The 72,089-nt window shown below is 42.8% G+C and overlaps 2 protein-coding genes and 1 long non-coding RNA gene across 3 annotated transcripts; 2 read left to right on the top strand and 1 right to left on the bottom strand.

Moving 5' to 3' along the window:
* Window positions 1-17,023: 17,023 nt before the first annotated feature.
* LOC145401073 (bifunctional FAD diphosphatase/FAD synthase-like) lies at window positions 17,024-38,914 on the bottom strand. Its single transcript, XM_080273445.1, has 13 exons — window positions 38,801-38,914; window positions 36,406-36,649; window positions 34,573-34,667; window positions 33,969-34,092; window positions 32,557-32,669; window positions 31,619-31,762; window positions 28,647-28,792; window positions 28,030-28,118; window positions 27,057-27,195; window positions 25,631-25,804; window positions 24,708-24,829; window positions 23,135-23,276; window positions 17,024-17,321 (listed from the first exon to the last, which is right to left on the bottom strand). Exons 1-13 carry the CDS (start codon window positions 38,912-38,914, stop codon window positions 17,174-17,176), a joined length of 1,794 nt encoding a protein of 597 aa, XP_080129571.1. The 3' UTR covers window positions 17,024-17,173.
* Window positions 38,915-39,672: 758 nt separating this feature from the next.
* On the top strand, window positions 39,673-44,075 carry LOC145400937 (uncharacterized). Its single transcript, XR_013897531.1, has 3 exons — window positions 39,673-39,818; window positions 43,181-43,310; window positions 43,967-44,075. It is a non-coding gene; the product is annotated as an uncharacterized LOC145400937 (long non-coding RNA).
* A 7-nt stretch (window positions 44,076-44,082) lies between these two features.
* On the top strand, window positions 44,083-45,834 carry LOC145400936 (uncharacterized). Its single transcript, XM_080273302.1, has one exon. It carries the CDS (start codon window positions 44,240-44,242, stop codon window positions 45,566-45,568), a length of 1,329 nt encoding a protein of 442 aa, XP_080129428.1. The 5' UTR covers window positions 44,083-44,239; the 3' UTR covers window positions 45,569-45,834.
* The last annotated feature ends 26,255 nt before the right edge of the window (window positions 45,835-72,089 follow it).

The following is a 72,089-nucleotide window of genomic DNA, read 5'->3' on the forward strand; positions in this document are numbered from 1 at the left end:
GGTTACAGATATACAAAGTTACGTTAATACAACACGGGATATTCACACACACTATAAATACTCTTTACAATGGGTTAAGGGTCCATAAGTGAATGAGACTAACTTTCATTAAAGTCCAAAAGGTCTTAGTGTACTGGTGCAATCGAGATGTCTGGGCTTGATGAGCCAGGGGAGGATTACTACTATAAAAGAACAAGGGGAGCAGATCACTATAATTTACTGTCTGGGCTCGGCGCGGCAACTCTCGCCCGGGCGTGCACTGGTAAGGGGGGACTCCTCTAGTCTGGGCTGGGGAATAACACTAGTTTCACGGGCCCAGAACTTATAATCTTTATCAAGGGAAAGTAATCACGGACACTTATAGGTGGAATCCCTCTTGTTCACTTTGTCACTGTATCACTATCTCTGTCTCACTGCAGGAGGGGAAGGTCACTAATCTTGCCCGATTTTCTGAGACGATATCACTCTGTCACTATAAGGGGACCTCCGGGGGCTCTACCCGTGGCGGGAATCACCGTACCCGCTGGGGGGAGACTCGACCCGGGTCCGATCCACTGAGGCGTTGCAGGGAGACCCTCTTGCCTGGGGTCTCAACCTGGTGTAGGCCCTCACTCTGGTCACGGTGCAGGGAGACCCTCTTACCTGGGGTCTCGACCTGTTGTAGGCCCTCACTCTGGTCATGGTGCAGGGAGGCCTGTCTATGTTGGCCCTAGGGACTGGGGCCAAACAGGTGAAGCAGTCTTGTCTGGCGTCGGAGGGTGTGCGGCAGGGGAAGGTCAGCGCTGGTAGGCTGCTGGGCTTGCCTGAGGGTCCGAGGGCTGTGGAGGTCTGTCAGGGGACACGCCGTCAGGTGTGGGCTGCGGCCTCGTCTCCTGCTGGTACCTGGGGAAGACAAGTATTTCCCGGGTGTGGGAGGTAGGTCCCGACTGGGACCGGGCCTCCACTCGGGTGACACTTTCGGGGCAACTCTCCCGGGTGGTGTCCAGCTACTCCTGCAGGAGTTGGCTGACTTTAGAGGACACACGGAGGCCGTGATCTCTCTTTTACTCAGGGAGGGTAGCACAGAGGTGACTCTCTCTCTTGTCTTCAATACAGCCGTTGCACCAGGTCGATCGGTCCTGGGACCCACTTGTGGCTTTATACAAGGGGCTCTTACCCTTGGGGTGGCTAGGGGTGTTGGCCCCGTATAGTCCACTATTGGGCCTCCTGCCCTGTTTGTGATAGAAGGTGCTTCTCCCTCGTTAAAGGACCTCCTGTCCTGGTCGTGGCAGAGGGTATTTCTCGCTCGGCTCACGGTGGCAGAGGGTACTAGCCCCTCGTGGCTCACCAGGGTAGCGGCAGAGGATGGTACTTCCTCGTGGCTCGCGGTGGCAGCAGGTGTAAACACCTCGTAGCTCACCTAGGGACCTCCTCTAGTCCTGCCCTGTTGGGGTGAAGCTGTGGTCGTCACCACAAAACTACTATAGTAGCCGCAGCGAGAAATGAACGCTGTGGTGGGGCAGCCGGTCATCCGGGGATTCCCCCACCGTAGCCATATCCACTTGTCACCGACCATAGAGGTAGGATGTCACCGACCATCGGCCACCGCTGCAGCCCCGCTCCATGATCCTTACCCTGTGTCTCTGGCTTTCTCTTTCTCTCTCGGTTTCTATATAAACTGCTGTATTTCCGAAACTAATTATGAAATTATTATGACTTTTGTTCCACACCACCACTGAGGTAAAAATCAAGGAGAGTTTTCTGCATAAAGGTTTCCCCCCCCTTGTCTGAGGGCAGGTCAGTTCTGGCGAGTGTATAATTATAGGTCAGGCGGAGGTATCGGCAAGGCCGCACTCCCCCGCTCATATGCCACATTTAGGAGGGGGGGGAAACCTTTATACAGAAAACTCTCCTTGATTTTTACCTCAAAGGTGGTGTGGAACAAAAGTCATAATAATTTCATAATTAGTTTCGGAAATACAGCAGTTTATATAGAAACCGAGAGAGAAAGAGAAAGCCAGAGACACAGGGTAAGGATCATGGAGCGGGGCTGCAGCGGTGGCCGATGGTCGGTGACATGTAGATATGGCTAAAGTGGGGGAATCCCAGGTCATCCCGGCTGCCCCACCACAGCGTTCATTTCTCGCTGCGGCTACTATAGGGACTGATGTTATATCAGTCCCACCCCACTGCTGTCGATGGTCAACCCGCCGTGTAAGTTGTTGCGGATCTAGGCTCACCTGGTGTTGGGGCAGTTGCGGGAAGAAGGGGCACAGGTCAGTGGTGGTTGGATGACCCTCTTGTCCCGGGTCATTAACCTGACCGTTATCTCCTCCTCAGGTGGTGGGGTGGTGGTGGCCTGGTGGTGGTGTGGGGGGTGGCGGGGCGGAAGGTCCGGTCGTGGGCATTTTACCACCGTCGCTCGTGAAAAAGTCACGACCCCGTGACTGCAGGTGGTAGGTGATGGTGGTGGATGTCCTGTTGACTGGGGTGAGGTGCTGCAGGAGGTTGATCCAGTGGTTGGTCATTGTGGTCAGTTCGTGGGCTGGGTTGACGAGAAGTCGGATGGAGGATGGGCGGTTTGTGCGGCGTAGGCAGCGAAGAAGCTGGGGCGTCTGTCGGATTCTGATGGGCGGCTGGCCGTAAGGTAGCCACTGGACGTGGGTGATTTTCATGCTGGTGGTTGGTGCTTGGTGAGGCGGCTGTAGCTGGATGCTGGCTAGGGTTGGCGGGTCGGTGCTTTTATGGGGGATGGGTCTGTGGGTAGGGGATTTGACTTTGGGGAATTGGGACTGGGGGTTTTTCCATCGTGTTTGGTGAAGAGGGAGAGTGATGGGGGAGGTGTTTGGGGTAGGGGGTTTTTGTGGTTGTGTGTAGTGGGCTGGTTGGTTACTGTGGGGTGGTGTAGGTGTATATCTGGGTGGTGGGCGTGAAAGGCGGCCTGATCTAGTAGTGGTGGTGGTGAGTATGGGTGTGGGTGGTGAGGGTGGTTGAGCACGTGGTGGTGGTGAGGGTGTGCGGGTGTTGGGGGGTGAGGTGGGTGGTGAGGGTGGTTGAGCACGTGGTGGTGGTGAGGGTGTGCGGGTGTTGGGGGGTGAGGTGGGTGGTGAGGGTGGTTGAGCACGTGGTGGTGGTGAGGGTGTGCGGGTGTTGGGGGGTGAGGTGGGTGGCAAGGTGGTGTGGCGGGTATAGTGAGCATGGTCGCTGGGTAGGGCGGGCGTGTTTGCTTGGGTGGTTCTGGGCGTGGTGCGGGCGCAGGTGGGCAAAGGTGGAGGAGTGTGGTTTGAGGAGGTAGTGGTTTGGGGTGGTGGAGAGGCAGGGGATGGAGGGGGTGTGGTGTGGGGAGTGGTGTGGGAATGGGTGGTGGAGTGTGGTGTGGGCGTTGTTGAGTATGTGGTGGTGCCGGGTGGGGGTGGTGGTGTGGGCGGCGGTTGAGGTGAGTCAGGATCCGGGGTGGTGGGGGGTGGTGTGGTTGTAGGTGAGGTGCTGGGTGGGGGTGGTGGTGAGGGCAGTGGTTGAGGTGAGTCAAGATCCAGGGTGGTGGGGGGTGGTGTGGTTGTAGGTGAAGTGCTGGGTGGGGGTGAGAAATAGTAGGCGTATGAGCGTGGAGGGTAATTCCCGGAAACGTCGTCGTGGCCAGGTGGCCGGGCAGAGGTGCTGGGCGCGCTGGTGCGGGGGTGGTCATTGTTGGGTGGGTGAAAAGGTCGCACGTGGCGGTTGCGATACGTGCGTTGCTGGCCGTGTTGATTGATGATGACTTGATACGGGTTGGGGACTTGGGTTATGGTGAAGGGTCCGATGAATCGTGGTGCAATTTTATTTGAAGGGTCTGATGAATCGTGGTGCAATTTTATTTGGGGTAGGGAGTTGGGCGACGACAACGGATTGGCCGGTTTTGTAGGGGTTGGTGTGGTTGGTATCGGGTGTAAGGTCTTGTTGTGCTTGTAGGTGGTGGAGGCGGCGTTTGAGATAGTGGAGAGAGTCGGTGGGGGAGGGTGGGGAGGGTGGCAGAGCGGGAGGAGGAGCGGGGTTTCCCCGAATACTCGCTCGTGTGGTGTTATGCCGTCTTCTCGCGGGCATGTGTTTAGGCCCCATTGAACTATTTTGACGTGAGCAGGCCAGTCTTCATTTCCTGTTTGTGTAATGCGAGTGCGGACTTGATTGAGGAGGAAGCGATGGCTTCTTTCACAGTGCCTTGTGGCCAGTAGGGGGATGAGTGGGAGATGTGGAATCCAAATATTTTAGCTAATTCCTGCCAAACTTTTCTGGTGAATTCTGGTGCATTGTCGGAGTGTAATGCCTGGGGAATGCCAAAGTATGGAAATACGTGGCGAGTCAGAGCATCAGCGACAGACACTGCACTGTGATCTTTAGCAGGACAAGCTATGATGAATTTAGAATAGACGTCAACGAAGGTGATTATATATTTATATCCTGCTTTGGGGGTGAGTGGTCCGACGACGTCAAGGGATAGCAGTTGCCAGGGTTTTGTTGCCGTTAGTTTTCCGGATGGGCCTGGTGTGCGGGTGATATCTTTTCCTAACGCACAGGCTCGGCAGGATTGTACGATGTTTTTGGCGATGGTGGTGGGGTTCGGTGTCCAGTATATGTCGTTGAACACTTGGGTGAGTTTCTTGGTGCCCAAGTGGATACCGTTGTCAGCATGGAGGTGGAGCATGGTGTCATGGGCGGTTGTGGGGCGCAGGACTATGTGGCCGTTAGGGTCAAACAAGTGTTCGCCGTGCAGGTGGAGCTTGCTGAAAATATTCGGCGGAATCCAGGTAGGGCGTTGGTTGTCTTGCCACATCTTGATGAGGTCGGGTTCTGGCGAGGTGGCATTGATGGGTAGTCTTGATAGGGCGTCGGCGTTCGTGTGGAGCTTGCCTGGACGATACGATATTTCAAAATCGTATTCTTCTAAGGTTTCGCGCCATCTAGTGAGCTGGGCGTTCGTGGTGTTGGATTGGCGCAACCACTGTAGGGATTGGTGATCCATGATTATGATCACATGGGTGCCTGATATGTATGAGCGAAAGTACTCAAGTGACCATATTATCCCTAGGCATTCATGTTTGGTGGCCGCGTAATTCTTTTCCGCCGAGTTCAGGGTGCGGCTGGCACAGGCGATGATGTGTTCGTAGCCGTCCTGTACTTGTGCAAAGACTGCCCCTGTTGCGTGGAGTGAGACGTCTGTGTACAGGCGGAATGGTAGGTTGTAGTCCGGAAAGGCGACGACTGGGGCGGAGGTGAGTTTGGCTTTGAGGGTGGTGAATGCGGTGTGCCAGGGTTCAGTCCAGGCGAAGGGTTCTCCTTTTTTCGTAAGATCGTGCAAGGGTTTTGCGATGTTCGCGAAACCTTTCATGAAGCGCCGATAATAGGAGGTTAGTCCTAGGAAGGCCCTGGTTTCATGCACATCGCGGGGTGGTGGAATGTCGGCGATTGCACGTAGCTTGTCGGGGTCGGGGGAGATGCCCTCTGCGTTGATCAGGTGTCCAAGGAAGGAGACTGATCTTTCAGCTAGCACACATTTGGTTGGTTTTAACTTCAATCCGGCCTGTCGTATGCGCTGGAATACCTGTTTGAGGCGGTGGAGGTGGTCGGCCCAGGTATGGCTGAAAACAATTACATCATCCAGGTAGGCTAAGCAGGTTTCCCAGGTGAGTCCGCTCAGCACAGATTCCATCAGGCGGGAGAATGTAGCAGGGGCGTTGCAGAGTCCGAAGGGAAGGACGTTGAATTCGTAGTGCTTCCCATTTGATGTTGAGAAGGCGGTTTTTTGTTTGTCGTCAGGGTGAACTGGAACCTGCCAATAGCCTGATTGCAGGTCTAAGGTAGAGAACCAGGTAGATCCATGTAGGGAATCTAGGGAGTCGTCGATCCTGGGTAGTGGCGTAGCGTCTTTGATGGTAACGTCATTTACTTTGCGGTAATCGAAGCAAAACCGCATGGTTCCGTCCTTTTTTCGCACGAGTACTACAGGTGATGACCATGGGCTGGTGGAGTTTGATATGACACCGGCATCCAGGATTTCCTGAACCTGCCGGTCTTCTTCTGCCCGTTGTTTAGGATTTTTTCTGCGAGATGGTTGGCGAATGGGAGGTCCTGTAGTGTGAATTTCGTGGCTTAGATAGGTGGTATGGCCAAGATCGGTCGGGCCGACGGAGAATAAGTCCTGGAAGTCCAGGAGTAGTTGGTGGAGGCTGTTTGACTGGGCAGGGGAGAGATGTGGTGGTATGTTGGGGAGGGTGGGGTGATTGGGTGGTGGTGTTGAGCATGGTTCTGCCTCTTCTGTGTCACCAATGATGAGACCTCGAGGCAGGGTTAAAGGTGTTGTGGCGAAATTGGCAATACGGATTTGATGGGCTTGGGGGGGGAGGAAAGTGGGGGAGACTAAACAGGATGACAGGGGTCCGGTGGGGATGGACAGTGAAAAGAGGACTGATGTCCCTGAGGGTCTGTTGAGTGTAACCCATGCTTCGTGGTGAGGTGGAATGGTAATGGTGGAAGCAATAGTGGCAGGGAATGAGGGAGTCTGGGGTAGCAAAGGTGGAGTGGGGGATGGGGTTGGTGGGGGATGAAGCGAGGCATTTAGCGAGGTCAGGGTGGGGTTACATGTACAGGTGGGTTGGGGAGGGTGAGTGTTGTAGGGTGGTGTGTGTGTGTGGGCGGTGTGGGGGTGATGGTGTTGTTTTTTCTTCTTTTCTTGTCGGTGGATGCTTGGTTAGGGTGGGCTGGACCAAAGTGGAGGCGACGTTGATAGCAATCAATGGTCGCGTGGAGTTTCTGAAGCAGGTCCAGGCCAAGATATCCATCATATTGGCTACATGAGGAGTCAAAAATGATGAATGGGTGGTCGGTGGAGACTCGTTGGTGGGTGGTAGTTTGTAAGGCCCTGGTTTCCCCACGGATGGGTAAGGGGCCATCCCCTGCGTCTACGAGGTTGGCTGAAGTGGGGAGGAGTGGGCTGAATGCTGAGATGTGGCGGGAGTAAAAATGGGAGTAGAGGCAAGACCTGGCTGCTCCCGTATCCACCAGTAATCTTACCTTGACCCCGTTCAGCCATATCTTGTTGTAGACTGGGGGCCTGTAGCTATGTGAGGTGGCCCCCGCCACCGTGGGTAGGTGCGGGGGCGGGCCTAAAAAATCCATCTGCTGAGGATGGGGGTAGCCGTCGTGCTCGTCGTCGTCCGGTCCTTGGTAGAGCAGTGGTGGTACGTCGTCCTCCTGGGCGTCGTCGTCAAGGGAGGAAACTTTCCTATGGCCTTGTTGGGGATTCTTGCGCCGATTCGCCTTGAGTTGCTCCCTTATGTCATGAAGGGGGCAGGTGCGGCTGCAAGCCGTGAACTCCCATGGGTTTATACTAATTAAGTTACCTTGTTCCCTGGGGTTATGGCGCTTCCTTTGCGGGTAAGCCCTGGGTACTGTGGGAGGCGGGTCTGCAGGCGATTGGTTAGGCGGCGGCTTGGGTTTTGGTGGGGGGTTGTGGTTTGTGGGGAACTTTGTCACTGTGTGAAGCGGTTGTGGTGTGGGACGGGCGGCGAGGAGACGTTTGACGAGCTGCAGGTCTTGATCCATATTTCCTGATGGATCATAAATGGAGAAGTGTTCCCTGACTATGCTCGGGAGGATCCTCAGCAGGGCGTTGAAGGTATGGATATCCCGAGTAGTTATTTCTGCTTCGGGATAAGCGGCGGTGACGAGGCGCCGAGCCTGGATGAAAGTGTCATTCAGGTTACCGTCATAGGTGAGGGCGTCGAGTTGTGAGAGTGCGACAACTCTGCCCATGCAAGGCATAAAAGCCTGTTTCACTGTCTGAGTGAACTAGTCCCATGACAGTTCTGGGACTATTTTGGGTGCGACATTTGTGATAATTTTCCCCAGATTCGGTAGTGTGACTACAATTTTCTCCTTATCTGAGTCAAACCCTATGTCTAAGAGGGGTTTGATCATGTCCAAATAAACATCCATGTCACATTGGTCCGGGTTGAATTTTGGTTATTGAATGTGCGGTTTAGCTGCCATTGTGCAAGTTTCCTTTTACGTCCCTCCGTGCTTTTACTCGGATCCAGAACCATCGCTTGCCACCAGTGTTATGCTGAGTGTTTTTAGGCCGACTCCTCGTACTAAAAACACTAGCTACTGAGCGGGGTCCTCTTTCCGGACCGGAAGTAAAGCACTAACAAAGGAACAGGACATAAAAACTAGGCAGTCCACCTTTAACACATCTATTACGTTAATTCTAACACCGTGACAATATTACATAGAATGATATTCTGGACAGAGGTTACAGATATACAAAGTTACGTTAATACAACACGGGATATTCACACACACTATAAATACTCTTTACAATGGGTTAAGGGTCCATAAGTGAATGAGACTAACTTTCATTAAAGTCCAAAAGGTCTTAGTGTACTGGTGCAATCGAGATGTCTGGGCTTGATGAGCCAGGGGAGGATTACTACTATAAAAGAACAAGGGGAGCAGATCACTATAATTTACTGTCTGGGCTCGGCGCGGCAACTCTCGCCCGGGCGTGCACTGGTAAGGGGGGACTCCTCTAGTCTGGGCTGGGGAATAACACTAGTTTCACGGGCCCAGAACTTATAATCTTTATCAAGGGAAAGTAATCACGGACACTTATAGGTGGAATCCCTCTTGTTCACCTTGTCACTGTATCACTATCTCTGTCTCACTGCAGGAGGGGAAGGTCACTAATCTTGCCCGATTTTCTGGGGCGATATCACTCTGTCACTATAAGGGGACCTCCGGGGGCTCTACCCGTGGCGGGAATCACCGTACCCACTGGGGGGAGACTCGACTCGGGTCCGATCCACTGAGGCGTTGCAGGGAGACCCTCTTGCCTGGGGTCTCGACCTGGTGTAGGCCCTCACTCTGGTCACGGTGCAGGGAGACCCTCTTGCCTGGGGTCTCGACCTGTTGTAGGCCCTCACTCTGGTCATGGTGCAGGGAGGCCTGTCTATGTTGGCCCTAGGGACTGGGGCCAAACAGGTGAAGCAGTCGTGTCTGGCGTCGGAGGGTGTGCGGCAGGGGTAGGTCAGCGCTGGTAGGCTGCTGGGCTCGCCTGGGGGTCCGAGGGCTGTGGAGGTCTGTCAGGGGACACGCCGTCAGGTGTGGGCTGCGGCCTCGTCTCCTGCTGGTACCTGGGGAAGACAAGAATTTCCCGGGTGTGGGAGGTAGGTCCCGACTGGGACCGGGCCTCCGCTCGGGTGACACTTTCGGGGCAACTCTCCCGGGTGGTGTCCAGCTACTCCTGCAGGAGTTGGCTGACTTTAGAGGACACACGGAGGCCGTGATCTCTCTTTTACTCAGGGAGGGTAGCACAGAGGAGACTCTCTCTCTTGTCTTCAATACAGCCGTGGCACCGGTCGATCAGTCCTGGGACCCACTTGTGGCTTTATACAAGGGGCTCTTACCCTTGGGGTGGCTAGGGGTGTTGGCCCCGTATAGTCCACTATTGGGCCTCCTGCCCTGTTTGTGATAGAGGGTGCTTCTCCCTCGTTAAAGGACCTCCTGTCCTGGTCGTGGCAGAGGGTATTTCTCCCTCGTGGCTCACGGTGGCAGAGGGTACTAGCCCCTCGTGGCTCACCAGGGTAGCGGCAGAGGATGGTACTTCCTCGTGGCTCGCGGTGGCAGCAGGTGTAAACACCTCGTAGCTCACCTAGGGACCTCCTGCCCTGTTGGGGTGAAGCTGTGGTCGTCACCACAAAACTACTAGGGACTGATGTTATATCAATCCCACCCCTGTGACCCCACTGCTGTCGATGGTCAACCCGCCGTGTAAGTTGTTGCGGATCTAGGCTCACCTGGTGTTGGGGCAGTTGCGGGAAGAAGGGGCACAGGTCAGTGGTGGTTGGATGACCCTCTTGTCCCGGGTCATCAACCTGACCGTTATCTCCTCCTCGGGTGGTGGGGTGGTGGTGGCCCGGTGGTGGTGTGGGGGGTGGCGGGGCGGATGGTCCGGTCGCGGGCATTTTGATAGGTAGTGTGATGATTAAGGATGGAAGTTTAGAGGGTGAAGTGCTTGAAAGAATACAAGGAAGAAAGGTTGCTGGCTTCATGAAAGCAGCGATAAGAAACAGGGAAGTGAGCATGGAAGCGAAAAAGCTACTACACGACAGTATTGTTATACCAACTCAAACGTATGGAAACGAAGCTTGGACGTTGTTGGAGGGACAGAAGTCAAGAGTGAGAGCTGTGGAAATGAGTTATTTGAGAGGTGCGTGTGGAGTCACATGGAGACAGGCTGACAAATGAGGAAGTGAAGGAGCGGTGTGGTGTGGATGTGGATGTGATAGGAAGCATTAGGAGAAACACATTAAGATGATTTGGCCATGTGGAGAGGATGGAGAGTGAGAGACTGATGAGGAGAGTTTATGTGAGTGAGGTGGAAGGAGGGAGAGGCCGAGGATGAGGTGGAGGGAGGGAGTGGAGAGGTATATGAGAGAGGGAGGTGTGAGCTGGGAGCAGGGCAGTGAAATGGCGGGGGACAGAGCGACATGGAGGCGATTTGTTCGTGGCCACCCCTTACGGGATTAAGTTTTCTGGCGGTAGATAGATAGACAGATTATTATTATTATTATTATTATTATTATTATTATTACGTGTCAAGTGGGGTTGGTGGAGGATTAGTGCCCCTCCCTGTAAAACAATTAACTCTAAGCCCTTGGCCACCCCGTTTGGGATACATGGCGTCTGGCAATGAATGAATGAATGAATTATTATTGATGATGATGATGATGATGATGATGATGATGATGATTATCATTATTATATTTATTATTATTATTATTATTATTATTATTATCTAGTTAACATGAGTGGTTTCATCACTGGGCAAAGTAAATAGGTAAGTACCGATAGGTGTGTTGGTGGGTTTATGGATGATCAAGTAGGATACAGGCAGGCAGGGAGTAATATAGGTAGGTAGGTAGGTGTAGGTACTTACCATAGGTAGGTGGGTAATTGGGTAGGTAGACAACCAGGTATGTATGGAGGAAGATGTGTAGGTAGGTGGGTAGGTAGGTTGGTGGTTATGTGAGTGACCAAGTAGGCAGACAGACGGTTATGCAGATAGGTAAGTAGGTAGGCAGGCAGATAAGTAAGTAGACATAATTACACCGTTGCTATTCCCACTTCCACCAATAATGCATCACCTATCTTCACAGGCTTGCCCACTTCTCTCTGCCCCGTCACCCTTTAACTCTGTACACCACAAGGGTTTGGCAGTAGCAAACACTAAACTTAAAAACATATCATCGTAATTAAACAAGGTAGTGGAGACTGTTTCATATCCCAATAGGAAGTTCTTGACACTGCAGCTGGTGATTGGAAACCTGGTGGTCTAGTGGGTTAGGGCACTCAAGCTGGATGGGATCTATAAGGGCTTCCATCTGAGAAGATTGCAGTTTATTGCCCACATAATGCCATTAAGGGGTAAGTGTGCTGATCACCCTTACCTAAAGTGTCAGAAAGGAGCAGCTAAGCCTCAGTCCCCTACACTCCTTATGAGGAAAAAAAGAATTGGATGATAGACATAGATAGATTGATAGATGATACAAAGGCCAGTTTCAAGTCCCTTCTCCATGAAAGACTACCCAAAGCTGCACAGAATTATTCACAAACAGTAAAAGTGATGTAAGTATAAGTAGCACGTCATAGTGACAGGCCACCAAATGACATAAAACAGGGAATCTTAAATCTGTGCATGGCAACTCCATTTTTTACTTCATTCTTGCTATTCTCCAGAAAATTTCATCCAGGTTGTGGGATGCCTCTTGTGGTAACAGGCTAATAAAAGATATATGCAGGGCAGTCTGTAAATAGCACTTCACTAGGCACTCACCTGTGTGTTTTGTGCAGTGGAGATGGCTTAGTCTGGTGGTGTGGATGTGTGTGTGTGTGTGGTAATGGGACTAGGAAATGAATGAATGATACAAGGAGACACTGATAATGCTGACTAAACATACAAAAATTTGTCTAGCAAAGCTGAAGAGGGGTGTTATATATGGGCAACCCTGCATAACCCCTTCAGTGCTAAAAATCTCCATTAAGCTGATTAAAACTATCATTACTGTAAGAATAAAGTATGAGGAATATCATGCTGGGAGCCAATAAAAATGTCTTGTACTATATGAAACTTGAAAATCTTTATTATATGACATTAAAATTCATGTATTGTAAATTTATTCCAATAACTGATTTTTTATACGAGATTATATCATAACCAAATATTTTAATGCTATGCTACCCAAAAAAAAAAAAAAAAAAAAAAAAAAACTACAGCATACTATTTTATAATTACAGAGACTATAATCTCAGTACCACAAAAGTTTCTACCAATTAAAATAAACCCTTCAGCACCCTACAATACCTTTTATAGGGCTACAGTAATCCTGCCACCTTCAAACAATTTTATTCAACTTTAGCATCACCTCTCACTGTGGACAATGTTTCCAACCCATTCACTATGAGGTCTCACTCACAATAAAATCACCTTGCATATAAAGAAAAAAAAAAGAATAAACAATGATCATACTGAAAGAATGTATAACGGCAACACCCATTACAGTTAACCTCTTCAACCTGTTTTTTTTTGCTATATGTTATTCTTGCTATATCTTGATTTTATTCAGCATAGGCCACACATATCAAACTGGAGGGCTTAGATACAGCTTCATTAATCTTCACTCCCAGGTGTCTCTCCCAAAGTAAATAAAATCATCTGATGGTAACAAGCATAAGCTAATGAAAGATGTCCACACACTGAATGGGTTAATCTCTTGAATCTGGGTGATGTTCTTTAGAGTTTCCTCTTGCTGCTTCCAAAGAATTTTATTTAACTTAGGAAAGGCATCTAGTACTGAAGGCATTTATTAGGGCTACATCTAACCTCTCCAGTTCAGAGAGTCAATTCCAGGTTGTATACAATCATCAGGAGATGGCAATAATATAATGAAAAAGACATCCCCAGGCTAACAGGGTTAAAATTATTATCCACCCAAAATGCTAACCAAATCCCTAAAAAAAAAAAAACTATGACAACAGCAAACAACATATCTTTGTGCCCAAGAAAGTCTGATGTCCAACCCACTGTACAAAAATAGCTCTAAGACTGTGTGTTAATAAATATTTACAGGTTAACCCCTTGACTCCAGTGATGCATTCTTCATTTTATTCAAGAGCTACCAGAAGATTTTGAATAGCTTAAGGAGGACCTCTTGCTATGAAGGTGTTAATGAAAGCTGGATCTAACCCCTCCAGTTTGAAGAGATTCCCCTGTGCTTAACAAAATCATCTAGAAGTAGCAAAAAACAAAACAAAAACAAAAAAAAGTCACTGTATTCAAAGGGTCATTGGAATATACAGATGAGGTAGTTGCCAGTGTTCGTGGCATTTGAAGCTGTTGGTAAATATGAAGTTTATGGTATGGGAGGGTAGAAGTACACTAGGGTATGACCTCTTGAAAATCATGCATAATACCATACTTTTATCATGCATAATACCATATTTTTATCACTAAGAGAGTAAGGGCATAGAAGCCCCCAGTTTCTGACCATCTGTTATCAGTACTCAGTGAAGTCTGTCTATATGCTGAATGGCAGAGCTCATTTAGTAGCTAGGCAGACAATGAATGATGATGACTTTTTGCAATAAAAAAGCAAGGCAGAGAAGACAACAATACTTTTTACCTCAGTATGGTTATCATAAAACTGTCATAAATGAATGCTTTCTTACATCTTTGCAATATCTTTTCTATGAACATGGTCAGGAAAATGAAAATTGTCAGCAATATACAGTAAAGCTATGTTATTTGGTGTTTCTTAAATTTTGATACTGTCCATAAGCAATTATCAGATTAAGATTACAAAGTGCAATATCTAGCATTACTGTACTTCAACTTAAGAGCTACCCATGTTAAAAAAAGAAGCAGATCTGGCCTATCTGGCTCTCAAGTAACTAAGGAAAAAAAGTGATTGCTTCCAGCACCTCACATTAACCCCTTGATTACAGGGATTTTAAGGGTGCAGGCATGTATGGTACAGTATACTTCAGTTACCATATGATTTCAGGAGTACAAGGACTACACCTGTAACCACTTGGAGAACAAGCAATAGTGCACTACTGTACTACTTCACCAGTAATTCAGGGATTCATCTACGGATAAATTTAGATTATTGTTGTTTAAATTGATAAGCTTGTTCTGTATACTGCAGAGTTGTTGTATTGTTGAATACAGTATGTGCTATAATCTGTGCTATGCATACCTATAATATATACTCACACATTACTGTCTTTAGAAAATACCAGCACTACCATATTTCATTTCAACTCCAGCTTCTTTGGTGGTCAGAATTTGTTGTACACTCTGACATAGGCTGTTACTGCATGTTAATTGGTTTTCACTGCTGATAGACCACTGGAATATTTGAGAAGAAAAAAAAAAAAAAAAAAATCCCATGGATACCAGATAACACAGCTTTTACTGCACATGCAGCATGTAAAACCGTAATTACTCTACTGCAGATTACAAGTATTTAGATGGACTTGTATTATAATAATAATTTAAAATGTTTGAGAGATCTACAGGCCATAAAACTTGTTTTGATATGTGCCCTAACTATCTGTTATCTTATGTGGGTTGCGAGATGAATATCATCATATTATTTCTACTCCATATCATTGCTGGTGTTGTTGACAAGACTCTGAATTCATGTGTTCACCAACCTGACAGCCCTCACAATCCTCCATCACAGCTTCCACAACTTACCTCTGAGAGTATTCATAACTATGAGTTTCTTAAATACCCAGTGCACTGAGGTTTTAACATTATAAACCACAAGCCACAACAACAACAACAACCCTGATTTTGTTATGAATGAGTTACAGCAAACTGTAAAACTGGACTACAGATAGATCCTATTTTTACAGTACAAGTTCATGGAATGTGATCAGTACATGAAATATAAACTGATTACATGTTTTTCATTCTAAAATGCTTAGGAATCACTCAGGAATATAATGAATGATTCTTTCCACATCAGAATACTGAATATTTTGACTGTTAATGTAATGGCAGCCTATATGGATCACAGATCTTTCATAATTCCTTGTGACTAGCTATAGTACTGTGTCTAGCATTCCTTCAGTATTAAGCTCTGTTTATAACAAGTTTAAATATCATGGTTAACAGACTTAGATAAATTCTATTAACATTGTGAGGATTCATTTGAATTTTTCAGGGGGGAAGGAGGATACTGAAGTGTATACTGTACTTTCCTTTTTACATATATGCTTTTAAAGGCATTAACTCTGCCCCAATCCATTCATTAAAAATGGAATTTTAGTGAAAGTATTAAGTTAGATAATAATAAATTACTACAACCACTAAACAAAATTATCACTCTGAATATATAACTGGTGAAGTGCAAATTTACAGATATTATGTACAGTAAATCTGTATTGTATGTTCACTTTGTTTCTGAGAGTAATGGTGCCAAAAACAAAATGCACATCATCACCAATCTTAATTTTCTACTGCCAGAGGTTCAGTACGTCACTTACATTATGCAGAGTCAGATGATGCCAATTTAGATCATATAAAAAATTAACATGTTCTACATAGATGCATGAATAAGTCAAAGGAAAACTGTGAGAGATAACAAAAGTGAAGAAAATATAAATTACACATTATCATCACCATCATTATCATTATCATTCTAACCAAGTTTCCATGTTTACATACACTACACATGATTATAATCACCCTATCCAATGTTTAAATACTGTATTCAAATAATACACATCATCAGCATCATTATCATGATCCTGTGTGTGTGTGTGTGTGTGTGTGTGTGTGTGTGTGTGTGTGTGTGTGTGCATACGTGCGTGCGTACGTCTGTGCATGTGTACTTAGGCCAAGAAGGCAAACGAATATGGTGATGTTTAGGCTTATGTAATAAAGCAAAGCGTGGAAGCTGATGAGGCTAAGAACTGACAAGGGACAGAGTAGACTGAATGAAGTACAGTATGTACAAAACAGCACATAACATAACAAGGGTTTGGCACCCCTTTTAAAGGTTTTGTAACTGACAGAATGACTATCCGGCTGGTGTTGCAGCACACAAAAATGTACAGATATAGGTAGGTCTACGATGTAGTGCCAGGGTTCCAAGGACTTCAATGTGTGAATAACTGATTGGCCCATTTCTCTGAGCATGCTGTTGAAAGGTCTTCAACTTCTGTACACCCTCTTCTTGTTTCTGAATTGTATCTCATCCCACCATTAGGTGGGAAAAGTGGTTAGGATGATGACGATGGACTATGTACTTAAAATTCTTTCAACAATTCAGTACAATACTGATATTCAAATATACCAGGTACAGTACTTATTTATTCATCATGAAGCACAACAAGAAAAGCCAGCAGTTCAAGGGCACACAAGAATTTTGCCTAAATAAAACCAATGTGCTTCATGGCAAGGTTACAATACTGCTTCAGCACTCACAAAGCCAAAAACAATAAAACTAAATGTATACATAAATAAGCAAAGATTGTTGCTGCACTTCTTTATACACATTTATTTAATGATAAAATCTACCCAACTTACATTAATTAAAATATTTCTAACCATACTGAATAACCCAACAATAAAAATTTTAATACAATAATTATGACTCTTTTCTCATCACATAAATATACAATTTATTACGCTGCCATATAATCTTTAACAGAAACACAAATTTCCTAAACAAACCAAGACTGAATTTAAATCTTAAAAAAAAAAAAAGAAAATCAAAGTCTCATACTCTTTCATACCCCAATCAATATTTTCCCTTACTGTCGTTTGCTATAGCTCACTATTCAAGACATATCAGTTTTAGGCCAAGCTGAAGTGAAAAAAAGCATGGGTGTTCTTGGGTGGGACCAAATGTAACAGACAGATATGTATTTTATACAAACAAATAAGATGAAGCCAAACAGGCAATAAATATAGATAAAAAGTACGTAAATGGATTTTAATTACTTTAATAGTCAAACAGACTGCACAATACCCAAGGAGGCATTTGTAAAAGTGTAAAATCAGACAACCAACTCGTGCACAGCATACAATATTAATTCTTTCGGTCTCCACTCAGTGCTTGCGATGTTAGTGTTCATCTTCCACGTCCCGTTAATGCTTGCTTGTTATTCTCCCACGCCGCTCCATCTCAGGTTGCTTGAGTTGGTGTGCAGGGAGGTAGGTCACCTGTCCTAGCCGGTCCTTGGTCTCTAGCAGTGGGTTTGGTAGTGTGTTGTCCTGGCTACCAATGGAAGTATATCTGCAGGAGAGTGATATTGGAATGTAAACAGAATTTTCTCATTATTACAGCTGCAACAAAGAGACAGAGAAGTGTAAACAGAACTTTTTCATTATACAGCTGCAGGAAAGAAACAGGGAAGTGTAAACAGAACTTCCTCATTATACAGCTGTAGGAAAGAGATAGGGAAGTATAAGCAGAACGCTCTTATTATACAACTGCAGGAAAGAGACGGAAAAGTGTAAACAGAACTTTCTCATTATATGCAGCTTTAATTTATATTTCTTATTGCTATCTTGCAAGTGTACAGTATGTGAAGAGCATCTATAAAGAAAAATAAGTAGACTGAGATGGTCTACACATGCCTCAATGATGGATCAGAAAAAGTTGTGTGAGGAGGTGCAGAAGTACTGAGGTACCAAGCCATCAATGGAGAAGCTGACCAAAGAAAATGTGGGGTGAGGAGGTGAGTGTTGACTTTAGGTCTAGAGGTGTTACAAGGGAGTTGACACAAAACAGAGTAAGGTAGAGGAGTGCTATCAGATGAACCTGTCTGGCCCATGGTACATAGAAAACGTAAAACTGAAAATAATGAATACGATGATGATTGCTATTCAGTCCCATATTATGTACTGAATTAACAATGGAGGTACACCTGCAGTGGAAATGTGGAATTGTCAGCTGATGGTGTCTATTTTTATTTTTGATTACATCTTGTTAACTCCAGATTATTATGTTCAACTCCAGAAAAACTTCCCACACTGAAGGCACTGGCCAATATTCATCTGTAAAAGTAAAGGCAACTAGAAAGAGAAACGTCACTCAGTAAAGGCACTAATCACCAAATTGAGCTATTGGTATCACATCCAACATCCAACACATCATTCCAAGGCAATCATGAAACTCGTAATCAAATCTGACCTTTTACTGGCACAAGTCATCTCACTCAGCTTTTACAGGTGCTTAAATGTGACTTTTTGCTTTTTTTTTTTTTTTCCCCCCACTATAACGTAATAACTGGCATGACATACGAACAAAACTGATCCCTTCAGTTCAAGTACAGCATTTTTGTTATATTCTTGCAATCACCAGACAGTTACAGTGATCCCTTGGAAATCATGCATAATTGGAACCATGCCTAGTGCCTGATAATGAAATTGCACGATAACAAAAGCACAGAACTCATTGGATTTATCCTAACTGGTACCAGACACCTCACTTGTAAGTCTAAGTTTTCTCTTTTACAACAAATTAGACCCACTAAATAAACACACACAGTACTGTTACGGAAAGTATCAGAAACACACACATAGACATGGTTAGGTCAATAGAAAATTATAAAAAGGGCACAATAAGGAAGAAACGCATACCATATATAGACCTGAGATGGGCTTGAAGTAAGGGGTTCAGAGACTAATGGGTGGTGAGTTAATGGTATCCAGCACCTGGGATTAACTCCTCCAGTAGGGCCTTATCTTTGAAATCCTCAGTGTCATCAGAAACCACAGACTTTGCACCATTACTGTCAGCAGAAACCAGCTTAGGTGTGTGATAATGATGTTTTTTAGCCGAAAAATGCATGATAGCAGCCAGAGTGCAGATTTTCATCTGACAATGATAATGAAAACCCTTGTAACCAGGACCTGGAGCGGTGGCGTCTGCGCCGTGGGTCTACTCCCTAGAGGCTGTCGAAGAGAAGAGGAGGACAGCATGGGGGCCAAACCACCGCAAACCCCCCCGGCCCCTCACGGGGCTCGAGTACCTGGGAGTGGCTTCAGTCGCCCGGGCAAGTACCACATCTCCTAACACAACACCCACAACAACACCGTTTTTTCTACACCGAGAAATGACTCCCCGGCTGTCATTTCTCGACGACTTCTTCTAGCCGGGGACATTGAGAGCAATCCAGGACCCACCAACAAATACATATGTCCAACATGCTCAAAACCTATCATGTCAAGCCGACAGACAAAGGGTTCAGTTCAATGCAACTCCTGCAAGAACTGGACCCATTACACCTGTACAATACTTGCATCCAGGAAACATTACACAAACACCTGGACCTGCTCCTTATGCTCCTTCCCCCCACCCATCAACCCCCTTCCAATCCTACTCCTACTTCCTTCACACCTCCACAGCCAAACCCACTGACCCTTCCCACACCATCCAGTCCCCCAACTCCTCCCATTCCAACCCATCCTACTCCACCTCAACCCTTACCTCCATCACAACCTCCTCCTACCCCTTTCCCTCGACCCACACCACCTCCCCCCGTGCTGCAGCAGCCGACACACATCGCACACACAACATAAACATCCTTCAGTTAAACATAGATGGCATAAACACCAAAATACATGAACTCACACAATTCATCAAACAACAGAACATACACATTGCCATCTTACAAGAAACAAAACTACACAGAGCACAGAAAACACCGACATTTCATAACTTCACCACCATTCGACAAGACCGGGCCGACGGCGGTGGCGGTGGACTCATCACCCTGGTACACAAATCCATCAACTTTGCAGATACCAGTGCACACACAAAGTCACTTCTCCCCCCACATGACACCACAACAGAAATACAATCAATTAAATTACGCACTGGTAACAAATCACACATAACAATCACTGACACATACATTCCCCCCCAATTGTCCCCCACAGTACCACACAATTACTCTCCACAGATACACCACATCACTAACATACCCAACATCATCCTGGGTGGTGATTTCAATGCCAAGTCGTCAGCCTGGCATGTCAACAACTCTGACACAGACAGAGGGCTGGTACCACAATCCCAGACAGATCATCTTTTTATACTAAATAGTCTAGACCAACATACCCATATCCCACACCAAGCCCTCTTCCTCCCATCATCTCCAGACATCACCTTCTGCTCCCCAAACCTCGCTCCCACTACATCATGGAGAGTGGTCAAAACCCTAGGTTCTGATCACCTCCCAATCATCATCACTACCAAAACCAGAATCACCCCAGCTGGCCACAAACACACATACACTAATTATAAGAGAGCCAACTGGGAAGCCTTTGTAACTGAAACAGAACATTTCGAAACACTAAACAGTACACCCATCACAAACATCAACACCGCTGTGCACACTTTCAATACAATCATACAAAACGCAGACAAAAGACACATCCCTAGAGGCAACAGAGAGACACAACCCCAATTTCACACCAGAAATTCAAAGCCTCATCAGACAATGGGACACACTGCGACACTCCCCAACACCCCATACACAAGACACCATACAACAAATACAAGAACTCAACACTCAGATAAACAGTAAAATATCAGAACAGCAAACACTAAACTGGAAAAATTACCTCCAAACACTTGACCACAAAACAAACATCAGCAAACTCTACAAAACACTAAACAGCATCACACTTTCCAACAGCAACACCACACAATCACACGCTGCCATCACAACAACAGACACCATACCCTCAAACAAACAACAAGCAAACACTCTCATCAATCACTTTTCACAAGTCAGCCATCTAACCCCCCATCCGGAAGACCGACGTATCATCAGACGTAAGAGACAGTTCCCCACATACCCAGACTACGCACCTTTCACTTACAACCAGACAAAGCACATCATTAACAACCTCAAGCACTCATTAGCCTTTGGACCAGACAACATAAGCAACATTCACCTTAAACACCTAGGACCACAAGGCATACAAGCACTCACCAACATATCAAACTACAGCTACTCACACAACATAATACCCAATATCTGGAAGCATGGCAATATCATCACTATCCCTAAACCCAACAAAGACCCCACGTTACTCTCCTCACATCGCCCCATCACACTCCTCTGCACCCCCTCTAAAGTCACTGAACGACTGATACAACAACTAGTCACACCTCACATTCCCGTAGCCCAGTCACAACATGGCTTTAGGCCACTACACTCCACAAACACCCTTCTTACAGACCTTACACAGAGAATTTTCAATGGCATGAATTCAGCTAGGCCACCACACAGAACACTCCTAGTCACACTAGACATTAACAAAGCTTTTGATCCCATCCCCCGCCACAACCTCACAAACAAAATACTCAACACAAACATGCACAATAACACAAAAAGATGGCTGGCAAACTACTTAGCAGGCAGATGTGCACATGTAACATTTGCTGGTCAGTCTTCTAACATCAGAAACTTCACAAACGGCGTCCCCCAAGGATCTGTTTTGTCCCCTACACTCTTTAATCTATACATGCACGACGTACCCACACCCCAAACACCACAGATACACATAGCTTCCTATGCAGATGATATAACACTTACATGCACACACCAAAACGCAAACATAGCTGCACACATCATTCAACCTTACCTCAACACACTACATGAATGGTTCACCACAAACAGGCTCAAAATAGCCCCAGCCAAATCTACAGTGACTCTTCTCACAAACTGGACAACAGAACACAGTCACATCCCACACCTCACCATAAACAACACTCCCCTACCACACACACACATACATAAAATCCTTGGTGTAACATACAATACATCAATGTCATTTAAACAACACATCACAAACATTAAAAATAAAATAACACCAAGACTCAATGCTTTGAGGTCACTTGCCCATACAACATTCGGACACAACAAAGAAACCATCACCACAGTATACAAACAATACATATGTTCAGCGATGAATTATGCAAGCCCTGCCTGGGCTTCTAACCTGACCAAAACACTACAACACTCTACAGACCATACAGAACAAGGCCCTAAAAATAATCACAGGCTGCACAGCTACTACACCCACAGACCACCTACATCAAGACACCAAAGTCCTCAAAGTCAAGGATCACCTAGACATGAGAGGCACCCAGTTTCTTGGTGCAGCCTCCACAAACCCACAACATCCACTACAGTACATGGCAGCACATCCACCCACACCAAGGAACATCAAAACAACACCCAGCACACGATACCATACACAAATACTGTCACCTCTCTCCCCTCGTCCACCTCAGACCAGCTTCCAGAAGCATATCCACACTCAGATCACTCGCCGCTCCATTCAGTCACTTAAAGACAACACACAGCTGCATGCACGGCCTCCTGACATCCACCCTTCCGAATCCTATCTTCCTCGTGAGGACAGGGTCCACCTGGCCAGGCTGAGATGTGGGCACCATCCAGCCCTCTTAAGCTACCAGAAGAGGCTGGATGACTCCGTCGCTGATGCCTGTCCAGGATGCAACACAGCACCCTATACTATTAAGCACATTATGGAAGACTGCATTGCACACAATCACCTATGCCAACAACACAACATACACTCTTTGAGAGCTCTGTGGGAAAGCCTGGTCTCGGCCATGGCCTTCCTAAGGGACTCGGGGCTGTTTGGCCAGACTGCCTAGGGAACAACTACTACTACTACTACCCTTGTAACCATTGTGCAATAACCAAGGGATCACTGTATATTCAGCATGGGATCTGGAGGTCTTCTGTTTAAGGTTACCTCTTTCAGTATGTGTTATCAGGCAACACAGACAGATATACTGAAAGATTTCTACTCACACACTACAAAGGAAAAATTAAGTGATTAGAGGACACTACACTTAAGTATATAATGACAGCTTGCTTAACCCCTGAAATACCAGAGTTGAATAAAACAGTCCAGAGGCAGCAAAAATAAAATATCATCCCTGTCATCCGATGACAACACATATTTGTCCTATCAGAAGTATAAGGGCCTGGAATCATCCTACTCTTAATTCTGAGACTGTTAAAATCCAACATAAGTGTTCCAATGCACTCTTACCCACGGTCGTAGAGTGAGCAGTAAGGGAGGTAGAGGCCACGTAGGAAGTCCCACACAGTGCTGTACCCCCACTTCAGGATTGGACTGACACGCATCATGGGGGGCCAGTCAGGGTCCGTGTGGGAGAAGTATTTGAGAGTTCCTGTGGTAAACATGAAGATGAATTAAGATAAGAGTTTAAAGAACGAGTCGATTTAGCTTAGTTAGCTTAGGAGAGGGTATGTGCGTGATAAGTACGGTACATGAGCATGTGTGTGGTAAAAAATGAAGTTGAATGAGGATGAAAGCTTAATAGATGAATGGGATGTATGGCATGTTTCACAAACATGGTTAATAACATTTTTTTTTTTTTTTTTTTTTTTTTTTTATGAGGGAAAAGATGATGATGATGATGATGATCATGGCAGTGATGATGATGATGATGATGGTGTTTGATTCTATAGCAGTGCTTTCTCCAGGTGACATTAACTGGCAAGCAAAATAACTTCTTGTAATCTACATTTTGGGCAGGATATTGATGGTACTGCTTCCCTTCTACATCTCTCCAAGTTTAGGGTAGGTGATGGGTCTTACCTTCTTTCCTCAGTGCCCCATGAGGAGGCATGTATGACGGTGGAAGCCAACTCCTCCTTTGTTGAGGGAGCAGGCTTCCATAGTCACATATGAATCAAATACAAAAGTCCCTTTGCCTCTCTTGTATCTCTCATCGCTGGAATTATAGATGTTCTAATATGTAGTACACAACAGTGCATACTGTCACATACAGATGGATGATTATATGAATCTTCGTCAACTACATCACAATGTTTATGAATCCAGTGATAAAAGTGAGGCAGGAAATGTGAACAGACATCTGTAAATGTGAACAGACATCTGTATTTCACTGAACTTCTAACGTACTGTACTGGGTAGCTGTGTGTATTTGGCTTGTGTGTGTGATGCTTTATGTGTGAAGTTGTGAGTCTGTCTTTGTTATTAGTTCTAAAGTATTCTTGCCATACAGTAACAATGACCTTGCTGTTACTTTTGAGATCAGTTAACAACTTCCTGGTAGTAGCAACATTAAAATAACACTGGAGATGCAAATGAGGAACAGGCTCTGTCCACTTTATAAAAACAGGTAACAAACACACCTAAGCCTATAATGTGCTACCTTTATTTATATTCTGACCCCTCCAATCCAGTAGCTACTTTAACTTGATTTTATGTTCTTTAGGGGAGACCTCTTGTAGAGAAAGGATTAGTGAATGCTATATTTAATTTCTACAATTCTGAAGTCTCTGCAAACCTAGCATCGTCTAATAGTGAGGTGGAGGGACAGGGCAAGACAAGACTGAGGATGAAGTGAAAGGATGGGATGGGGATATATGAATGATGACAATGTGAACTGGAAAGAGGGCAGGCGGATGGTGGAGGACAGGATGACAAGGTGATTTATTTATGGCCATGCCCCCCTGGGTGAATGCATTATAAGCTGACAGGCAAAGATATCATCGAACTGAAAGGCTGACAGCCACAGGTGTCATCGAACTAAGAAGTCAATTCATTTCATCCCATAAGCCCCTCACCATACCCGAGTAAGGATCACTGCTCCTGGTTCCCATGATGACGGCCTTGATGCTGGGTCTCTTTTCCAGTAGTGTAAACAATGCTGACTTCATGGGCCCAGGCAGCACCTCACAGTCCAGCTCGTATCTGAGAGTGGAGGGAAATTTTTGAATGTTAAATCACTGATTTCATTACTCTAGTATTGTTAAGATGATGCAGACTACACCACACAAGTACAGTATGTGAATGTTACTGATGCTATTATGATCCCTGGCTCATCTGAACATTCACCCAATGCACTGAAGGCTGAAGCTGCCCTTTCTTTCCAGGGGATATAGAAGGAGTTGAAGGACATCCATACAGTCACATAATGGAGTTGCCTGGTTATACTGATATAACACCACAAGAAGCTATCCATCTTCAGCAGCAGTAAATCCCTCAATCTGAGGCATAACTGTCTGCAAATGCTTTACTGTTTGGCATGAAAGTAGGCTGTGGTGTGGCGGTGTGAATTTGGAAGTATCTTATGTTGGCAGCGAGCAGCGCGATAGTGCGAGGTAGCTATGTGAGAAGTGTGGCAGTTTGAGATGTGGTAGCTAGTGTGCAGTGTGTGAGAGGTTTAGCAATATTCCCATTCACTCCCAGAGTTCCTGTGGGAGGGATTTTGCTGGAACTGTACTAAACATACAGCCCTCTGCCTATCAGCTCATAGTCATGAAGCTCATAGGTCCCTACCCTGGGGTTCCTTTCCTTATTAAATTTTGAAATTCCCAGCTCCGTCCTATATTGAGGACACTGGGCGCAAATAGGTTAAGAATGGCAGTGTGAATTCAATTACTGTTCTTGTTTTAGACAAATTGCATGACCCAATCTGATTATGAGGTGTAGTACTATTCTGGAGTGCAGTAAATGTAAATGCTGAGCATAAAAGTGAGAACAATCACTGACCTGTTTATGGACTGTTGTACAAACTCTGTGACTTGTGGGAAAGCCTTGTCCTCAGTGATGTAGACAGCCTGTAGCTTGTTTGATGGATGGCGGCTTTGCATTATGGCAAAGGTCAGGTGCAGCACAGCCAGACAGTCCTTTCCTCCATTGTAACACACACAGATCTCTTCTGGGCTGGGATCGGGATGAAGAAATTTAATGGAGGGTTTTGTGGATGACAGGGGAGCCTTCTTTTGGTAGCCCTGTCTTGTAGTGTAGTCATAATCTTAGGGTCTTATTCTCACTAGATTTGGAGGTTCCACAGCAAGGTTTCCTTAGCAAACTTTCTGCATGCTCTCCTTTAGTGGTCTTGTGCATTACTTACATATTATTAATATCAACACAGTTCACACAAATATCATAACAAGAATATTGACATACAGTATCATATGCAGATGTGAACCAATAAGGAAAACATGCTAAAGAAATTACCAGCGTGGATGAAATTTTAATCTTATGGCAGAAACCACCAAAAGCAGATAACCCTTCTTATGTTGTAAGGGTCATAAGAGTCTTGAATAAATGAATCAATCAAGGGGATGTGCAAATGAAGAAGACATTTCAGAAAGAGATGATGATAATGATGAACATTAGATGTGCTCTAATCCTGCTGTGTAGTGGACTTTCTTTCCCATAAATACAGTTAAGATAAATAAACCCAGCAAAACTAGTAACCCCTAAAAGACGGGTGTCCACATATGCTGTCCAAGGGTACTAGGGCCAAAAAGACGAGTGTCTGCATACAGTGTGCGGTCACGTCCCCCCCAACCCCCCAAACCCACCCCACCCACCCCATCCCCCAACACCACACCCACCCACCCCCCTACCCAGACCCCCCCACTCTCCCCCACCACCCTGACCCCAAACCCCCACCCTCATCTCCCACCCCCCTACAACCCCCAATCCCCCCAATCACTTCCCCACCACCCCCCACTCCCCCTCCACCCACCACCATCCCCCTACCACCCACCATCCCCTATCCCCCACTCCCTACTGCCCTCCCTCTATACCCACCACCCCCAACCTCCTACCCTCCTCCATCCCCCACTGTCCTATCCCCTAAACCCCAACTTCCCCAACCCCCCCCACTCTCAAAACAACCCCACCCCTCCAATCCCCACTGCCACCCCCACCCTTTTCCCCTACACCCCCCTCTTGACCCCCGACTTGCCACCCCCACCCATCACCCCCTCACCCCCACCCTATGCCCCCACCCCCACCCCCCCATATACCCAGTCCCCATTCCTGCACCAACCCACAACCCCCACACTCCTCCACACTCCCCCCCCACAAATTCCCACCATACTGCACCCTCTGATTATGCCCGACTTGAGCGTATGTCAAAACATTACGATGCCCGTCTTTTAGGGTTTAATGGCCACCTCACCTATACTGATCAAAACACTGGTTGAGCACATCTATGGCCTGGCTGACTGAAGGGACGAGGGTAGGGGTGGTGGTCAGTAAGGTGTCCAAATGCTGCCACGCATTGCTCACAGTGTCTTCATTGTAATCTATCAGCACACCTGCAAGCAAAAATACTTCAACATTGTCGTCATCATTCATATTTCTAGTTTTGTATCCAGTGCTCACAAGAGGTATTATCTTCACGTGCATTCTCATACGTATTTGTGCATAAATAGAGGAACTCCACTTATAAACCCACTCTTCTGTGCCCCAGAAAGTGCAAAAGGATTGCATAACAAGTGGTGGAATTGGTAATGCTGCATCCTTACACACATACAAGAGCAGTGATTGAGGTTGGGGCAGTTCCCAATACCATAACCCTTTTAAGTGCATGCAGAGAATGTATGTGAGAAGTGTTTTTATCAAGCCCCATGAATATGGGAGACAGCTGTTATCCAAAGTATAACCATGACAGTAAACAATTAGGAACTACATGGAGTTTAGAATAAGAATAACAAAGGTTGCAGTTGTTGCTGATCAACCCCAATCAGTCTGGCTGAGCAGACTCATCAACCACAGGCAAGCAATCACTCCTGCAAGGCAGTCCTGTGCAATGAACTAATGTTTCCTTCTGGATGGCTGTGCCCCGCTGTGGCGAGGCACAGGGAAAAGTAAGTGTGGTGGTTTGGTTCTGGGGTGGATGCCACATTTGTGTCTCTCCACCCTGTTAACAGGGACACTAGTGAAGACTTAACTTCACCTCATCATATGCTTACATGATTACCACCTAGCATTGCAAATAGTTTCCTGGGTTACAGGAAATGATGAATGATAAAGGCAGTATTACATCAAGTGAGTGGATGATAACTGCTACTACCTACTACCAGTACCAGTGGGAGTCTGTGGTACAATGACAAACTAAAGTGGTCTTACTACGCCCTTATCTGACCCACCTTCAGGCAGTGCATTCTTAAGACTCTCCTCTGCTGCTGCCACGTCATCTGAGGTGAGGGATTCCAGTGTGATCTTGGTCTTGTAGTAACTGAAAGGTACAATGAAGGTCAGTCCTCGACAATTTGGGAGCGTATTCTCATTGGTCAAGGAGGCTTCCTAGCACCTCTTCCTTATCAACTTCTTTCTTTATTTGGTATAGACAAAGACACATGTATCTTCCCACATTTAAGAAATAGCTAGCTGAAAATTTTAACCATATGAAACATGCACTCTTAGAGACATGGTTTTCACTGTACTTCATCAGTTGTTAAATTTCAAACAGAACTGGGAAGATCATTGTTTCTCTGACTGTACATCACTGTTCTCTTGTAAGTTATCAATGGTGCTGGACATGAATGCCATTATGTGGTAGCATTGCTGATATGACTGGGTGGCTCAACTGCCTGATTATACAAATGTCTCTCAACCAGTGTTCTTCCCTAACCCATGAGAAGGGCTTCAGGAGAAGAGCAACTTAAACCTGCAGTCCACCAAGTTCACATTTCAGATAAGCCCGAGGTCCACAACAACACCAACAATGTCAAACTGAGCAAGAAATGAGAAGAGTGGACTTTACCTGTGGAATAACTTAGGATATGAGCCAAATGCCACAGAAGGAAACTTGGCTACAGTTTCATTGAGGAAGGAGGCAATGGACACTTCATCAGCTGTCACGTACACCACACTGCTCTTGAATCCGGCACCTGGCCTATGAAACAGCTGCTGTAAATGTAAAAAAGTTCATGATTAGTTCCTCTCAGTTTTAATATAACACTACAGAGTGATTTTGGGAGGGGACTTAAATGGTCATGTAGGTGATGCAGCACAAGGTTATGAAGGAGTTCATGGGGGATGTGCATATGGTCTAAGGAATGCAGAAGGGGAAAGGATACTCGAGTTTGGGGAGTTAACGGACATGATTGTGTGCAACACACATTTTAGGAAAAGAGACAGTAGGTTAATTACGTATGAGTCTGGGGGAAATAGCAGTCAGATAGATTATTTTCTGGTTAGGGGGGCCGATAGGAGGTTAGTGAGGGATGTTAAAGTTATAGGAAGTGAGGAGTGTGTGCAGCAGCACAAACTATTGATTTGTGATATGGTGCTTAAAGAACAAGTGATGAAAAAGAGGACTTATGTACTTGTACCTAGGAGGAAAATATGGAAACTGAAAAACCAAGCAGTAAGGGATGCCTTCTATAGCGAGTTGAGGAGAGTGGTGGCTGAACAGGGAGCTGTAGACAGAGGCATTAATGAACAGTACAGAGCCCTCAAGAACAATTTCTTGAGAGTTACTGATGTAACATGCGGCTGGACAAGAGGACCATCAAGACATAAAGTAACTTGGTGGTGGGATGAGGGTGTAGCAGCTGCAATTAAGGAGAAAAGAAGGTTTTTCCGGGAGTGGAAGAAGGGTGGTAGCAAAGAGGAATATTTGGCTGCCAAGCGTAGGGCTAGGAGAGAGGTATACAGGGCAAAGTCTGAGTCACTGAGACAATTACTTGATAACCTAAATCATGGGGAAAGGAAAAATATATTTAGGGTGGTAGGTCAGGTGAAGAGGGATAATCGGGATATCATAGGTGAGCAGTGTGTGAAGAATGATGAAGGAAGGGTAGTGGTGAACAGTGAGGATATTAAAGATGCATGGAGAGAGCATTATAACCAGTTGTTGAATGAGGAGTTTGACTGGGGCAGGGAAGGTTTGGAGCCAGCAGATCCAGTGTCTGGCCCTTGGCCTTTGATTGATACTGCTACTGTGAGTGAGGCAATAGGCAGGATGAGGGTGGGGAAGGCAGCAGGTGTGTCTGGGTTGACTGCCGAAATGTTGAAGGCTTCAGGCGATATAGGGGTGAGTTTAGTTACTGACCTGATAAATAGGATTATTTATGAGTGTGTTGTCCCAGATGATTGGCTGAAGAGTGTAATTGTAAATGTGTATAAAGGGAAGGGTGATGCCCTGGAAAGAGGAAATTATAGAGGTATAAAGCTTTTAGATCAGATAATGAAGGTAATGGAGAGAGTTTTAGAAGGTATGATTAGAGAAAGAGTGAATATTGATGAGATGCAGTTTGGGTTTATGCCAGGTAGGGGGACCACTGATGCCATATTCATTGTTCGACAGCTTCAGGAAAAATATATTGGTAGGAGAAAGGATCTTTATTTTGTTTTTGTTGATTTGGAAAAGGCCTTTGACAGAGTCCCTAGAGAGGTGGTGAAGTGGGCAATGAGAAAGCTTGGCTTGGAGGAGTGGCTGGTTAGGGTGGTTATGGCCATGTACCGGTATGTGGGTGCTCACACCCAGGTGAGAGTGAATGGAGATTTGAGTGATGAGTTTTCCGTGAATGTTGGTGTGCATCAGGGGTCAGTCCTGAGTCCCATGTTGTTTATCATGGTACTTGAAGCCCTTTCACGTGACTTTAGAAACGGACTCCCGTGGGAGGCGGAGGAAAGGTTTAGGAAGTGGAGAGATGGTATGGGGCAAAAGGGTTTAAGGGTAAATGCAGATAAAACAAAAGTGATGATATCTAGGGTTGGTGGCGGTACTGTCAAAGACGAGGGAGAGTGGCCATGTGCAGTTTGCCACAAGGGCGTGGGAAGTAATTCCATCTTGTGCGGTGTGTGTGATAAATGGGTGCATAAGAGATGTAGTGGTATCAGAGGTAGACTGCGAGATAATGCTGATTTTATGTGTACGGCGTGCCGGGGTGAGCAGGTGGAGATCGTCAGACGTGAAAGGATTGAACTTGCTGGTGAATCTCTTGAGTGTGTGGAAGAGTTTTGTTATTTGGGAGACATGTTGTGTGCTGGAGGTGGGGCTGGAGCTAGCTCTGTGGCTAGGGTGAGAAGTGGTTGGAAGAAGTTCAGGGAGCTCTTGCCTCTCCTGACATTGAGAGGGCTCTCCCTACGTGCCAAGGGGTCTTTGTATGCAGCATGTGTTAGGAGTGTAATGCTGTATGGCAGTGAGACCTGGGCAGTGAAGGAGGAAGACATTCGCCGGCTCAGACGTACAGAAATGACAATGATTAGGTGGATGTGCAGTGCATCCCTGCGTCCAAGGCCTGGAGGGGCTGGGTTTACAATGGAAGAGTTGAGAGGTAGGATGGGACTGGAGTGTATTGGTGTTGTGATGAGGAGAGGTAGATTGAGGTGGTTTGGACATGTGGAAAGGATGGGGGATGATAATTGGGTGAGGAAGGTGAGAAGTGTTAATATTGGGGGTGGGGTTATGAGGGGTAGACCGAGAAAGACATGGGACGAGGTCATTAAGTGTGACCTTAGGGTTAAGGGACTGAACAGGGAGGCTGCAATGGATCGTGCAGCGTGGAGAGCCGCCATTAGGTGACCAAGGCCGACACATGCAAGCATGTTGGAGCCTTTAAAAACGAAACAAAACAAAACGACTACAGAGCTTACCACAACCTATATAGCTATCTATGATGTTCATATACAGTACAGTAACTACTTTGCTGACAGACAGACAGACAAAGATAGACGGACAGATAAGAGGATGCAGACGGATAATGTAGATAAAAAAAGAGAGCCTACCTTTCCTAATAGTGCAAATGCCTTCTCCAGTAGGTGTGGAACCCCAGGGAAGATGGTGACGTTCCTCACACTGATGATTGGGTATCGGGACTTGATGCCCTTTGCTTTGTCCTCTCCAAAGTGTAGCACTGCAGACTCGGGTATCTGTTGGTTTTTGCTGTCATTACTGTATTGATATCACCAACCTTACTTCCATAATCATCCTCATCAACATCACCATCATAACTATCATCATCATCCTGCCTCTAATTCCCACCTAAGTTAGAGAAAACAAGAGAGTGTCAAGGGAAATGTAACATGGCTGAACATCCGTCCATTTACTATTCTTCAGAATTCCACTACTTCCAGTAGATTACTTAAATATTGTACTACGGTAGGTAATCTTGTACCAACTCACTACTATCAGTGGTGTACCTGGGGGGGGGGGGCTGTTTGAAACTGTCCACTGGGCCCCCAATTGAGGGGGGCTCCCAAAAGCCTCAAAACTTTAAAAGTTTGTTTATTAATATTTAAAAATATATATATATTTATCATCCCAACAATCCCGGCTGAAATATTTGACAAGTTTTGAGAATGAGGGGGCCTGGAGGGGGGCCCCGCAAAGAACCTAGTCCCCCGGGCCCCAAAATCTCTAGGTACATCCCTGGCTACTATAGTCCATTTTTATTTATTTGGTGGAACTAGGCCACTCTCACAACTCAAATACTGTCCTCCATTGTAACTGCATTAATTCAGTGAACCTTGGTTATGAGGTACTAATATATCATCTTCCTCACTAGTCTAATTTCCCTTTCATAATAAACTTGGCTGTCAACTAGGCAGAAAAGAGTAAGAGATCTTTGTCAGGTTAGAGTTGTTGTTGGGTAACCCCAGTCTGCGTGGCCTAGTAAATGTACTCTGTATACCGGTACTGATCCTTTTGCACAATAATGACTTACATGAGCCATTTTCATTGCAGGAGAGGAGAGGTCATCAGTCTTGAAGTATGCTCCAATGAACTTCACTAGTAGTGGATGTGGCTGAACCTTCTCCCCGAATGCTGCTGCAACACCTGGAATATAGAAAATTATAAACCCTTCTGTACACTGACATCATTTTCTATTTATTTACTGATCTTTCCTGCGCTCTCGTTATTGTGACCCTGGGCTCATCTGGATGTAAACTTGGTGGACTGCAGGCTGGAGCTATCCTTCTGCATTCCACCATCCACCTTCTGGGAAACAGGGACACAGATGGGGATGTTTGCAGGAGCAGGCAAATGCAGTTGTTCAGTTACGTCAGTGCCAATGCAAGTAGGCATTCCTCTCCAGCACTTACCAGAATTTCTTGCTACTGCTAGACTATTATATACAGTCCAAAGGAAAACTATTGTAATGGAATAAAAAACAAACATTTCTTTTCATTCCTGTAACTGACACACCCACTGAAGAGGGTCAGTAGTCATCAATGGGTGCAAAAGGTTTACACATGCTTGCACGGCCACAACTTCCAAAAAATGTAAATGCATACCTGTAAACAAATGACAACTAACTTTATTCAGAGTTATGTAGTGAAGGAGTTAATGACAGCTTTAGGTGTAGTAAAGATCATATTGAAGTATTTTGCACATGTGGAGTGCTTGAAGAAAGTTATGTTAAAAAAAGAACATGTACTGAAGCAAAACTGATGAGTGGATGTTGAAGGGAATTTTAACTGTTTCAGTCATGGGATGTATTAATAATTCACTTTTACTACCATCAGCAAATTTTATTCAGCCTAGGACAGCCTTTTTGAACTGGAAGGGTCAAATAAGACCATCATTAACCCCTTCATCTTTAAAGATCCATCCTAAACTGAACAATATCATTTGGCAGTAGCATGACTAGAGTGGAAGATAAATTACTAGGTTCAAGGGGTTAAGAAAAAGCTGGAGGAGTAAAGTATGAAGTACATAAGTGAGGGGAGCTTAGAATGGAGTAGTAATAGTAACAGTTGTAGCCTTAGGTTCATCACAAATGTGAACTCTGTGGACTGCAGGCTAAAGTTCTTCTCCTGCAGTCCACCAACTTCCTTTTAGGGGGACAGGGACGTAGTTGAGTGATATTTGTAGAACCAGGCAGTTGAGCCACTCAGTTATCAGTGCCACCACATGAAGGTATGCCTCTCCAGCACCACTTACAATGGAAGAAAGGAGAAGTGGGCTAATTCAGCATGAGAAAGGAGTCCAGGTGTATTTTTCAGTGCCATCCAGAATGAAAGTACTCTAGAGTTAAGTATGAGACAATTAAGACAGTAAGTGTCTTTTATGTTCACCTTCATATTTAGTGTGGTCATGGACATAGAAGGAAATCATAGCATGAGTATGACAAACCATCAAATGTTATATCATCATGTGTGGGACCAATGCCACCCGATGTAAGGACAAATGTGTACTGCTTTGAGAACTGGGCCACCTCATCGGCGATAGTCTGGATGTCGTCAGGGATCACTGAAACCTGGGACACAAAGAGAAACATTTTAGAATGTACACAACCTAGAGAATCCAATACATTATCATCAACAATATCTCCACCAATAAATAGTATTTCCAACTAATACTGTACTTGACTGATTATCCTGACTGGCAATCCAGTTTGCTGAATACTAGTTTACAGTGTGAACTGTATTTTGATGCAGTTTTACACATACACTCCCCTCTTAGGGAACCACGAAAAAGGCACTGCATGGAATATAACTCATCAATATACAGCTTTATACTATAAACCATGAAACAACAGATTAGATACTCACTCTGAACAATCATGCACTAGGTACTGCATAATAACTTGCATAAGTACCTATAACTGGACATTAAATATAGCTACAGTAATTCAAATATCAGAAAACAAGAAGGTAACTGTATACTATATATAGTATAGGACCTAATGTAGAATACACATGAGCCAGCAGATTCCCAGCCAACTGCCACTGCTCACCCTCTTGACTTTCACCCCGAGGCTGTGCAGCTGCTGCGTCAGGAAGTGTGTGTTGGTGTCTTGGGTTTGACCCTTTAGTATCTCATCTCCTATAACTGAAAAAGCGGCATTTATTTGTCACATGAAAAGAGAAGTTACTCAGAACACACTACAGAATAGAAAGTACAGAAACTTATGAGCGTTACAAAACTGATTAATAAAGTGCTTCCTCAGCATAATACTGATATTCGCTTATTTAAACTTCGCTACAGTTATTCTGCTACAATGAAAACAGCAACAGATGTAGACAATATATTTAATAGACCCACTAATTTCCTTTTTAAAACCCTTGCCAAGCTACAGACCTTATAAGAGGCACAATGAGGGTCGGCAGGGGTCATGCTGCAAATCTGTAAGCCTCATGCAAGGTTCAGTTTACATCGGTTAAAAAACAATGAGACAAGGGAGGTAAACTACCTTATAAAGAAACAGCATAGCAAGGGTTAACAAAATATGCAGTATGATGTAAATTGGTGGTAGGTGGTGGCAACCATCACCCACTCACTTGATGTAGTGCTGCCTACTTCTTCCTTAGCCTTTATCATTCTTATTCTGTGCCTGTCCTCCTCTCTCCCTATTTCTCCCATCTCTCCTGTCACTTCTTATTGCTTTTCCTTCCTTTACAGGTGGCTTTACATTGAGTGACATGCCAAATGGTTTCCTGTAAGCCAAGAAACCATTTACATTGATAGGTGGTAACCAAATAACCAAATCATACATGATCCCTACGTGTCAACAAGTGGGTTGGTGAAGGGTTAATGCCCATTCCCGTAAAATAAATAACTCAAAGTCAAGTGTCCACCCCTTACGGGATTATGGCGTCTGGCAATAGATAGATAGATAGATATTCGAAAAAAAAAAATTCATACATGTGATGCTATTTTTTTTTTTTTTTTTCCTATTTAAACCACATGTTTGGGAGCTACATACAGTATATATTCTGTACTAGAATGATTTATGAGTCAACCTATACAAAACAATAAAAAATATAAGAGTCCAGAAATTATTTTACTAGTTCTTTCACCTCAAAATTACCAATAAAACAAAAGTAATTTATTTAAACTACCATAATGCAGTCAGTACCAGAAGTAACAAAAAACCCAACCCTTATTTTGATGCACTAATGGTCCCAGCTGTAGGAAGAAAAATTCACTGAAGTTATGGAAGGCCTTCTCTTATACAAGATTTACCAGCAAACTAGAAGTGACACAATATCTAAATTATTATCACATCAGTATTGACAGTATCTCAAAGCACACCCTTATGCTGACACTTGCTGATAATCCCATCTGTTAAGTAGTTATTAAAAGTGCCTAATACACAAAGAATAAATACTCTTGTCAAATTAAGTCCAAATCAATACCAACAGTAATATAAAACACACTTATTCTGACCCTTACTGATAACCCTAGCTGTGGATAAACATAAGGGATAAAATCATAATAAAGAAAATTAAACCCAATGAACTTCAGCAACGTTGGGTCTGGTTAGTACTTGGATGGGTGACCGCCTGGGACCACCAGATGCTGTTGGCATAATGTTCTCCCTCCGTGTCAAGTGGGGTTGGTGGAGGATTAGTGCTCCTCCCTGTAAAACAATTAACTCTAGGCCCTTGGCCATCACGTTTGGGATACATGGCATCTGGCAGTGAATGAATGAATGAACTTCAGCAACTTGAGGCTTTCCCCAGTCTTTTTCAAGTTTATCCACCATAGTAAAAGATGCATAATATCTAAACTGTGACTAAATCAATGCTGACAGTAACATAAAAATCATCCTTATTCCTACACTTACTGATAATCCCTGCTGTAGGAACTTCAGGAGTGGAATTCACTGCCTCCTTGCCTTCCTCCATCATGGGAACCCCTGAGGAAATGAAGCCTTTTGACTGGAATAAAACGTTGAGTACCACGCCACGCTGGTACAATGGTAAAGGAGTAAATCTCTGAGCCAGTCCCAAGATCCTGGTCACTGCAATGGAAGACTTCAGTACCTGACTAACACATCCCCATGTCATTTTCCTGTCCCGGCCCAATACCTGTGGAAATGGTAACCTTGAAAAACGAATTTTTTCGATACGTAGGACCACTTGAGTTTTACTTAACAGATTTCACAAATGCTAACCGTGCTTTGATTCATAGATTCATAAAGAATAGAGCCAAATAAATGTATTTTTAATCTGAGTCAAATTGCTACCCCGTTCTATTATTTGCAAACAAATATTTTATTGCATAATATACTTGACCTTCATTCCGTTTGAAAAGATGAAATATTGCTCATAAATAAATGTGTATAGCTGCATACTTGGTTTAGGAAAAAAAGTACTGAAAATAATCTTAAACAACTAAATGTATTAAGCTTGTTTTCCCCGAGTCAATTTGTTTACATCTCTCTCGGGCAGGGTTCTTGGACAATTCGCCGTCAAAACAATTCGCCTTCAGACAACGTAATGCAATGTGATAATGTCGAGGGATGGTATAGCCTTTTCATTCGCCGTCAGGACAATTCGCCGTCAAGACAATTCGCCGTCAGATAATCGCCGTCAAAACATGATTCCCTGTCACTACTCCATCTCTGCGAAGGCTTGTTTATCTCCTTTGATCGCCCCCCCCCCCCAAAAAAAAAAGTAAATATTTCACACATATCACTTGGCGTTTGTCGATCGTTCAATTAATGTTTTTATTTGAAATATTTATGGCTGTTAAAGGTATACAATTAGGCAATCATATAAATGCTTATCGTATTTAGCCTAACGTTGAAGTATATGATATCGTACATCGCATTCTTGTTTCAACATTTATTATTTGATGCCACACTTTACATGCATTATAAAAACAATAAACCACCATCACTTCTATAAATCATTTAACTTAAAAATTAGTGAACTTGCCAAGTAATCTGACATGCATATAAATGACGGGGAATATTCAACGGCTTTTGTTGTTACGGCGAATGGGACCTATGTACTTTATAGACTTTCCGCTGAAAAGATGAGATACTGCCACTGAGCTCAACAGTGGATATTGCTCATTATGTTTTGCTGTTTAGTATAAAATGTGCTGAATGCAGTCTTAAATAACTCAATATATTAAGCTTGTTTTCCCTGTGTTTTCATGTTTGTTTACATCTCTCTTGGGATTCTGGGAAGCATCCCGTGAACTTTAAAATTTAAATCTCAGTTAAATCACCTAGTTAAGGGACAAGTTCCATCAGGTCCCACTTTCCTGATGAATGGAACTATTTGTGAGTAGCCTGAATCAAACAGTGCCTCGTAGAGTTGAAGAGGTAGGAAGATTTGAACCCTTGGAAGACTAGATAATTATTTCACCTTTGTCACGTAGTTTTACCTTTTTGTTGCTTATTTCCCGTATCCTTTCTCAGATACTCACTGAAGACAACTGGAAGAGGCAAACAAGCCTGTGACTTTGAACTTTAGATCACTATTACTGTTAATGAATCTTATGGTATCAGTTTGATCGAGGGGATTGAAGTATAATCAAACTTATGTATCTGGAATTTCCAAGCATCATCCAGTTTCCTTTCAAAGTCCATCACAGATTTTGCATTCACAACTGAATCTGGGAGGCTGTTCCAACTGTTCATGATTCTATTACAAAGTGTATACTGTATTTTCTTACATCCAGTCTTGGCTGTTGTTTATAAATCGTCTTATCATGTCCTCGTGTCACCGAGTCAGTCGTTCAGCGAATAGTCCCTCACATATAGCCCCATTACAGTTGCAGACATAAATACTGATCCACTTCATAATGATAATTAGCCAGGAAGTGAGCAATGACTTCTGAAACCCAGTGAGGCTACCTTCAGGCATAACAAACCTTTCAGAATATTACTACGAGTTTCTTAATCCATGGATGAAAACCGAGGAGCAGTATTTTTGTCTGCAACTGTACACACCACCAACCATCTTAAAAGTTTCTATTATATCACCCCTCAACCTGTATACCAAAGTTGGAAGGTTTAACTTTTTCAATCTGTCTTGATATGATAGTTCCTTCAAAGCTGGTATTAGCATTGTTGCTCTTCTCTGGACTGCTTCAACTGCCTCCATATACTTATATGTGCACCATACTTGATTTGCATATTCAAGGTGTGGTCAAACTAATGTCACAAACAGAGCCTTGGATATTGACTCATCCAGTGATGAGAAGGTCCTCCTAATCAGTCCAACCCTCCTGTTGGCTTTATTGATTTTCTGTGCAAGATTCTCAGAGAATTTGAGTTCATGGTCAGTCGTGACCCCCAGATCCTTTTCCACTTTAATGTCATTTAAACTCTCAGTCATAATGTACTGAAAATTTTCCACATTTGATTTTCCAGTCCTCATAACACTGTATTTCTTTGGATGAAACTGTGACATCCATTTCTCTGACCAGCTTTTCGTTCTCTTAAGATCTTCCTGTAGTTTGTCAGTCTTCCCTCTTACAAAATTTTCCTTTCTTTAGCATTTCATCGTGACTGATGCCTAGTTTACTCACATGGTGCTAGTCACCGTACTTGTTTGTTATGGTACTCCACATGCAACAGCATTCAAGTTTAAATAAAATGGGTAAAGTAGGCTAGAGATCACCCATTTGCAAAATGAAAATGCCAGAAAGTGGGGAGTTTTGAAATCAATGGGCATGAAAGAACTGTATACAATATGTCTCCACAAACCACAAAAACAAATAGAATAACAAGAACTGCTGAAGGCAACCGTATCTAGCCTTTAACATACATCAGTTTGCCAGAGTATTTTTTTTTAAGTGCTATCTTTATGTGGACTGATGCTGTTCTCCATGATCATTTTCACTGTTTTGTATTCTGCAAGTAATTGTTTAAAAAAAAGTGCCATTGGATTTTTAAAAATAGTCCTCACGAATAAGCAGATGTTGGGATGAGTTTTTAGGGGGGTCAGTCCATTATTTTGGATGGTTATTAAAAAGAGATCACAGTTCATCCTTTGTATAAATACTGTACTCATATGTTAAAGTGATATTACTGTTATTACTGTATCATTCCTCTTGAGTTGTGTTTATCTCATATTTTGTTTTGCAGGGAAGCCAAACCTTTTCCAGGACAAGTCATGTGAAGATAAAGCATAGGTTTCCAGTGGGTATCAGAAGCTAGAGCTCTTGTATCTGTGTACCCAGACTCCACCCTGGACTCCTCTGTGTTGCCACCAAGGGCTCAAGATTCTTTCCGTTGCGGTTAGTGCAGCGGTTGACCAATACCGTAAACTGGGGTGACATCAGACACTGGGTAAATTCGGACATTATTTGGGTAAAACGTTTAAATGCTACACAACTGCTAAAACAAGAAAGCAAAAATAATTCTTTTAACAGCATAATGTTGCATTGGTACTGTACATTTTCCTATATAATTATCTCTTTCTAAGCTAATGTTTCAGTGGTGAATTTTAATTAGTGCAGAAAATACTTAAAATTTTGGGAAAAATGAGAACTGCAAAACTTGCTCTGGTGGGAGCAAGTCATAACACATATGATTCTACAGGTTCAGAGGTTTGTGTTAATGTCTATCTTGAAGATTGAAACAGAAAGAGGGTTAAGATCTGTACTTTAAATATGTCAAAACGTGACGTGAGTGTATGTGTATGAATTTTGGAGGTTTAAAGGGGTGACTTCGGACATTACAGCTTAACTACAGACTAATGTTTAGTGTACTCCAAAGCTGCATGAATGGGTAATTGTTCAAATCTCAGATGAGAAAAAATGAAAAAGAAATATTTTGTACCTATAGTCAAGGATGCTGTGCCAACATTGAAAGTTTGGTTCTTAAAACATGTCAGAGGTACAAAAAAGGTATTTGTCACTTCTAACGTTCCAGGTGATGGAATGTGTGTCATAGATGAGTCAGATATTGTAAATGTAGGCTACTTACAGGAACCACTCATGCACAAACAAAAACGTATGATTTTTGACCTTGATGTTAATACATGGCCACACTAAATCACCATGATCTCCTAGTTAGAATGCCAGGTGTACAGTATTCTTTTCATTTTTCTGGTGTGAGACAAAGATACGACATATTCTTCTCATATTTCTAGTCTGAGAAGAGATATTATTTAGTTTAGTTTAGCTAATTTAATCTGAGAAGAGATATTATTTAACTTTTGATATTATCTTTAAATACTGTATTTTGTCTTAAAGAACTTTTTTTTTTTCCAAACCACTATTGTCCATATTTTTTCTTCAAACTAAAGTTCCTGTTACATTTTGATGTGTTCTCTTTATATTCAAGCTCATAGTAGTGCCTTAAACTGGCAGACAGGCTTGTAATCCCAGTAGTCTTGAAAGTGTCGTCCTGTGTAAGTTCAGAAAATGTCTATTTTTGTCAGTCATTTTACAAAAATTCCCCGGCACTGTTGGGTGATGATTGTCATAAAAACTAAATTTTGTAGTATAGTTTGATGCTTTTTCTTTAATATTATACTTAAAAGGAGGCTATCAGCTTGTAAATTTCTTATTAATATTGTCAGTGAATCTTTTCTTTGAAAACACCAACAGAAATATCAAAATATTCAAATTGGTTGCTCTGTATTTTTTTGTAATTTTTGCAGCATTATAGATAGATAGAGATTTTTTTAAAAATTCCCAAGGTGTCCGAAGTCCCCCCAGACTTGTCCAGAAATGCAACAGAGCTACTGGAGGCCTGTTTCAGTGTATTTTAAAGGGATGTCCGAAGTCACCCCAGGGCTGTCTGAAGTCACCCCAAAGTGGGGTTAACTTCGGACACCTATAAACTACTTATTTCTAGAATAATGGAGATACTGAGGTTTTCGTGCATGTAGGTACTGAGAGGTTACCGTCTCATGCACATATATAATACTTAACATCTGTAATTTGTCCCAGATATTTTGCAGCAGGTTGAAAAAACCCTCAAAATCGTCCAAAGTCACCCCAGTTTACGGTATGTAAACAATAGTTTCTTAATGGAATTTCCTTGTTTCGTAGTGCTTTTTCAAAACTAGTATTTAATTATATGTTTAGTGGTACAGTATATAATATTATTTAGGTACTTACAGAAGTTGGGTGTATTAGTGCCTCATCACCTTTGACTCTGAGATTAGTGATACTGCCTGCAGACTTTATGGTTTTTAGGTTTTCATTGTTATTGTGGCTCCATTGGACATGATCCTGGTAGACTATATGCTACAATTTGCCTCTCCAATGCAGTCCACTCTCCTTTCAAGGAGTAGGAAGGGAGTTATGGGACTTTAGTATTAATTGGCAACAGAGCCACCAGATAATAGTAGTATTGTACACTGCATGAAGGCATCTCCCCCAGTACTGGAGTTGTCCGGTACCAGCCAAACTCGTGAATATATAGATAGACAGATAAATGAGTGAGCTGCAGCTGAGATGAACTACAGTACAGGTATACCAGTATATAGAAACATACAGAAATGACAATGATTTGGTGGATGTGCAGAGTGTCCCTGAGTGCGAGGCCTGGGGGGACTAGGTTTATGATGGAAGAGTTGAGAGGTAGGATAGGACTGGAGGGTATCGGTGTTGTGATGAGGAGAGGTCGACTGAGATGGTTTGGGCATATGGAGAGGATGGGGGATGATAATTGGGTGCAGAAAGTGAGAAGTGTTAATATTAGGGGTAGGGTTGTGAGAGGTAGACTGAAAAAGACCTGGGACTAGGTCATTGAGTGTGAACTCAGGGATAAGGGGCTGAATAGGGAAGCTTCCAGAGATCGAGCAGCATGGAGATCCTCCGTTAGGTGACCAAGGCTGAAGTATGCAAGCATGTTGGAGCCTTTAAAAATGAAATGAAAGGATAGAAACTGTAATTTCACAATTTTTAGTAATTGCAGTTTTGCTGGACTTGGCATCATTTTCTTCCAGACTAGCATTCTCATCATAATCCACCATGGCTCTAATCAATCACCTTAGGCTATATATTTTGTGAGAGCTCTTGATGTTTATTGCTATCGTACTATTGTGAGTTCACCTGTCCTTAGAGTTCAGAAGTATTAGGAACATACCATTATTAGTGTTGAGGTTCATCAGTGTAATTATCAATACCTATATGGTCTTGTGTTTAGAATGCATCAGTCAGAGGGACATGCTAGCCATTGCCATGAAGTCACTGGAGTTTTTTTTATAATATATAATTCCACCATGGGGAATAAGTTGGTCACTGGTCATCTACTGGTACCCTTAAATGTATAGCTATACAGTACTCTTCTCACCTTAACGTGACCCATATTTTCATCCATATGCAGCTTATTTCACATTGTTCCAGGGCAGAAAAAGACAATGCTATGGCTCTGCATCATTTCCCTAGCTATTCTTGGTGACAAGTTTTCAACTTGACACTCTAAATGGAGAGTAATTTTTGGGCCAAGTTAAAGTGAAAAAGAGTATAGTACTGAACTGTGTTAACCTAGTCTAAGGACTCTGTGGTACCTCAAAAGAGAAATATTTAGAATTTACCATTTGCAAATTAGGTACTTTAATACCTGTATTGTATTGCACTCCCAGGCTATTCATATACCTCATAAGAAATGTGAGAGACCTCACAAACCACCTTGTGTACAGAATCAGATTGTGCCTGGATACTGTCCTGGAACAAATGCGGATGAACCACCAGTTGCAGGGTACACATCATGTGGCAGAGCATCAACAAACTCAGACATAGACCAGATGCACCTAGACCACAAGAGGCAAGGTATGAACATGGCAGTACAGCATCATCACTGTTATATCAAGTTTATAAAAACCTTTCAAAGATCCCTAACCCCTTGCAGGTCAGGTGATGGTCAGGTGTAGTCAGACAGGAGGACTGATTTGACTAACAGTGAAGGAAACTCATTCCTGTCAGATAACTAAGGCTTCTCAAATGTCATTTCCATCAGGTGAAAACTGACTGATTATAGGCAGCCACATCTGAACAAAAGGTACCATATAAGTCATCATCATCATTCTAACCCTTTTTTCCTCACCTGAGTTTGGGTTGAGGACTTGAGGTAGGATGTAGAAAAAGGAAGGATAAAATACAAAAGTGGAAGAACTATATTCCACGCCAGCCACGTGTCCATAGATTCACACCTAATATTTGCCATTAATTGACCAATGTTTTTCTCCCAGTTAATAGAATTGTGTTACAAATGGAAAGCTGCAATTGTAAATCTACAGTTCTGGCTCCATAGATTAACAATTGCTGCTTTATATTCATTTTGTTATAAGTGAAACGAAACGAATGGAAAACAGCAATTGTAAATCTACAGGGTCAGAACTGTGACTATTACTGTTATGTGCAATGTACGGCTGTACAGTATTTTAATATGTCTTATATGTTGATTTTGACTAGTTTCATTTTTCCAGGTGCACCAACAATACTGAATATAAGAAGTGCCTTCTTGATAGAAAAAACAGTATAAAACTGTGAAAAGAGATATTAAGTTATACCACGATCTAGAATATCCAGAATATGACTGTGATGACAGAATGTGAGTATATAGTCATGACAGAACTATGATTCAAAATACATATATATATATAGTATATTTTAACCTAATCAAAAGAACTGTTGCCACTAAAAATATAAATGTATGAAGTAAGGAAGTTTTATTTATGATCAGAGTCTATGACAGATAGATGACAGAAACTGGAGAAGGTAAATCTGCTGCTACGACGCATGAATTAGGCCCGACGATGATGGCAAGGGATGAGTGTGTGTTGCCCAATATGGGGGTGTTGGACATGGCCAGCTGTGAAGGCAGAGACAGGCATTCACTACAGTCCTCAAACAACCTCATCCCTAGTACCATTAGCCCACAGAAGCGGCCTAGTAACCATCCAGTGGATGTGAGAGAAGCAAGCAAAAAACTACGATCAAGACCCCTTAAGTTTCTCTGCCAGGTACCTGACTGCCAAGAAAAGTTTCGCAATGCTGAGCACCTGGAAGCTCACATGAAGCTTCACGAGGGAGTTAAGCCATTCACCTGCAGTGTGTGTGGGGTTGTGTGCAAGACAGAGAGCAAGTTGACAGCTCATCTGGCCAAGCATGCTACAGATAACATTAAATCCAAGTGTGACATCTGTGATCGTAATTTCTCCAGTCGCAGTGCTGTTCAGAAGCACAAGAAAATGCTACACAAACCCAAGCCACATATCTGCCCACATTGCAGTGCAGGCTTTGAGGCACATAAGTACATGGCAGTCCACATTAAGAGAGCTCACGGAGAGGACCCACCAGCTGAGGAAGAAGTGTCGCATTCCTCGGAGCCCTTGACCAACTTCCACCCTGACACAACCTCACCAGATCAGAGGGCTGAGAAAAAACAAGTGAGTTACTCCATGACAGAGAAAGACGAGAATTTCCATCACCCTTCAGTGTCAATCAGCTCCTACCAGCTGTTTTCTCAAGCACATGGCAATCCATCTCATAATCTCCGGGAGCAAAGCAATCCAACCCAGTGTGATACACACCAGATAGCGCCTGGTCAAGCAGACTCACCACAGTGTAGTACATACCACCTGCCTCAGGAGCAAGTAGATTCCTCTGGTTACGACTCCCTCCATCAGACCCGGAAACATCTGGATGCACCCCATTGCGAGTCCAGGAAAAAATCTGAGGAGAATATTCCCATCAACTGTGAACTGTGCACCTCCACCTTCCCAAATCTGGCGTACCTGGAGCAACACATGGCAGTCCATCTCAATGAGCGGATAGTTGGCTGTCCAAATCTAGAGCAAGGAAACCACCCAAAGTCCCTCGCTGTCAGTTCAGATCACAGAGCCTTCAGTTGTACCAGTGGCAATTTTGGTCAGTTTATGCTGTCGCCCTCACAGCCAGCAGTAGTCAGGGGGCTTCAGGAATCTAATAAATTCATGTGTGTCTCATGCAATGAGCAGTTTTTATCTCTAGGTAGTCTGAAGCGCCATGAAGCAAGAATCTGTACACAACAATTGACTAAGCTCTAAGGGAGGATGTATTTTAAGCTTGAATAGTATACAGTACACATATTTTCCAATGCCATACTGTGTTGGTTGTCTTGAGTGGTTCAGACAAAATAACTAGTTTTGTATAACTCTCCAGTACTCTAATTTAATCCTTTAAACTCTGTAATGCATATTTTTAGTTTATGGAAGAGATTATTTGAGGACATTTGTGTGTAGATTTTTTATGGCTTTGTTCTCTGTTGATCTATATGAGAGCATAGGTAGTTATCATGTGTAAGTTTTAACAAATAAATGTCTTTTAGCAAATACTTTATTGTACCTGTATTGTAATCTGAAAGTAAGTAGGTTTTCATATACTTTTATCGTTGAAGGCAAGTAAGTTAAGGACTGAAAGGACAAAGTGATGTAAAAAAATTAAATTTAGTGATGTATTGAGGTAGATGAACTAAGATGAAACAAAGGATTACAGCAAAACCAGTGCACCCTGGATAAGCTGTCAGAATATTGATAAAGAGTTTAAAAAAAAAAAACATGGTACGGTACCCTAAAGAAATAATAGATGTGGTTAATGAAATGAATTAAAAATTTAAACCCTTTTGCTGTGAGAGGTTTCCCCAAAGGTAAATGTAATGATTTCATGGTAGAATAGGATATAATACTGATATGTGATGCCAGTGTATGAAGAGGTATATGTAGGAAATTATATATGTCTATTTATTTAGCTAATTTTAGGTATCTGATTGTCTGTGCAATTGAATACAGTATTCCATTATGTCCATCTATTCTTTATTCAATACATTTTCATTAATATATCTTATCTATATCTATCTACTTATACACACACACACACACATATATATATATATATATATATATATATATATATATATATATATATATATATATATATATATATATATATATATATATATATATATATATATATATACAGTATATATATATATATATATATATATATATATATATATATATATATATATATATATATAGGGAGTTAAGCCCAAAACTTTGGGAAATGATAGATGAGGGAATTCTAAGCAAAAAATGTTATATGAATATGTGTCCAAATCTCAACCGTTATGGAGCTACAATTACTGATGACGTTATGGGCGAATTATGGAGACCATTTTCGCCATAAGGTCATCAGTAATTGTGGCTCTGTAGCAGTTGAGATTTGGACACATGTTCATTTAACATTTTTTGCTTAGAATTCCCTCATCTATCATTTCCCAAGGTTTTGGGCTTAACTCCTGGGGCACTCTGTATACATTATCATCATCTTCCAGACCTCCTTTCCCACCCTAGGGCAGGATGAGGAGTAGCACATCCAGACAGCCTAAGTTTGCTCAGGCCAATGGGCCATGCTCCCATTCACTTATCATTCAAGCCCCAGGAATCCTGGCTCAATCTGATATGCCAAAAACATTCACCACATTCTGTAGCTTCACAAAAACATATCCAATATATCTCATCTCATCAGCCGTTTGAGTCCTCTGCAGGACCGGCCTATCCCGACCAAAGTGGGGACGATACAGCCAATGTATCTCTACCAAGTAACTTAGGCTGTCTGGTAGAGATTGTATGTAGGGTGAGAAGTGCTTGTAAATGTTATTGTAGTGTTGGAGTGGCATTGGATGTGTGTGTAGTCTGTGGACCAGGTGTAATCGGCCCATGCAAGCCGACTGGGTACTTTATAGTATGCGACGCTGGTTCAACCACAGCACCCCTTATGTCTGCCAATGCAGTACGTGGCCTGAAGAACGCTCCCAAAGTTTATTACCCTGGCGAGGTGTGAACCCTCGTTCTTCAGTGTACAAAACGCACACTCACCACTGTACCACAAAGGCTTCATCCAATATACATATATATATATATATATATATTTCATTCATTCATTCATTGCCAGACGCCATGTATCCCAAACGGGGTGGCCAAGGGCTTAGAGTTAATTGTTTTACAGGAGGGGCACTAATCCTCCACCAACCCCACTTGACATGTAAGGATGCCAACAGCATCTGGTGTTCCCAGGCGGTCACCCATCCAAGTACTAACCAGACCCAACGTTGATATATACAGTGTATATATATATATATATATATATATATATATATAATATATACGCCTGGTGGTTTAGTGGGTAATTATTGCGCTCTAATCGGATTGAGCCGGTGAAGGTTTATATCCAAGGGATGGTTGGGGTTAATTGCTCATGTAATGCCACTCAGGGATGAGTGAGGCTGGTCACTCATCTTAAATGTCGGGACCAACTGCCTAGCCCCGGGCTCCTACACTCCTCATGGGCCGATGTAGGATTGGATGATGGATGGATGGATGGATATATATCCATCCATCATCCAATCCCACACTGCCCCAAGAGGAGCGCAGGAGCCCGGGGCCAGGCAGTTGGTCTCGACATTTAAGATGAGAGTGATCAGCCTCACTCATCCCTGAGTGGCATTACATGAGCAATCAACCCCAACCACCCCATGGATATAAACCTTCACCGGCTCAATCCAACTGGAGCACAATAATTACCCACTAAACCACCAGGTGCCAAAATTTGGTTATATGGTTACCACCCAGCGTAGTAATTGGTTTCCTGGTGTACAGAAAACCATTTGGCTTATCATTCAGTGTAGTCACCCACAGGCAGAAGGAAAAGAAAAGAATGAAGGAAAGAAAGACAGAAGAGGGAGTGTAAAGTCACCCATAGGCAGAAGGACAAGGAAAGAATGAAGGATAGAAAGACAGAAGAGGATTGAAGGAAAGAAGGATGGAAGCGAGGAAAGGGCAGACACCCGAGAGCAGCAATACATCGAGTGAGTGGATATAGGTATATATATATATATATATATACTGTATATATATATATATATATATATATATACTGTATATATATATATATATATATATATATATATATATATATATATATATATATATATATATATATATATATATATATATATATATATATATATATATATATATATATATATATATATATATACTGTATATATATATATATATATAATCATCATGTCATTACAAGTCCACTCCTGAACAAAGTCCTCCCCCAACTCTCTCCACAAATTTGTTGAATGAGCCAATCTCTGCCTTGTTTTCCCTGCAAATTTCTCCATCTCCTGGCTGGCCTTTTTCTGCTATGCTCAAAGTCCCTTGGTGTCCGGTCAGTCAGTCTTTTGTTCCATCAGTTAACCCATATTTTTGCTACATGGCCTGCCTATGTCTATTTTTGCTCTTTATTAACTTCTGTAATGTCTTTGACTTTAGTCTACTCTCTCACACAAGTTGACCTTTTCCTGCCTCTTAAAGATATTCCCAACATTGACCTTTCCATTCTCTCTGACACCAGCTTAGTTGATTTTCCATCGATTTTGTCAGTTTCCAGGTCTTAAAATTGTACATGATAGCTGGAATTATACATTCATTATATGCTTTTCATTTCATACATATAAGCAAGTTACTTTTCATAATGTCTCTATGTTTACCGAAAGCTTTCCGTCCAATTGTAATGTGTATTTTTATTTCACTGTCATGGTCATTCGTTAATTGTAGTATAGTATTTGCCCCAAGTAATTGTATTCCTCGACTTCTTCAAGAATTTCCTCGCTTATTCTGATGAAGCTCTTTGGTGTATGTGGATTAAACATTACTTTAGTTTTACTCCAGTTCATCTTTAGCCCTACTTTGAGACTTTCTCTGTTCAGGTCATTTAACATTTCCTGCAGTGTCTCTTCTGTTTCTGAGATTAGAACAATGTAATCTGCAATTCTTAAATGGTTTAGCTTTTCTCCATCTATGTTTGCTTTTTTTTTTTTTTTTTTTTTTCCCAGTCTAGCTTTCTGAAAATACTTTCTAGGCATGCTGTAAATAATTTTGGTGAAATTGTATCTCCCTGGCGCATGCCCTTCTCAGTCTAAATTTTTCCCGAGTCTTTTTGTAATTTAAGTGTTGCAGTTCCCTCTTTATATATGTTTTTGAGCAGTTTTACAATGTTCTCATTTACTCCTTGTTCTCACAATGAATTTATAATTGCAATGTGCTCCACTGAGTCAAAAGCCTTTTCGTAATCAACAAAACCTAACCACAGTGGTCTGTAACGTGAATCATCTAAATGAGAAAACTACAGAAGTAGCTGGTGTTATGAAGGCCTTGATAAGAAACAGAGGCACGAGTGCTGCAGCTGCATGAGGTTTACATGAAGGAGTATTAGTGCCTTTTTTATATATATATATATATATATACAGTATATTAGGAAGAAGTAACCAAAGGCCAGGGGCCTGCAAATTGCTCCCTTCAAGAAAAAACAAAAACAAGATAACAGAGAGCCAAATTCAAGATCCATTCATTTTGAATTGCCTGGACACACTGCATTTGAAAGCCTGGAGATCATAGGCAGTAGGAAAAACGGACAGAGGGAGACAGTTCCGGAGTTGACATGTTGCATTCATGACGGACATGTTGCATTCGAAGTTGGACAGAAAAAGGATGAAAGTTTGTTGCTAGGTGGGTGCAACGTGTCCACCATAGTGGTGGAGGGATGCAAGTAGACAGTTCAGAGGAGCAGTGACCATTGTAGTGGTGACAAAAATAAGAGAGAAAGATGCAACAGTGCAGTGAAGAGACAGAGTAACCCCCATCTGTGTAGTTGAGCAGACCCATCAGCTGCAGCCAAGCAACCACCCTTACAGGCCCATCTCTTGCAGTGAACCAATGTTCCCTTGGGGAAGAGTGTAGAGGTTTGGATCCTGGATGGATGCTGCATATGCATCTCTCCTCCCAGGTTACATAGGCACCATAGTAGGCTCCACATCTTTCCATTAACTGTATCTTTTATTTTGTTTTTTTATTTCTATTTAAGGTGTCGCATGGACAGAAATTAACGTCTTCAGTGCCTTGATGTCTTTTCATTTTATTCATGTGGTTTGCAGACAGGTTTCGTCAGATCAGGAGAGACTTTTTGAATTTGAGAGCTTTGATGTAAATTAACCCTTTCACTTCATGATGTCTATAAGTCAGATGGAAGACTAGACAACAAGAATAAATACATAGGTGAAATAGCCTCTGAGTGATGGAATTGAAATGCAGTCCCAGTGATCTAGGGGAGACGGTGGCTTAGTCAGTAGAGAGGTGGCCTTCTGTTCTAACAGACCCAGGTTCAAATCCCAACTGGGGCAGGGAACATTTTAAGGATTTGAATCTCATTAAATCAGGCTTTACTGATCTACCAGATGACCGCTGACATGTTGTAAAAATACCCCCGCTAATACCAATACACCAGTCCTGTATGAGACAGCCCTAGCATGTATTCAATATGGTCAGTGGGTGTTAGTGCTGAAGTGGTGACATGTAGAGGTGTATGGTATGTAGGAGGACTGCTGGGCCTTGATAGCAGGCTGTGAAGACTATGCCCAGAGTTGAACACACACACACACACACACACACACACACACACACACAAACTTATAAGTACTGTACTACAAGAGGTGGTATGTTTGAAGTCTTATGTGGCACTAGCATACAGTGTTTGTTTTTCTAATGTCTGTTGTGTTGGAACAACCCTGTTACAGTGGTCAGACCACAGTAGACATGAGACTTGGACAAATGGAGGTTGCTACATAAGAGCCCTGACACACCAGCCTGTGTAATTCTGTGAATGCAGTAGTATAGTAAAGCCTTGTTATACATAAAGTATGTGTTCCAAAATATCACAGCTTGTTCTAACAGTTAGTGCTGTGAACTGAGGAAAAATGGTAAATCAGCAATCTTTCTGTAACTTATTTTGGGCTATTTTAAGAAAGGGACATAAAAAAAGGCAACATATGACAAGGACTTACTGTACTATCTAAAGCAAAGTTTGCCAAGAGTCCCTTGTCAGCATTGTGTCCTGCCTCCCATGTGCTGTGTCCTGCCTTCCACATACGGGCATCTATTTCCTCCTTGAATATAAGATTATCCTTTGTCCTCGTACTTTTTTGTTGTGTACCTCAAATTGCTATCACAAAAATATTCCATGTACCCGGTAAGGCCTCCCCTCATCACAGCAGACAGAGAAATTTCAGTGAACTCTTGACTGTGATAGTACAACTGTAATATTGAATTTCCATAGTGTATTTTGATGCTATTGAAATTGTTTATATTGTACATTTTTTACATGAAAAATATTGCCCATAAAGTTGGATGACATGAATTATGGGTTTTTTATTGATCTTTGTTGTTGATGTTGCTATTATGGCCCCAGGCTCAGCTGAATGTGAACTCCATGAATGCAGACTGAAGTTGCCATTCTCCAACAGTGCACCATCCTCATTCTTGGGGATAGGATGGGAGTTAACGAATGGTTGCACTACTGGGAGATGAAGCTGCCTGGTTAAGTCAGTGCCATCACGAGAAGACATCTCTCTCCAGCTCCAGAGTCGTGATATGAAAGCAGAAAATGAGTACGAATATTGCAAGTGAACTGTCTTAAGATGTTATATTATGTCCACGCTAGTTTGGCAAAAACTTGCAGTTGTGAATGCTGAGCTGTAACAGAAGATTAGTGCTAGAATATAATGTTATTAAGAGAATGTAGAGCCACAGTATTGTTGTATTCTGCCATTGAGTTATGAAACTTTGGCTACTAATGAACAGAAATCCTTGTCGTGTTTATGTGGCAGAGCTATAGCACCCACTACAGTATAGTGTGGATGCGAGACATTGGTATTGCATAACTATGCAAGGCCATGAGTAGCAGTACTAATTGCATCCCCAGGCCCATCTGAACATGAACCCAGTGAAATGAAGGTTGACGTTGCCCTTATTCCACACTCCACCATCTTCCTTTCAGGATATAGGGAAGGAATTGAGGAATGTGTGTATAACAAACCACCTCCACTGCCTAGCCATGGTGGTGGTTCCACCACATACTTTGGCTAATAGCAGGGGAAATGGATCTCTTATGAGGTAAAGCCAATGTGACCTGTGAGTATTGGATAATGTAATGAATAGTTTTGTATGTGCAAGGTAGTATGTAGCTGTTTTTGACGTGTCCTCAGCCTCATTTGGACATGGTCCTAGTGGACTGAGGCTAAAGTTGTCTTTCTCTGGCAGACTGTCAATCTCCTTTTGAGGGATAGGGAAGGAGCTGAGGGACATTTACATAACCAAGCAGGGATGTGCCACCACATGAAAACATCCCTCTCCAGCACCAAGAAAGTGCAGCATGTATGAGAGGGGTTTTACCAAGGGATTAAAGATTGTGTGTTTAAATTTTATGGCTATATCACATAATGAATGGACATACTGGTATTTTCATATGATAAATTATGCTTGAGAAAATTTATTCGAAAGAGAAATTGCATTTTAATGATTGCTTGGTTACCTGTCATCCTTCCTGCCTGCCGTCCAGGCTGTCTGCCTTCATGCCATAAGATGCCTTCAGGAAACTAGGAAAAAAATTAATTTTATTTTGCATCACTTAATTGGTGATAGGTGGGGGCGCTTACCATCCACTCACTCGATTTAGTGCTATTTTGGGTGTCTGCCCTCTCCTCTCTTCCTTCCTTCCTCTTCTGTCTTTCTTTCCTTCATTCCTTCCTCTTCCTTCTGCCTATGGGTGACTTTATACCCTCTTCTTTCTTTCCTTCATTCTTTCCTCTTCTTTCTGCCTATGGATGACTCTACACTGAGTGACAGGCCAAATGATTTCCTGTACACCAGGAAACCATTTACTATGCTGGGTGGTAACCATATCTATCTATCTATCGCCAGACGCCTTAATCCCGTACGGGGTGGCCACATTCTGTAACCAAATTATGGCGCCTGGTGGTTTAGTGGGTAATTAAGGTGCACCAGTCAGACTGAGCATGTAGGTTTATATCCATGGGGTGGTTGGGTTTCAATGCCACTCAGGAATAAGTGAGGCTGGTCACTCTCATCTTAACCCTGGATAGGCATCATTCAAATTATGTCACACATTAGGTACAACTATACCAAAACTGCAACCATGATTTAAAATATTTGGAAAAAAAAAAAAAAAAAAAAAAAAAAAAAAAAAGGGCAACTGCCAATTTCTCGCATGCAAAAAAAAACTTCAATCATTCCACTATACTATGTGAAAGGAAAATAAAAATTGATTGGCATTAAGTAGTATTTTATCTGATATTCTTTATAAAAATAACTCTAAGAATGAAGTAGGTTACTTAACCCTAGATATGTAATGTGGGGTCTGTCAACCCAGAGGTTTTCTTTTCCATGTGGTGTTTCTTTTATTTTTTTTAAATCCACAAAACTTGTCCTTCCCAGTACCCTCCTGACTTTTGACGACCTTCATGGGAACAGTAGGGTCATTTCTGTATCTGTCCCTATAGGGCCATTGGGGTTTCTCAGACCCCAGATTACCTAACAAGTAACTTGTTCAGGTCTGAGAGACCCCAGATTACCATTCATGTAATACTGTTACCACTTCCTCATACACATATTTTTTGTATCCAGGGCTCCATTTTTAGTCTGTATATACTGCAAACATCTGTTAACATGACAATCCCTGAAAAAAACTTTTACCTGCACTAGTATCTAACTGCAGTCACTGCAGATGGGAATGGAGTGCTCCTGCTGCCTCCACGGTCAGTGCCCGGTGAGTGCAATTAGATACTAGTACAGGTAAAAGATTTTTTTTTTTTTTTCATGGATTGTCATGTTAACAGATGTTTGCAGTATATACAGACTAAAAGTGGAGCCCTGGACATAAAAAATAAAATGCATATGAGGAAGTGGTAATTGAAGGTACCCCAAAATACGTAGAAATTTGTATGTGATTTTGTACTTTTTCTATTTCCGGTGAAACATTCATTTGCTTTGTTTCTCCATTTCTCAAAAGTTCCCACCATCGGTGATGTGTGGACCACCCACTGTTGGAAGAAGAAACCTTTCAGTTTTCATAGGGCACTTTAAAAAAAAGGTAAAATAAAAAAAATGGAAGTTTTTATTTAAAATTGTTTTTAAAAAACGTATAGTGAAAAATGGACTTTTTTTTTTTTTTAAATTAAAATAAAGAAATATGATCTAGTTTCACATAGAAATAGGGATTTCCATTTTTTTTTTTTTTTTTTTTTTTTTTTTTTTTTTTTTTTTTTTAGTGTTGGGGTCTGTCAGACCCCACATTACCTAAATATGTTAAGTCAGAAACATTAGCTATCTAGGGTTAAAAAATTGTGAAAAAATACTTTGGTGTGACTGAAGTGGATAGGAATAGGAGGGATCGTGGACGAAAGGTGTGGCCTTCGTCGGACGTCATCCTCAGATTTCTTGGAATCCCAGGACAGAATCTGTGAAGAAAATAAAGAAGGGTAAATTTTTTTGCCTCAAAAATCACCCTCCAATTTCAACAATTTTGGGGGAGACCTAAATATGGAGGGATCTTCATGAAATTTTGTATGAATGTATCCATACAATCCAGGAACTCCCCTAACATAAAAATATTGGAATCAGAATACAGTAGATGCCACAAAAAAAAAAAAAAAAAAAAATCAGAGTATGGGATGAACTTCTGAGAAGGCCGAGTTTTATTTGGAAATTGATTGGTTGTGGTACCTAAACATTCATGGATCTTCACCAAAATTTGCATGCAATTGCCCACATGATCTCGGAACACAGTACATATAAAAGTAATGAGTTTGGAATGCGATGAAAGCCACCAAAACACTATTTATGTGAATGCACCTGTTTGCCGAACGATACATATTCAAGGTCAAAATTCCAAATATTCTTGGGATACTTAGATACCTTCAGATGAACATGAACTTTTGTAAAAATATTACCCAATTTTGTTCAAAAAGAAATTAAGATGGGTTCTCACCGTCATGTGTGGCACGTGAGGCAGGCATTGCACTTGTGGTTGCTGCAGATTGGACGCTTGCAGGCACCACACACTTTCTTCGTCCTGGAATAGTTGCTTCTGGGACACATGAAGCACCTCTGCCTCTTCCTCTCAGTTTGTGGCAGTACATTGGAGAGGGGAGGGGGGTCGGTGTTCACTGCAAACGTCCTGCCAATCAAGGTCCTTAGCTCCCTGGAGAGTGTGGGATGCACCTGTAGCCGATGTAATCTCCATGGGCAACACAGTTGCTCAGCCAACTGAAGGCCGAAGTCCAACCTGGCCATCAGGTCTGTATCTGCCAAGTGGGAATGCAGGATGAGCGCATTTGTGACCACCAAGTTAATGATCCCAAAGAAGAATGCGAGTGGCCATCGGCGGGTCTTCCTGCTGCAGCTGGTATTCCCACTCACCTGATCGAAGGTGTTAACTCCACCCTTGGTGGCGTTGTAGAACATCTGCACATCCATCTTCTTGTCCTCTATTAGGGTTGGTTGATGGAGTGTACTGAGAAGGAGGACTTTCTTGGTTTTGCTGGCACGGTGGCAGAGTAGGGTCACCTTCTTGTCATGGTTGTACAGTGCCACTGACTGCCCCACCTCCATCCTATGACTGAGCACCTCATTGGGCAGGTATGGCTTCTTCTTTATCATCCCCACAAAGTCCAGACCAGCAGCTCTGAGTGACATGGCCAATGGTAGGGACGAAAACCAGTTGTTGGTGGTCACTGTTCTCCCTTGACGTGAGTACGGGCTGGTCAGCTGCATTGTGACTTGCTCCCCCAGCGTCTTCGGCTTCTCCAGCAGGAAGGTCCCCTTGCCCAGGTAGGGGATGGCATTGCACATGTAGTGGCTGTCTGCATCACACACCATCCAGATCTTCATGCCATACCTGAAAGAGATGGAACAAAATTAATAATGATCAATAGGTAAGTAACAATTAACAGGTAAGTTCATCTGTAACCAACGGTAATTACAGGTAATTAAATTACAGACTGTTGGTTACAACAGGTAATAAAAGGTAAGTAATAACAGGTAAGTAAATCACAGACTGATGGTTACAATAGGTAAGTATATCTATACACCAATGGTTTAGGCAGGTAAGTATATCATAAGTGGCATAAAAACTTAAAGATGGTCAATACTTACTTCACAGGTTTACTAGGCATGTACATGCAGAATGGGCAGTTCCCCTTGAACGCTAGGAGCTGCTCGTCAACGGTGAGGTGTGGCCCAGGTGTGTAGTTGTTCCTGCAGGCTGTCACAATTGTCTCCCAGATCATCCTGATGGGGGCGAGACGATCGTTCTCCAGCCTCTCCGCACGTGAGGCTGAGTCATCAAACCTGATGGCCCTCATCAGAAAGGCGAAGCGACGCTCCGTCATAGTGCTGTGGTACAGAGGGCAGCCATGGACATGTGACCACATCTTCGCCGTCGTCATGTGGTTGTCCTTCTTGAATCCTGCCATGATCAGGATGCCCAGCAATGCCTTCAGCTCCATAATGTCCAGGTCAGTGGTGGTGTTGTGCTCCTGGTTCCTGAACGCCCTCCGTAGCACCCCAATCTTCGGGTTCGTGTGAGCACAAATTGCAGCCAACACAACGTCTGAAAAGAATAGTTGGAATACCTCCACAGGTGTTTTGGCACCATGAGCAATCGATGTGGGACCTCCCAGTTCGATCCTTTTAGATCTCTTCATACCTGGTATGCTGTGGTTGGGGTTACTGTGCCACACTTCACCATCCTTGGCTTTCACAGTGCTACTGTTGTACTCGAAGATGCTCCCTCCTTCCGTAGGTCGAAGGGGCCTTCTCCTCCTCAGCTCAACGGGACTCAGGTGGGTGTCACTAGCATCTGGACTCCCACCAGACTGTGTTGGTAGAAAACCTGGTGGGGAGGATGAAGCTGCTGTGGTGGCAGGTGTTACTTTCCTTGGCCTCCCCCTCTTCCTGGGCTCCTTTGTGGTGACTGACTGACTTGTGGAGCCTGACTCTGTAGAGCCTCCTTCAGGACATGGCTGTGGCATGGAAGACGGGGTGGCTGCAGGTGGGGTGACATGGTGGGGGGGGGGCTGGTTTTCGTTCTGGGCTGTGGGTAACGGGGAGCAACAGGTGTCACGATGGGGCGGGCTGAGGGGTCGTCTACTGCACCCTCATCAGTGTCATCACTATATATGTCTGAGTGCAAAAATCGCCTCGGACTATCCCTTATCCTCTGCCGCCTGTCTGTGGATGGTTGCAATGGGTAATGGGCGGATGTAGCGGGCAGTGGTAGGGGTTGGAACGGTGGGCCGGGTGGTATCGCACTTGTGGAGAGGGTGCTGTGGTGCGACGTTGCACAGTAGTCAGATTGTCCAAATACTTGAGCAAAAATATAAGGATTTTAGCATCCCATTCTCACTAGCACAGTTATTTCTTATCATCATAATCAAATGTTTGCACGTGTTTACGTAAGTATTGTATTATGTATATGTTGTACTATGATTTTAATTGATACAATGAATATTAAGCAAACACTCGGGAAATTAAAAACACTCATTTTGATCAGGTATGTAACAATTATTATATAAATTTACATACATATCAATAAATAATAACAAAAAATTAAGTAGAAATCTTGAAATTAGTATACTGGATGAATAAATGTTAGTCTACCAGACTAGAATTACCCCTTTCTCACACACACACACACACACACACACTCTCTCTCTCTCTCTCGCTCTCTCTCTCACTCACTCACTCAGTCTCTCGTTCTCTCTCTGACACACACACACACACACACACACACACACACACACACACACACACACACACACACACACTTGCTCTGTCACATGTATTACTTCAAACTTCAGGAGACATTAACAGGCGTATGACGTCTGATGGCAGATGCTGTACCTTATGTGCACATTTTTTCCGTAAGCTAGCAAGGACAGGATCTGATATTAAAAGGAGCCAGTGCATGAGGTCAGTGTTGGATCTTATTCTTGATTTTTTGCAGGTATGGTGTTCCCTCGAATTTCTCAGAATCTTGTGTGTTCCCTCTAATCCCTCTTCAGATGCTTGCCCAACAGGTATACGGAGGGAATCGATAACCTGACTTCCATGCATCAGCATCTTATGGACTGAAATAGGCATATAGTACCAATTATACAGGTCAATATAGAGTTTGGCAGTTTTCTTTGCATATTCTTCATACTTGGTACTGTCTATGCTGTATCCTGCATTAAGGGCACAGAGTAGAACCGAAAGCTGATGAATAAGTTGTTCATTAACTCCAGTAATCCTGGATACAATATCTGTATTCGCAAAAAACCTTCTAGCTGTGTTTCCGTTGTTGGTGTTTCCTGACCCTTGAGCTGGACGGTCTACATTTAGTCCCAATTCTTCCTTCAATTCCATGTAAATCCTCTTCTTTTCTTCATTATATATCTTCTTGTTCTCATTCCCTTTAATCATCCACGTTTTTAACTTCATTCTGTATCCTATGTGCAGAATACATTCCATAGTATTAATGAGTAGGTGTAATGGTGACAGTCCATATGAAAGTGCATCTTCATCAACCTCTTTATCCTCTATATCCTTTAAGTTATTCATGGCTGATGGGTTTGTCCTTGGCTTGCATATGTAGCATGATGCAGCGGATGGTTTATTAGTTAGAGCTTGACAAACTTTCCCATCAACCATAGTCAGTATTAACTTATGATGAACTTCAACATTTTCTAATACTGTAGGGACAAGAATTGTTATTGCCTCCTGAAGTTCCAATATCTCTTGACGTGTGCTTTCTGCCGTTTCTTTTCTGAAGCTGATTTTGATAGGACGACAATAATAAGGAGAAGAGGGAGATGGATTCTGCCAAATTATTTTCTTGTCATCTTTGAGGGACAACCTTATGGGGCAAATGAAACTTGATACTATGCTTGCCTCACTTACATCACTGTGCATCTCTTGATCAAATTTTATTGAATACAAAGATTGGTCCCCACTTCCATCTATTCCATACTTAGTCAATAGTTCCAGAATCAATTTTCTTGGTTCGTTATTTTCGTTGGAGAGCCTGGACTTTATTATATCAATGGCAGTTTGTTGGGCCACTAACAGACGCTGAGCTGTGTGTGTTAATAGACTTTGAAGAGAAATTTGTGCTTCAAATTCAGAGACCTCAACACCTTCAGGGTAACACTTTTGTTTTTCACATAATACCTTTTCATATGAAGGATACATATAACACTCTTTCTGTCTATGAGCCTCTCTTAAGAAAATGTAACTCTCTTTACTCATGTCCGTTTTTACCATAATGTTTAATGCTTCAGCTGGCGAGAATGCAGACTCATTTCTATTGTTAGATTTTTTCAAAATTTCTGCCGCCTTTGATGTTGAGGAAGTAGGTTCATCACATAGCTTAGCGACTTGAACCTTTCCTTCATGGAGCAATTTCATATTAGTAGCATAAGCTAATTCGTCTGTGGAAAAGTTTTCTCGGAGTAGCCTGGTTCTCCTGCGTTTAGTGCTGTCACTTGCCTCACCAAATTCTGTCACAGGTCTTCCCCTACCACAGGTGTTCGAGCTCTCACTCTCAGTTCTCCTGTTTCCAATACTTGCTTCTACATACTCGGTCTCAAGTTTAATGTTACCAGTAAGCCAGTTTCTATTTTTACTTAAGAAGTACTTCTTCACACGGTGACATTTTCTCCACTTAATATTAAAATAACAAATTAGGTTTTTCTTTTGGGTATCTGATAATGTTTTGGAGTGGTTGTGAGTTTTTTGGTGGTTCTTTACTGTTATGTCAATTGCTTGTTCAAAAGTTATGTCTGTATCACTCGACAAATAACATGTCACTATGTCTTCTCTCTTAATAGCAGCCATACCTACAAAGAAAAGAAAAACCCATATATGAGATTTTTTTTCAAGAGTATGCGTAATTATCACAGTTTTCTCTAGTATTCAGTCGATGTTCTTTAACTTTGAGTAACTATTTTTAAAATTTTAAACTCATGTTCTGCATTTCATTGTACAATTATACCATAATCACTTTCTTGTTCACATATATTATATTCACATACGCAACCTTCGTATATTCATGTATTATCTAGATATAACAAAATACAACAAAAAGGCAGCTCTTACTTGTAATCTGTGTTATTGTCCATTAGATGAAATGTCAAGTGATTGATGTTTGTTTACAATGAGGAGCGAAGAAAACGGAGGTCACACTGCAGACTCAGGCTGAGTGGGCGGTAGATTTGAAATGTCATATGAGTGCAAGCGTGAAATGAGAGTCATATATACATTATTTTCTCACAGTATTGCGAATAGTAGCACCCATGTTGTGTTTTATTACATAGGTAAATACATAATCTTACTGTTAATATGTGTTACAGTCTGTAGAAATATGTAACTCTATTAAAATTTTACATGTTTTCAAAATAAACTATAATGACAATAGTATATGCATGTGACCACTCCAAATCATTATACATACTCTTTTTAATGTACATTCATTCGTGCCTCATTATAGGGTCCCTACTGATGGTTTCATTTTTGTGAGAACAATGTGATGAATTTACAAGATTTTATTTTACAATGTTTTTCAGCCTATCTTAATGATTATTAGTAAGACAGTCATGTAAATGGATAATATGTATACTATCTAAGATAGTACAAACAGCTTTTGAACAAAATTGTGACACTGATTTTTGCTCACATAATGATGGATTCTGACTACTGTGCGTTGCTCCATCACTCTCCTCCTCCCAGTCACTCTCGTCAAGCTCGTCCCTGTTGGCTTCATCAGAGGCCGCATCACTGGCGTCATCGTCGTTGTCAAATAGAATGGTGTAGACCTCGTCCGTGGTGATGTTCTTGCCCGACATTGTCGTCGACAGGTATACACCTGAAATCACGAAAATGCAATATTAGAAAAATGCATGTCTGCATATATGGAGTAGACGGGAAGTTGTTGAATGCTGTGAAGAGTATGTACGATGGTGCGAAGGCTGCAGTGCGTGTGGATGGTGAACTAAGTGAATTTTTCTCTTTGAAAGTTGGTTTGAAACAGGGATGTGTCATGTCTCCATGGTTGTTCAATCTGTACATGGATGGGGTAATAAAAGAGGTACAAGGTAGGGTAGTGGATGTTGGAGTGGCCCTGGTGAGAGAGGATAGTGTTTGGAAACTCCCTGTACTGTTGTTTGCAGATGATACTGTGTTGTTGAGTGAAGACAAAGGGGAGCTGCAAGGCTTGGTGGATGAGTTTGAGAGAGTATGTAAGAAATGGAACCTAAAGGTGAATGTAGGGAAGAGTAAAGTGATGGTCTTTGAGAGAGGTGTAGTTAGTGAATGTACAGCGAGGTTAGATGGTGAGGAATTGGAAAATGTGAGTACGTTTAAGTATTTGGGTAGTGTGATGAGTAAGGATGGAGGTTTGGAGGGTGAAGTGCTGGAAAGGGTACAGCAGGGAAGAAAGGTTGCTGGTTCCTTGAAAGCAGTGATAAGAAACAGGGAAGTGAGTATGGAAGCGAAAAAGTTACTACATGACAGTATTGTGATACCAACTCTAACGTACGGAAGTGAAGCTTGGACATTGTTGGAAGGACATAAGTCAAGAGTGAGAGCAGTGGAAATGAGTTATTTAAGAGGAGCCTGTGGAGTCACGTGGAGAGACAGGCTGACGAATGAGGATATAAAGGAGCGTTGTGGTGTGGATGTGGATGTGATAGGAAGCGTTATGAGGAACACACTGAGGTGGTTTGGCCACGTGGAGAGGATGGAGGGTGAAAGACTGACGAAGAGAGTGTATGTGAGTGAGGTGGAGGGGGGAAGAGGAAGGGGGAGGCCGAGGATGAGATGGAGGGATGGGGTGGAGAGGTATATGAGAGAGGGTGGTGTGAGTTGGGAGCAGGGCAGTGAAATGGCGGGGGACAGGGCGACTTGGAGGCGATTTGTTTGTGGCCACCCCAAACGGGATTGAGGCGTCTGGCAATAGATAGATAGATAGATGTCTGCCAACATGTGGCACACTGGGCAACGCCATGTTACTTATCGGGTGGCCAAACTATCTGATGATGCCTGGAAGTACCAATCAAGTCCTTGCAAAACAGTGATTTATTGAACTATATGTGGACAGGTGTAAAAAAAAAAAAAAAAATCACACGGCACCTCATACGAGGTTCAGGGGCTATCACACGGCACCTCATACGAGGTTTGCCGAGGATACGATGGTAAATCGGAACGGTAACGTGGTAAAATTGCCGACGATACCACGGGCATTTGGAACCCGTCTGGATGGATTCCTGCCGACGATACGATGGGCAAAACAGTGTGACCAAAACCCAGGCTACTCGACAGAGAATATATCATACTACATGATGAAACATTCAGCCTAACACTGAATACTTATTAATATTTTATAATAAATATCAATCGTTTTGAAGGCCTTATAAGGAGTTAATATTTCCTACACCGAGGAAACTGTGATGTCGATAAAATATCACGTCTTTACAACTGAGGACTCCACTGCAGGTAGAGTAGACGAACCAGTCTCCACCTGAAAACACCACCACAACAACAACGTACTGATGGCTTTATCATCGATTTCCTGGACAAGGGCAGCTGAATTCGCCCTTATAGAGAAATTGAGGCAGTTCCGCGTGTGTACCAGTTTGTAAACAAAAGTTGCTTCTCCTTATTCTTTATCGAGTCAGCGACAGCGATCACTGTCCACAGTCGCGAGACGAGGCTCTGGCAACAGTGTGAGAAGCACGTCCTTTGCCGAGGATACGAGGAACATGTGTGATAGCGTCCAAGTTTTGTTCCACTTTAATCTTCCTCGGCCGTTCCTGCTACGAGGTACCGTGTGATTAACCCACTGCATTTGGGAATGGGATAATCCGTCCAAGCGTACAGTACCTTGAAAAATTAATGTACTTCCCCTTAAACTATCGTACAGGCGACTTTTTACATGCAAATAATGATCAAATTGTTTTTTTTTTTTTTTACTTATACTTATTTTATGTGCTATAAATCAGTTCAGTTCAGTTGATAGGTGAGGAGTATTGCCTTTGCATCGGTACTTCTCTTGTCAATTTATTTTTCTAGTTAATTATTTTTCTTGTGTTCAGCTCGTGTTATGTTCGTGTCGATAATTATCGTACGCCAAACATCCCTGAACTGCACTTATCCCTCCGCGCTCACGCGCTGGTTGCGCTTATTCCACACTGCACCTAAACCTATGAAGGGGCAGCAGGGTTCAGGACCAAGTTGCATAGCCCCGGGCTTCTACACTTCTCATGGGGCAACATAGGATTGGATGATGGATGGATGGATGGAGTTCAGTGGGAGTGGTGCCACCTCTGTGCACTGTACCTTGGTATTGCCAGAGGCCAAGGAATAGTGGTCAGGATAAGAAGGGTGGGGAATCTGTCAGAACAGACCAGTGGCCCGGTGGCCGTACTGGATAACACACGCACCAAGGTGGATCTATTTCAGAACCTACAGAAACATCAAGGTAACAGAGACTTCCAAGTTGCAAGAGTGACACATGACTACTAAAAAAAGAGGGAGCAAGAAGCATTGATAAGGAAGGAGGCAATAAGCAGACATCTGTGGGGGAAAAAATTAGAAAAATTTAGAATATACCCCCGGTAGTGTCGTAAGTATTTAACTGGCTAATCACTTGCACTAAACAAGACAAAAATAGGCCTACAACACTACATTATTCCGGATATATGTCTTACTCCCAGGACTCACCTGGATCGTAATGACGTGTAGGTTGTGTTCCCTACTAAGCAACTAAACGATCTATTTAAGGATCCTCAAATAAAAGCTGGAAATCCTGGTGAAATATTATTCGCCCAGTCTTTCGCCACTAAGGGTCATTTAGTTACTTAGCTTAAGAGTAGCAATGGAGAGGCTTGTAGGTTGTTGCCATATGGTCGGAGTTGTTGAAGATGTTGCTAGTGCTTGGCGGATTACTGGAGGTTACAGCCTGGACCAAATACGTACTTTTTACGTAAGCATTACTATTTATAAATTAAAGTGAATTGATAATGTTCATTCCCATCTAGGAGGAAGCACTGTCGTAAATTAATTAATCAGTCCAGTCTGCCCCAACCGAATTCTCTCTCAATACCACGAGAGTGGTTAGACTGCTTCCAAGCATGACTAAGGCATGACTGGGACTGCCTGACTCGACTCGAGATCATCTGAGACTAAGACTCAATGAATTAGGACTGAGAGCGTGGGCGAGAGCCCGAGCAGCTGACTACTGAGGTCTCGAGACTCATAATTGACCGAGGCCTAGCCGAGACTAAAACTTAGACCTCTGGAGAGAAGAACAGAGGCGATCCACCAATCAAATAACTAAAAATGCATATGTGCACATTCCATCCATGGCTGGGAAAAAGACTAAATTATGAACCATAGTATAAATATACGTAATCCTATATACCCATCACCCTGGGTTACGTATAATACATTATACTTCCAAAATACGACTGCCCATCACCAACTAAAATAGAAAATGGGAGGAATTATTCCTAAATTTCCGACATCCTGGGGGCCAAGAAATCTAAACATCACCCCGTTTAATTAACTCCCCCAGGTGAGCTCGGAACCGTTGTGCGGCTCCCCGCTGTGGTTTATCTGAGCTTCCCGCATCTGTATCCCTACGGCCATGAGTAACGTCCCCGAGTGCTGTATTAAGCGCCTCCGGACGGGAACTCACGGCTGTTTCTAATGGATATAATTTATTGATAGTCTTGAGTTCAAGGCCTTGGGCGTCTTTAACTTCACTGTACGAACTATCCCTTGCTTCTCCGGATAGCATTCAATAACTTTCCCCAATGGCCAACTATTCCTTGACTCATCAGTGTGAATTAACACTACATCCCCCTCCTTAATATCAACATCCGTTTTATTAGCCGACTTTTGGCGTACATGTCTATCGAGAAGGGATGACAAATATTGAGTTTTCCGTGAATCCTGCCATTTGTTAATCAATTTGGATAACTGATGGTACTTAGTGTTCAATTTATCGGCTTCAACGTAAGAGGGATCCAAATCATAGGGTGCCGTAATTATTGCAGGCAAGGAGTCCAATCGATATCCACAAATAAGATGAGAAGGAGTGAGGGCTTCTGGCTCATCGAGGCTGTTAAGGACATACGTTAAGGGGCGGTTGTTAACACGGCATTCCACTTCCGTAATTATACAGTGCTCGTCAGAAGTATGGAGCGCCCTGCGTCCCTCCTGAGAAACAAACCTTTCAACATTGAAAAAACATAAAAATAATGCATTTTATTTACCTTTAGTGCTTTGTAGGGTAGCCTTTACGTTTCTTCACGGACCTGAGACGTCTTGGAAGTGAAAGGGCGAGGTTCCTGAGGTGCTGGAGCGATATTTTGTCCCAGGAGTCACGAATGGCGGCTTCCAGCTTAGGCAGAGAGCTCACGTCCTTCCCTTGGAGACTCTTCTTTACGAGGTACCAGAGGTTTTCAATCGGGTTGAGGTCTGGGCTATTTCCTGGCCAGTCTGTCATGAATGATACCTCGCAGTCACGAAGCCAATTGGTGACCGATTTGGCCTTGTGAGCAGGTGCACCATCCTGCTGAAACACTCGTGCACCTGTTAGCTCGAAGGAGTCTGGTAAATGATCACACAGAAGCTCCAGGTAAACATCCTGATTCACTCTGAGGTTCTTGGGAAGTACAACAAGCTTCCCCAAACCCTTCCCTGAGAAACAGCCCCATACCATGAGTGAATCAGGATGTTTAACTGTGCTTTCTACATACCGTGGGTCAAGTGGGTCACTACCTTTTCGTGCTCCTCTGTTACAGGTAACACTAAACGTTGCCTCATCAGACCACAACACTGACAACCATTGCTCCTCACCCCAGTTTAGATATTTATTAGCAAAGGCAAGCCTACGAATTCTCTGGCTGCTAGAGAGAAGAGGCTTTTTCACAGGCCTGTGACTTGTGTAACCAAGCTCATGCACCCTACGAGACACTGTTCTCACTGACACCTCACCAAACACTTCTGGGTTGCTCTCCTTAATTTTCCTTGCACTCACATGAGGATTAAACTCCACTGCACATTTTAAAACATTAACAGACCTTGGGGAAGTTTTCCTAGGCCTACCAGACCTCGGTTTCTTTGTGGGAACTTCACCACTGTTTTCCTCCCGAAACCGCGCACACCAACGACGCACTGTCGATCGTGCCACACCAACCAATTCACTAATTTCCTTTGTCTGGTGGCCTGCCTCCTTTAGAGCAATGATCTGGGATATGATTTCACTCGATAGTTCACTGGTAGGTGCCATAACAAAGTTTTAAAGGCCAAAACACTGCGGGACACTCGGTAAAAAATGGCGCAATTTGAGAGGGACACTCGGCGGAGTTCCTCTCTCTCAGGCAGCCCGTGGGCAACTGAGGCGGGAACCAACCAGCGTGTCGGAAGGCCTCAGGCTACCGTGACGTCATGCTCGGAGCTCAAACTTGTGGCTCAATTCTTACCCCCAAAAATGGGTGATTCTTTTTGGGCCATAAGTATTGCGCGCCCGGTGGACAACGCTGAATACTTCTGACGAGTACTGTAGTGTGTAAATCATCCATGTTTACTGGTTTTCTGAATAATACCTTTTTAAGACACCCTTTTACTATGCCTATTAGTCTCTCATAGAAACCACCGAACCATGGAGCTCTCGGCGGTATGAATTTCCACTCACATTCTCTGCTGGTGAATTCATCTTGGACTTCCGCACTCTGCAGGACCTGATGTAGAAGTTCGGATCCTAATTTAAAATTAGAAGCGTTGTCACTGATAATTAATTTCGGGCAAGATCTTCTCGACACAAATCTCCTAAAAGCATTCAGAAAAGTTTCGGCAGTTAAATCTGTGACCAACTCCAAGTGAACTGCCCTGGTGACAGCGCAAGTAAACAGTACCACATACACCTTTTGCTCTTGTAGGGTGTCTGGTTTCAAGACTTCCATATAGCCTGTATAATCTAAACCGATTATTTCAAAGGGTCTAGCTTCTTCCACCCGCTCTTTAGGTAAGGGTGGTGGCGAAGGATAATGATACGGTCGTCCTTCTAACCTCTTACATGTATAGCAGGATTTAATTGTAGATTTCACAACTTGTCGGCCTTTAGGGATCCAGAAGTTTTCTCGCAATTTGCACAATGTATCAGAAACACCACCATTCAAAGTGGTTTCATGAGCATATAGGACCAATAATTTCGTCAAATGTTGCTGTCTAGGCAACAACAGTGGAAATTTAGTGTGAAAGGGGAGACCAGCTTGGTCCAGCCTACCACTACATCTGATCAAATCATTGTGCTCAAATAAGTTTAAACTCTTAACCAAATCTGGCATCCTTGTTACAAGTGGTTTCTGAAAATATTGGTAAACTTCGGGGAAGCTACTCTTCTGTAAGTATAGCAACCAATATTGTTGGGGTTTCATTGGGTTTAGAGTTTTGTTCCCCCTAATCTTTTGCAAAAATTGGAAAACCAAACTGGTGATCTTTATTAACTTCTTCCAACTACCAACTCTTTCCGGATCAAACAAGAGTTCAAGTTCTTTTTCCTGAACTTCAAGGACAGTCAGCGCATTAGGCTCCATCTTCGTCTTAAATTTCTGTTCTGGCCAAAGATCTTTATTATTCAACCATTCCGGACCATGAAACCAGGAGTCACTATTTATAAATTTATCATAAGTTAGGCCTCTAGTTAACAAATCAGTTGGGTTATCTTTAGTTGTGAGATGGAGATAATAACAGTTAGGATCAGCATCTCTCATATCTTGTACACGATTTTTGACATACAAGATGTTACTTTTATTGTTCACTACCCATTGAAGGGCTACTTCACTGTCTGACCATATATAGGTGGTATTAATCTTTATATTACTTAAGGTCTTCCTGATATACACCCCAAAATGGACTGCTACATACATGGCTGTTAGTTCTGAGGTAAAGTTTTACCTTTTAGAGGAGCTACTCTTGCCTTAGAAGATAAAATTATAGGAACATCCTCATAATTACTGATGTAAGCAACTACTCCATAAGCCTTGGGTGAAGCATCACAAAACAGATGTAAATCATAGGAAGAACCTTCTTTTCCCACCATTCTCGGAAATTTAACACTTGCTAGGTTGTTGCATTCTTTTGAGAGGGTTTCCCAACTCTCCAGCAAGTCTGTAGGTAAAGGGTCATCCCAGCCTAATTTTCTGGTCCATGTTTGTTGAATTAGAATTTTTAAAGGAATAGTTAGGGGAGAAATTAGTCCTAGGGGATCAAAAATTTTACTAATGTTACTTAATAAAGATCTTTTGCTATCAGCTGTATCCCACTCTACATTTTTTTACATTAAGGACAACAATGTCTGGATCCCACCACAATCCTAATATTTTATTACAGACTTCAGAATCAGAATTTATTTCAGTGGAGTTAGATGTCCACTCCTGCAATGGCATGTTAGCCTCTTGCATAATCTTGTTGGCTATCAGATGAAATTTCTTTAGATCCTCCTCAGCATTTACAGTCCCCTGAAGATTGTCCATATATAGCGAATCTTTAATTTGGTTAGCCACTTCTATATTTTCTTTTTGCTGCTCTAAGTGATAATTTAGCATCATTTGCAACAAGAAGGGTGAGCTAGTGGCTCCAAAAAGGACTGATTTAAATCTGTAAGTTACCAGAGAACTGTTATCATCATGAGGATTACTTGGCCACAAAAATCTGGTGAAATCCCTGTCTTCTTCTTGAAGTCCTATCCGTAAAAAAGCTTTGCTGATGTCTGCTGTAAAGGCATATTCATTAGTTCTGAATTTTAGCAGCACATCTAATAGATTTTTGGTTAGAGTTGGACCAGTGTACAAACAATCGTTCAAGCTGTTAGTGTGGGAGCCTAATTTGGCACTACAATCAAATACTATTCGCACAGGTGTAGTCTTACTGTCTCTCATTACTGCCAAATGAGGAATATAATGAGTATTTTGTCCAACCTGTGCCTGCTTAACTTCCTCGATAAACCCCTTTTCTAAATGACTCTTGATTAACTGATCATATTTATCTAGTAAATCTCCTTCACCTTTAAGTCTTTAAATTTGAATTTAGGCGATTAAGAGCTAATTTATAATTTGTGGGCAAACTAGGTCGATTGACTTTCCAAGGAAGTTTTACCCAATATTGGTCATCATAGTACTGAACAGTCTTTTTATAATTTTCAAGCACAAAAGCTTCTTCGTGAGTTACCTGTTCAGGTTTAATGCCAATGCTATCCATTTTCCACAAATTGGAAATGTCAGGCTCTTCTGAATTTAGTGAGGGCTGCAAGCATATATTCGTTACCATAGCTACCTGAATTGCTTTCCTTGTACTTACAAACTCGTCAGGAATATTGCCATATACAACTAATCCTCCTTGTACTTTTAGGAAATTTATGCCCTTGAATTTAATGAGACCATAAACTAATTTAGGATAGAAATCAGCACCAATAAGAAGATCTATTTTATCTATGTGATCAGTCAAACCAGGATCAGATACTTTAATTTGTTGATCTTTCAAATAGGTCAAACACTTCTCTAGACCATCTGTTCTTATGTTAGGTAAGGTGTCTCTAACCTCAGCCTCTGGTCTAGTGTACTTCCTGCCAGCTTTAACAGTAATCTTAACTAGCTGATATTCTCTTCTCTGATCTTCACTAATGAAGCCGGACAGCTGTAAATTAATCGTACCACTAGGCTTTAATTTAAGCTTGTTTACTAGGTCCTGAGAAATGAATGTCCTCTGTGATCCTTGGTCATAAAGAACTTTTGCTTTAATTTGAGATTTATTCTTAATAATATGAACAGCTCCAACCGGTAAAGCAGTTGAGATGGTATGTTGATTTGTTGGAGTGACTGAGCAAATTTGTGAATTAAGTGTATTCAGCTTATCACACAAGACATTGTGATGAAACCCCTTTTTACAAAGGTCACATCTTTTCAAATTGAAGTTACATTGATCAGTCTTGTGCCTACAAGTACATCTACCACACCGTCCTATCTGTTCGAGTCTTTCTACACGAGTAGAACGACCTGAATACGCCTCACATCTCTTGGACAGATGTGCTCCATCACTCAAAATACACTTCAGCTGCTGAGCTGACTGCTGACTAGCCGATGCAGAGGTTTGTGACTGAGCATTCTTGGGAGATGTGGGTGAAGATACTTGTTCTGAAGTGTGGTAAATCTTAGGAATTGATTTAGGAGATAATTTGACTTTATCAGGCTTCTCTTTAGTTAAAGCAACTTTAGTACTGGAATATGATTTAGCTTCAGGCCCTTTGGACTCTAAATGATTAATAACTTTTAATAATGAGTCCCTAATTTCCTGTAGCTGGGGATAATCTTCATTTGTTACATGCTGGATTCTCTCAATAGTTTTACTGGGTAACTTTTTCATTACTAGTGGAGAGATAAGCCAACTGGAACTACTTAAATCACACCCCATTTTTTCCAATTTCCTAAGGGTGCATTCTAGATTAGCCCTAAATTCGGCCAAGGAATTACAAGTATGAATAGGAGTTTTAAGGTGTAGCAGTCGCATTGCAAGTTCGTGCCGATTTCTCTTAGGATTATCAAAAGTTGCCTTAAGTAGCTGCACTGCACTGCTATATCCACCACTTTCTATACTGAAACCATCGATGGGTTTCTTCACGTCACCTTTTAACACTCCTCTTAAATAATTTACTTTGTCTACTGGACTAAGATCTTTTCTGGAATCAATACTGGCAACAAATTGATCCCAGAAGGAATTCCAATTAGCCGAAGTACAGTACCATCAAACTCGGGTAGTTTAAGTGTGGGCAGCTTCGACTCAGCCCTTGGACAAGTTAAATGGGTAGACTCACTTTTCAGAGAGGAATTAATTTGAGCTATTAGTAGGCAAATTCTCTCTTCTTCGTTAGTCTTAGCTATAAAAATTTTATTAAATTCATCATCGTCCTTTGTGGCTTCCAATAAAGAATCATAAAATGTTCCCATGACAGTCAGCTGGTTCTGTAATTGCTGGCTCCAGGCCTTAAGTTTAGTGTAGTCTTTGTCAGAGGATTGGAATTCATCATTTACTTTACCACTGAGAGTGGTGACATAGGCCTTATGGCCTGCAATCCTCCTTGACAAGGACATATTGAACCAAGTCTGAAAATCAAAATTAATAGAATCACTAAATGTAGCCTACAGCAATGAAACCACTAGAATTAAATTAACTAAATGTACATAGAAGAATTCAGCATCAAACAGCAATACTAAGAATGATACATAAATCTGAACAACTAAATTAATAGTACAATTAAATTTAGATTACAAATTAAAGCCTTCTAGGGGTTACTACAAAATTAATCCATATTTAGTTTGTGTTAGCAACCCACTGATCATAATGAAATTTAATAGCTCCTCGCACCTTGGCCCAAATTCTACGTCTTCCTTCCCAAGTAGGGTGAATTTGGTCCATGACTCGTACCTCCAGAGGATAGGTCTTACCACCAAGCAAAATAATTTTCCCTTTTAGTTCCTTGGTTATTTTCTTATTAACCGCATTCATGATCTTATTGTAAACAATGGGATCTACATATCGAGGATGATTA

This window comes from Coenobita brevimanus, chromosome 54 (genome assembly GCF_032717465.1).
Source record: "Coenobita brevimanus isolate Jiangsu-jjx chromosome 54, ASM3271746v2, whole genome shotgun sequence".
Lineage (NCBI taxonomy): Eukaryota > Metazoa > Arthropoda > Malacostraca > Decapoda > Coenobitidae > Coenobita > Coenobita brevimanus.

Excerpts from the sequence above, each read along its gene's own strand:
- LOC145401073 (XM_080273445.1), bottom strand. The coding sequence starts at position 38,914 with ATGACTGAGAGTTTAAATGACATTAAAGTGGAAAAGGATCTGGGGGTC. Across the intron at positions 32,670-33,968 it reads TGATGATATAACATTTGATG|GTGTTGCAGCAGCATTCGGG; the intron begins GTTTGTCATACT and ends TCTATATTCCAG. Across the intron at positions 17,322-23,134 it reads TGCTCACTCTACGACCGTGG|ATATACTTCCATTGGTAGCC; the intron begins GTAAGAGTGCAT and ends ACTCTCCTGCAG.
- LOC145400936 (XM_080273302.1), top strand. The coding sequence starts at position 44,240 with ATGACAGAAACTGGAGAAGGTAAATCTGCTGCTACGACGCATGAATTA.